The sequence below is a fragment of the Lonchura striata genome, chromosome 9 (assembly GCF_050655825.1).
Source record: "Lonchura striata isolate lonStrDom1 chromosome 9, ASM5065582v1, whole genome shotgun sequence".
In the NCBI taxonomy this organism is placed as follows: domain Eukaryota; kingdom Metazoa; phylum Chordata; class Aves; order Passeriformes; family Estrildidae; genus Lonchura; species Lonchura striata.
Window position 1 is genome coordinate 8,714,905 of NC_140711.1, and position 71,522 is coordinate 8,786,426.

A 71,522-nucleotide genomic window follows, 5' to 3' on the forward strand; every position below is an offset into this window, starting at 1 on the left:
CAGAGATAATTTAAATACTGTAAAGCCATATATGTAGAAAAGCTGATGAATAAGATAATAGATAGCCTTTAAGGAAAACAGAAGCTCCTTTAATGCTACAGAAGGGTTACAGAAATCTCTGTGAGTGGCTCTGGCACCATATCCAAATCAACACTTACAACATTATTAAAATATTCCAGTGAGACTTAAAGTCTGGTAATTTAATGGGTAATGATATTTTCATCCTAGTAAGTTACAGGAATATAGTTCTGAAATATACATTAGCCACCAAGGTACTCAATGTGATAAAATCAGGGTAACTTTGACAGGCATTGGCCAGATCCACCACATGACACCTGGAATGACACAGGAACATGCACAAAGCAGCTGAAAGAGGTGACATCAGACTTCAGGTATGTGGTGGAGAAAAGAGGCATAAATAACTGTTTTCAAAGGGGTTTCCTTCCAGACCTGGCAGTTTCTGTAATATACTTGAAAGCAGTAGGACTGAAACAGAAAGCATCTCAGCCAGTAATTAGTAAAATTAAAATAGTGCTTGCTAAAAATGTCACCTTTTACTAGGTGCAGAGTGAGGACTCTCTGAAGCATCCAGACGTGTAGCTGAGAAGTTCAGCCCAAGTCAAACAATGGAACTGAAAGAATGCTTCAGATCACTGAAACTCCTCTGTTCCTAAAAGAAGAAAAAACCCCTACCCACAGACTTAGAGGGTCTGAAACTGTTAGTGAAGAAATAACCCTTGAAGTGAAACAAGTGCATGCAAATATTGCTTCATATAAAATATTCTCACACAATTCAAGGATACAATAGCTTAGAAGCGCCTCAAACCTTTCTTTATGCACAAAACTGGCTATAAACTTATCTATCAAGCGGTAGATGGGATCTAGCTGGTATTTTGGGTAAGATCTTTGAGCTTACTCCCTGATTCTCCTTTCTTGCAGAAGTATTAGCTGTTGGATTAAATAGAAAAATGAATTATTTTATGTTGTGAAATCGAATTGTGTACTATGTGTGTTAGAATTTGTCTGCAGGAAATTATGAACTAACCCCTAACTAATCCTTCTCCCAAGGATCTGCAATTCAAAGCTGGTAAACAGAAAGATGTGGAGCTGCTATGACTCAGTCACTAGAAATAAAGGAGAGGGAGAAAAAACCCATCTAATTGTTGGAATATACATAATTCCCAAAACAACAACATGACCATGATCTTGACAATCTAAGTAAACAATTATTTTAGAACTGTCCTCCTGTCTTGGTGTGAAAGAGAGGTGTCTGCTAAGAAAGGCAGGAGCCTCCCTTGGAATGGAAAATATAACCCCTTCCCTCTGAAACGTTATAATTTTGAACTTAAGAGGCTTTCAGGCAAAGATATGGGAAAAGGAATAACAGTTCTTGACTAGTATGTGTATGTATAGCAAGGCAAACAAACAACAGCAATGGCAGCGCCACCGAGCAGGAGCAGAAAACCCCGGCCAGTCTCTGCGGGCAGTTTCCCCTTCGGTGCAGTTCCGGGCACCGCCAGCAGGGGCGCTGCTGGCTCCCGGCCGGGCAGGGCGGGTGCGAGGCTGCCCCATGCCTGCAGGGGGCGCTGCGGCGCAGACAATGGCGGCAGGATGGGCTGCAGCAGGAGCTTCATCCTGTGGAGAGCTCAGGGACAGCTGGTCCCAGCGCTCCTCATCCTGTGGAGAGCCTCAGGGACAGCTGGTCCCAGCGCTCCTCATCCTGTGGAGAGCCTCAGGGACAGCTGGTCCCAGCGCTCCTCATCCTGTGGAGAGCCTCAGGGACAGCTGGTCCCAGCACTCCTCATCCTGTGGAGAGCTCAGGGACAGCTGGTCCCAGTGCTCCTCATCCTTTGGAGAGCTCAGGGACAGCTGGTCCCAGTGCTCCTCATCCTGTGGAGAGCCTCAGGGATGGCTGGTCCCAGTGCTCCTCATCCTGTGGAGAGCCTCAGGGACGGCTGGTCCCAGTGCTCCTCATCCTGTGGAGAGCCTCAGGGACGGCTGGTCCCAGCGCTCTTCATCCTGTGGAGAGCTCAGGGACAGCTGGTCCCAGCACTCCTCTGCGCAGCCCTGGGCTGCATCTGGGATCTTGGAGCAGCAAGCTGGGAAGGCAGGGATGAGCAGAATCCAGGAGTGGTAGATGAGATGTATCAGAAACTCCCCAGCTGTAGCTGGAACTGCAGGGTGCCTGACCAGACAGAGAGTGCAGAGCTATAATGTAACAAATACTGAATCGGTGGCAAAAACCAGCTGACATGGGTAGTCGCAGCAGGTGTGAGAAACCTTGCTCACTTCTTAAAATTGCAAAGGTTTATTAAACCTTAACAAAATACAGGAAAGGACTGAATAAGGAAAAATTACAGCGCTGGGACCATGGAACCAAGGTCCCATGTGCTCGTCCACCAAAATGGATGCTCCGCTTCTTATACCCTTGGATCTTCCCAAAATCTTCTCAGTCAACTGTTGGATTAAATTAAAAAATTACTCCTTTTCTGGCATCCATTCGTGAAGATCACTTTACATGATTGGAGATAAGGTGTTGCCGTGCGTGCTCTGCCTCCTAGTAACAAGCTTGCCTTCCCTCATATGCTCCGACTAGAGACTACAATACAAGGGGCAAGGGAAAGAGGATGATGGGGAGAGCATGCCAAAATAACATAATTACACATCTACAGAACTTCTCTTAACACACACATAATATTAATCTCTTCACTGTGAGAGCCAAGCATCACATTACCCGTTTATAACACCGAGCTCCTCCACAGCAGCTGCTGCCCACAGCCGGGGAGGTGCCCTCTGGAGTCCCGTTGTTCCCCCGAGGCACCCAGACAGATGGCACGGGTCCTTTTTTGCTGAGGTGTGGTGTTAACAAGGTCCCAGTGCCACAGCCGCTCTTCCGAGCAGGGCTCCAGTCACGGCAGGAGGAAGCAGAAGACAGAACCCCACAGCAATGCTGAAGGCTTCCCACGATGGCTGCAGCCTCCTTCCCCTCGGAATGCCGAGAGAGCAAGAGGAATAGGAGCTGCACACACCTCCATTCTCCCAGTCCTATTCTCCTGGTATCTGCCCCTCAGAGAATAAAATCTGAGGTAAGAGAGTAGCCAGCCGCGCTCTTCCCAGGGCAACTTCTGTTGTCTCTCTTTTAACTATTGGTAGTTATTCTTTCCCAGGACCTATGGGACAAAATTCCATGAGGGAGAAGAAACAGAAGGAAGGATCCTAACCCCCAACACCTTCCAGTCTGGTGGGGCTGCATTTCACCATGACCTATCATCTCTAACACAGTTTGTCAGTTTTCCTCTTGGGATTGAGGTCAGCTAGAGGAACACTGCAGTGCTCTGACCATATATTATATATATATATATATATATATATATATATATATATATATATATATACAGTGGCTTGTCTCAGCCATGGTTCGTTGATGGTAGTGAATGACCATGCACTTCTAACATCCAGACATGCTCAGGGCTACTGTCTAGTTAATGCAACAAAACTTTTGATAGTTTGTAGCTAATTCACTCTACTGAAAGAACAGAAGAGCAAATCTTGACACTATTAAATGTAATTTTCATTATCATTTGATGCATCATGGTATATATAGCAGAAAGTAGATCCATTTGACCAGAATATCAAATAAGGTGATATGGTGGGGCTGTGAGTAACTCAGAGTATGTCCCATGGACAGGACCTGCAGTTGCTTTGCCCTGTAAATACTCAGTTCATCTTCTCCAATTTTGTCTTTAAAATCCACGTGTATGTGGTTTCTGCAGAGAAATTTTCAGGATATTAACAACTTCGGAGTACACGGTAATTTATTTTAGAAATATCATAATGAATATCTCTAAAGAAGTTGATTTCTTTTGTGTGTATAAGCTAGCTATTTTAATTTCCAGAGCAAAAACATCCTGTGAAGAAAATTAAATCCTTTTATTCCATGGAGAACAGATTGACAGTTTCTGAATCCTAAATCCTTTTTGAACTGCACTTTTTTCTGGAGGGATGTGGAAATGCCACTGCCCTGGCAAACATTTGCCATCATGGCAAATCACTGTTTCCATACAGAGGCAAATGTTCTGTAAGGTATGTCTTCTGCTTTCTGGTAGGGTGTCAGATTTCTTTGTGCAAAGGTTGGGCATTTTGCTATCTGGTAAATTCCAGTCAGAGCTCACCATCCACATCTAGGAGCCCACAATTTGTCTTCCACTCCTCTAGAGCCATTCTTTTTCAGATGGTTGACACTGGTTTTATACAAAATAAACCAGCAATCAATTAGCTCTAATCTGATGTGATGCTGGTAGCAGGGAAGAACAGCTGTGCCTTCATTTGATGTACAGCAGTGGTTTGCAGGCTGCTGAGCAGCTCTGGGGATAGCTTTTGGAAAGCAGCAGTGGGTAAAGGCTCCATTCTTCTGATCTGCAGCTGAACAACCCCTTCCCACACTGCTCTGCAGTTTCTTGATTAATTCCTACTTTTTATCAGAAAATAGAAAGTTGGAGAACCTCAGCACATTTCAAGGTGAAATCATACCAGTCATACAAAAGTACAAGTTTAGCCAGGAAACCATGCTCAATATTTTTCCTGGACATGTTGGCTCTGTGGATGTGCAACATCAAAGAAAGAAAACTTGACTCCATGCTGCTGTTGGCAGGGCTGTGATCACCAGTCACTGTGACCCAAGAGCAGAGGCCACAGAGATGAATGTGTCTGCTGATCTGGCGGAGCAGTGTGACAGCACAGTTGGAAGCTGGCAGAAGTATCCAGAACTGCAAGTGGAACCATGGGCATGTGAACACCACAGACATTCTTCGAGGTGCCTCCTTACTGCAACTAAAGACGCTGGTGCCACATTTTTAGTGACAGTACATAGCTTTTTACAGAAAATCACTCTATGAAAAGGCAGTGTCCATAAAGGAGACAGAGGAGTCTTTATTCGAATAGAGGAGAATCCACTGGGGCACCCCTCCGTGCAGTTTCTCTCTCGGGGTTTTCGAGGGTGCAGCCTCTCTTTTATCCTGAACTCCTGGCCGCACATGTCTCTCTTCCCTTCCCCATCGGCTGAGCTGCTGGCAAGGTACAGCCTTCCCGAACCACCTTCCACATAGTCCCCCCTTAAAGCTGGCATTTTACCCCAAACTTCAGCCTTGTGCAGACCCTTTGTCTGTTCCAGGAGTTAAGCTGTCTGCTGTTCCGTCAAGGAACCTGCTTTTTGAAGTTGGCAGAGACATTAAGACCCATTCCAAAGACGTTAACAACCATACCTTTCCCCATCTAATTGTCTGTATAGACATTAGCACACATCTTTCCTATCACTGTTGATCACCTATCATTCCCATAGGCTGTGCATCCACATGCCAGAGTAGGTGTGTAAAGGGTATTAGGGCATTCTCTAAATCTGCAGAATTGATTTTAGGGTCTGCTTTAGGGATACATGAAAAATTGGTGTATTTGAAAGGTAATCAGCTTGCAGGATTGAACAGACACTCCCGCTAGTGGAGCAGAATTGGCTCCTGTGAGGGGACAGGCTGGTTAGCTGGGAACTGCTTTGTTTGGAGCAAATCCTGGTGAGTACCGTGCAAGTTATGGAATGAATTCACTTTTATCAGCTGCACAGGAGAAGTGTTATATCTTTGTACTGAAATCTGTGGCATTTCTTCCAAAGGGCCGTGACAGCTTCCAGCCGTACTCCCGGTGAGTCAGATAGCAGAAGAACGTGCCAGCGGCGTCAGCGGCAGTGCCCAGCTCGCCCAGCTGCGGGACGTGGTCGTGCCGCGCCTCCGGGAGCTGACAGCCATCCTCTCCAGCGCCGCAAGCTGAAAGCAGCGGGAAGTTGAAAACCAGCGCTGGGGCATGGGGAGCTCGGGCTGGGTGCCCGCTGCTGGCCCCGGAGCCTCTCGGTGCTCTCCGCAGCTGTGGCTGTGAAGGAAGGAGATTCAGAGGGCTGACACGTCCCGGCTCCTTGGCGGGCGGCAGCGGGCGCCCCGTCACAGGGCGGCGGGACCGGCCCGTGCGGAGCCCCGGGCGGTGGCGGGGCGGCGCGGCCGGCAGGGGGCGCGGGCGGGCGGCGTGGCCGGGGGGCGGCGCCAGGGTGGGCCGGGCGCTCGGCGGGCGCGGAGCCGCGGCCGTGGCGTGGCGGCTCCGGCGGCTGCGGCGGCTCCAGCTCCGGGCCCGGGAGGCGGCGTCGAGCGCGGAGACGCAGGTAAGGGGCGGCTGGGACACCGCCTGGGGAGCGCTGTGCCTGGTGCCCCGGTACGGCGCGGCCGTGTCCGCGGTGCTCCGCTCCCCCGGTAGGGCTCGGAGCAGGCGGGCGGTCGCTGCCGACGCCCGGGGTCGGCGGGGGTGCGGCCCGCGCCCGGCTCCGAGAGGGGCGGCGGGAGCGCCGCGGGAGCGCTCCGCGGCCGGCCCGGCCTGGCGGGCGGGGGCTCGGCCGGCGGCCCGTCCGCGGGGCCTCGGGGCGGGTCAGCCCTGCTGCCCTGCCCGGGCGGGAGCGCGGCCCGGACCCGGCTGTGCGAGACCCGCTGCGACCGTGTGCCGGCCGAGTGTGCCGGCCGAGTGTGCCGGCGTGCAGGGCAGGGGCTGGCAGGGCTCGTCCCCCTGCGAGTCCCCGCGTGCAGAGCCTGGCTCGCGTGTGCCCGCCTCGGCCGGCAGCGAGAGCAGCGGGGCTGGAGCGGGTTTGGAGCGGGGCTGCTCCGGCCGCCGGGACTCGCCATCCATTGTTGGCGGAACGCTGTGGCCGGAGTGGAGTAACTTCGTGAATCCACCTGTTTCCTGATGCCTCTTGTCTTTAGCGTGTCCCACAGCATCATTTTCAGCGCACGTACTTAACCCAGCTATTTCTAGGGCCTCGAACGGACTTCTTCTTGTATTTCTGTGCTGCGAGTTCCCGAAAAAATGAACCTGAACGTTTTGACAAGCGTGGGCTTCTCATTAGAAGTGTGTTCTGAGGTGGACATTGTCTTGGCTTTCGTGCAGAGTGTGGCCGGCCCTTTAAAAAAAAAAAACAAGACACAACTGTAAACTCTGTGAAAGTGTGTTTTAAAATGCCAGGAAGTAAGGAGTAAACAATGCATTTGTAAACACTGTAACCTGAATTTCTAGACCGATCACTTTATGTAAAGTCTTTGAAATTACTGGGTGGGAAAAGCATGTGTAATGACTTTACAAGTCTTTTATTTTGTCTGGCATCATAGTCTCAGATGAACACCTAACTGCAGATCTTAAATTTTCTCTTCTACAAATTTTACGAAGGTATTTTTATGTGATGAAAAAACCAATACTGAATAAGTGGCTCTATCTTTGACTAACTGCAAAAGCTGTCACATATAATAAGTTATTGTGCTAGTATTACAATAGTAATGGGATATTAAACCAGCACATTTTGGCAGTAAGTAGCTGTAATACTTATGCCCTGTTTTGACGTCTCTAGAAGGAGGATTAGCTCAGACAGAATTTGTAGTGGGAGGGTGCGAGTGAGATGAAAAGCAAAAGCTGCTTAATTTTAATCTTCTCAAAAAGGTAACTACAAGTAGTGCACATGGTTAAAGCACATATGGTGCTCTTTCTTTAATGGCTTTTAATTGTAGTATCTTGATTATGTTATGTAAACTCAGTAGTGCTGAAATACTGCTTTTTTATAAGATTCAGACCATACTGAACAAGCTCCCTGTTCTGGGGCAAAGGAAGCCTTGAGGGACAGAGGTGTCATAGGGAAGGTCTGACAACAACAGAACTGTAAAATGGCTTTGGTGTAACTGAGGCTGTGTCTGTACCTGTGTAGAGGTGTGCCTCAGGTTAGGCTGCAGCCTTTAACTTAAGTGGTTTAATTTTACTGATTGGGAACTTCATTTTCTCTAACAGCTTTCTTTTGTCTTCTGAGCCTTTTTTTTTGGTCTTGTTTTAGAGGTGGGCATCTTGGAGTGAAGAAACACAAAAAGCAATGCTTCACAGTGTGCAAAATCACTGTCTCCCATGAAGTGTGCTTCCTCCAGTGTTTTTACAAGGGGGTGTGTATTTTTACACCCTTACCATAACCTCTCTAGACAAAAGAAACCTAAGGTGTCCTGTGAGGTTTCTTATATATGTCTTTTCTTATTTTCACAATCTCATAGGAGACCTTTGAAACTAGACTTTAGATTATTTTTGATGCTTTTTCTGATGAAGTTGCAAATATTAAAAAGAAAAAAATTCTTTTACATATAAAGGCTTTGTATCTTAAGTGTATCTGCATGTTATTGCCCAAGAAATGAATGGTGGATTCATGTGGTTTTAAGTATGGCTTTTATCTGGATTTATGGTCAGTTCTAGTTGCATATTCTTGTCGTCTCTCCACAATTTTATCTTTTTCATGTTGGCAAAAGATAAAATAATAGCATGTTGGCAATTAATTAAGTGGAAAACCACTGTGAGATATGTGTTGCTCACAAGCATACATCACATGAGCATAGGAATTAAATGTTAAGCCACCTACTAACATATGCTTTATGATTTAGATTTTTGGTTTATGATGGCTGCTACAGAGGAGGTGGAGTCTTTATTTAATTGTTCAAGAGGGTGGAGTCTTCAAGCTTGCCTCTCCCCAAAGGATGAAGGCGCTCTCTCAAGGAACTTGGGAGTGTGCACAAAATGCACAGCTATTGCTTTGGGTGTTAAGAGAATAATTTGGTGAAGGAGAAGACTAAACAAGATGGGGTTTGCTATAGGGAATGCAGGAAAGATTTGGGAGTTACTGGTAGATAGTTACCAATAACATGAAGGGAAAGAAATTGTGGCAGCCTGACAGGCACTGGGGCAGCACACACAAACAGCAGCCTAAGGGTGAGAAAAGAGCTGCTTAAAAACAACCTCAGTGGTCCAAATGTTGGACCACTGAGTAGTTTGGGTCACAACTGTCCCAGCTGTGCATCACATTCAGGGAGTGTTTGAACATAGCATTTAATCTTGATTCCCTGGGAGAGGGAGGCAGTAAAGTGAGCTTTGAATCACATTCAGAAGGGTATATTAAAAAAAACTCTGGCTTGGGTGGTAAATTATATTTAAAAAACCCTTTAAATTTTGCAGCAAAAAGGAAGGAAATGTTAAATATTTGGGAGGAGACTTAAATGTAGATTTGATGCAAGATTTTTACTTGCATGGTTTTGAGTGTCATGGTAATTTTAATGTATTAAAATACTGCAGTACTGATAAAACATGGTGCTTCAAAATGCAGATTTTCTTATTTTCTTTTACGTGCTTTTGAAAATGCTTTCCGTAACAGGGAATGGAAATGCAGGTCAGTGTATGGCATAAGTTACACAGAAACAGAATGGAAACAGTTGATCATAAAGCTGTGGAAAGGATGATGATGACTGAAGGTTTCTGTAGCAGTTTTCCAGGACGATACTAGGAATGCTGTACAGACTGTGGCATACTTCATATTCTGTTAAAATCAGGCTGCACTTTGATGAATCCCAAAGTGAGTTCCCTGAAGCAAGCATTTAGCTTTGCTCCCTCTTTAGGGCAGAAGAATTTGGAAAATTTTTTTTTCTTAAATTTGTAGGGGAGGATACATGAGTCTTGACTTACTCAATATAGGAGCACATAGCTTGTTTTGTGCCATTTGGTTTAGATTAGATTTCAGAATTCATGTTCTTGTTTGTCTTGAAAATATTAGACGTTCTCTGATTACAGCTGGGTGAGGCATTTTCTTGTTCAGTGAATAAATATAAGAGTGGGAAGGTGTACTGTGACAAATGGCATTTACATTTTTTTTTGAAAAAACAGATAATGCCTGAATCATCAATGTAATGGTTCATCCTAAGCAGCAAGAAGGAGCATTTTTTTTGCATTGTGCAAGCTGATAATAGAAACATTTGCCAGCAGAGCTACAAAGGTAGATGGTAAGTGTGTGATTAGGCACTAAGTGGTTCTGATGACAGGCAGAGGATTCAGAGCATGATTGGCAGGCTATTTCATATTGATTAGAGAAGTAAACTGGGTTTTGAAAAGCTAGACAGCTGGCATATTTCTTAAAAGTAACTGATTTTTGGAAGCTGAAATAATTAGGCTTGTTTGTGCCACATGGTGAACACTTCCAGAACGGCTGTCTGGAAATGCTCATCAGTGGCTGTTTTTCAGCTGATCCATTCATACTTTCTACAGCCACCCGAAACTTTAGCATAAACCAAGAATGAAGTCAGTTTCTCCCCAAAATTATCACATTCATGGTTTCCCTTGTGAAAATAAAAGCACAGCCACCACAGCTGTGTGTCAGCGTGTGCAATAATAAATGTCCCAGTTCCCTGTGTAGTGCAGGGTGCTGTGCTGTGCCTTGCTGATGCTGGCAGTGGCTGGTGGGGACCCTGCAGACAGACAGCTGGTACCCCCAGTGGTTAATCATTGTTAAAAGGACAGAGTGATGCTGGCACTGGTTCTTGCACTTTGCCCTGTGTTTCTCATGCTTTATTCTCCTTCCTTCATCTGTGGTTGTGATGTTGGTTTGTTGATTGCTCCCGAGTCTGAACGCAGCCTTGTGTTTCTCTCTCTGGTACCTTCATGGGGAGCTTCTGTGAGCTGATAAGGTGTAAAACCAGCTAAACAACTAAAGCAACAAAACCAAACAAAAGAACTGTAGCCAAAGGGCCTTTCCAAGGAAATGCTGGGACATGATGTTTAATGCCAGCACTGTTTACCTAAAGCTATTTTTATTTTTCCTTTTGAAGCAGTAACTCTCCTGCCTGCACCTGTGTGTTCAGCTGTCTCTCTTTGTAGATGATGTGTTCCTAGTGGTTAATTTGTGCTGCTGCCATGAGGATCCAGGAAGAGCCAAGCATGCCCTTTTGCCAGCAGCGTGGCAGTTTTCCCAGTATGTTGCCTGTGTTATTCCCCATTCAGCTCTCAAGCAGCCAGGCAAGTTGGCAGCTGTGCAGAATGTTGTGGGGAGGGAAGGGCAGCAGAAAATGCTGACTGTGTGCTAATGCATCTGTGTAATCACCATTCTGGGGTTAGATTGCAGGAAGATGACAAAACTGCTGAATAAAGTATGTTTGATCTTTTTTTTCCCTCTCCAGTATGAGTTGCAATGGGTAATAGTAGAATGTGTGGAGAAGCACAAGTTTTCCATTTGGAACAGAAGCGAGTATCTGCCCTGTAATTTTGAATCCTTGAGATTTTATGGAAGTGTTTGAATATGGAAGTTTTGGGTGACCTGACATATAAAAATAGGATGGAACAGATCTCATGCAGGGCTATAGGCAGAAGAAAAATCTTCTGGGATGCGGGTCAAAATATAGCTTGAACACAAGAATAGGATAGAGTAGAAATGTGATGGGTAAAAAATCAATGTTATCCCTTCCATCCCTCTTGCAACACTTACCAGGTTGTTGCGCTGCTATTTTTCATATCCATAATTAAGCTAATTTAGTAAAATGGTGTTTTACTGCCTGGAAAGCTCTCAGTAGTGGCCAAATCACCAGATGCAAAATGGTGATTTTAGGGTGAGAGTGGTGAGTGGTGCATTTCCCCCTGATAGTGTGGGGGAATGGCTGGGGCACTGGGTTCAAATTCTGGCAGTGTTCCAGAGGGTGAGGGATGAAGGACCAGGTGAAGATGGGACACAAGACAGGATGGAGAGTGGGCTGAAGAGATAAAGGCTCCCCAAATCCACTCAGTTTGGATACTGTGAGCAAATCAACCTGTGTGAGCCCCTGAGGACTGGGAGTCTGTAAATTCCACCAGGAGAAAATGTATGTGTGAGCTGGGGTATAAACTGACCTAGTAAAGGTCATCTGGAATTAAAAGAAGTACAGATTTGGGAATTCAGATCACATTCTGAAATCCAAATCTAACCTGAGTGGAAGAGCTGACAAGCAGTGAGAAATACTGTCCTTAATAGTAACATTATCTTGAATATTACTTGGGATAAATTTGACTCAGTGTGGGAAAATAAGCATTTTTCTGTGTTTATGAGCTTTCTTCACTGATCTGTTTATTCAGCTTGTCTTCTGTGGTTGATCACAACTATCTTTGAGTGCATCCCTGCAATGTTTGCTTTCAAAGTTAGTGCCAGAAGAAGGTGTTTGCCTCAGGACACAACCCCTGACACTGGGGCAGAGGGAGGCAGATTCCTGCTCAAAGGGAACATGCACAAGGGAGTGTTATAATAGGAGATTGAGTTGTTCAAACAATTAAAACTGTAAAAAATAAAACCTTAACTTAAAAACAAGCCCCAAAAATCACTTAATGATTCAAGCATGTTAACTGCTTTGCCTTTGTGTGCTTTTTGGAGCTGTGGTGTTATCAGATCAGCCACTGGCTGTGATCTGGGGGTGATTAGCATCTATGCTTATAGTTATGAGCATATGGTATATGGTTTTAAAATTGTAAGTTTAAAGTAATTACATTCTGGTGCTGTTTTTAAAGAATTATTTAATTATCTCTATGTTCTAGAATGGTTTTGCTGCCAGTTAATATTCAGTTCTGGCCTGGAGCCATCAAAATCGTAAAGTTTCCTTCAAGTTTCATAATACTGTTAAAATAGAGTTGTTCAGTTTCCTTTAAGGAAGTAAAAGAATTTCCTTTTGTTTTGTTTTTACTTTCTCTGCAGTTCAGAGTCTTGTATCACTTATTATTGCATAGAAAAAGGAGTAGGAATATGGGGACATTCCTGAAGTGGATAACAGAGAGTTGGGCTTGTGACAGATTTTCCTGGATATTAAAATTTGGTTCAAGCAGAGCCTCCAAAGTGATGTGCTGGACTGATGGGTTGGTATTGACTTCAGTTTTTTAAGATTTCTACACAGTAGTGTAGAACATTGATCTTATTTCCAACCAAAAAGAGGTAATCAAAGCCAGATCAAAACACTTACTGAAAAGTTTGTCTGAACTGAAGAATCTCTTAAGCTAAGGGTTTACGTGGACCAAAAGAAACCAAAGTTAAGGACAGCTGCTCCTGGAAATATTTCATGATCTCATACATTTGCTGTTCAAATGAGAAAACCATGTGAGACCTATAAAGTCATAGCTGGAAAACCAAAGGCCAAAGCATGGGGACTTTCAACAGTTCATAAAAGGATATGAAAATAAGAGAAAAGGTTGTAAGCTAGCAAAGGGACTGCATTGGTCTCCTCAATGCTTAAGATTTGGGCATGCCACGAGGTCTGACTTTTAAACAGGGGAATGGCTTGTGATCCATTGTTATTTGAACTCTCTTGGGAGCTTTGTAATTTGACAGATTTTATTATAGATTGGATTTTATCGGTAGACTGTAGCACAGCAGTGAAGCTTCTCTGTGGTTTGAGGGAAGCAGTCCACGCTGTGTCTTGTTCTGTCCAAAATGCAGCTTCAGATTCAAACCCACATCCATCTTCTGGGGCTGTGCTGCACTCGGAGCCCTTAGAGCAGAGTTGGCTGTGCCAAACAGGCACCTCTGCTGGAGGAGCTCACAGGCTCCTGTGGGTGCTCTGTGGAGCTTTCCTCTGTGTTTTCCATGCTGTGGGGCAGAGCTCAGGCACGGAGGTTCCTACCTAGAGTTCTCCAGAGTGAAGTGATACACAGCATCAGTGGATAAAAGTATGAATCAAAAGGGAGAGGATGTGTGAGCTGGCAAGCATGAATTTTGCTGCTGACCATTGGTTTGTCCTCTGGTCTAAACAGATGTCTAAATCTGTGAGAAAGGAGAGCATAAAGGGGTCTGCAGACAGCTTGGAATAAACATTCCGTAATTGTTTCTATGTGCAGCCCTGAAACATTCCATAATAGTTTCTATGTACAGCCCTGCTTTTCCCTTTGTTTACTGTCAGAGCTAATTTAGACTTCTGTTAAGTTCCTCTGGGCAGGGCTATGTCATCCCTGTGTCCTGGCTGATGGAGCACTGGGTGTTCTGGCTAAATAGGCCAGTGAAGCTGGTAGGAGCAGAAATGCCTTTGCTGTCAGGGTGCTGCCAGAGCCTGGGCACGAAGGCAGCAAGCTGTCTCCAAGCTGAGACTCTAAAGGGAAAGTGTTCTGGGAGAAAAGGAGACTGAATTTATAGTGGTTTTATTTATTTTTTTTTTAATGAAAGGAAGTGCAGGATGTGGAAATAGTATTTGAATTGCAACTGTTGTGAACTTCTCTCACATATACTGATAATTCTAGGAATAGCAGAGCATGGAGAAGGAAAATAGTGTTCTAGGGCAATGACTTCATCCCCAAATAATCAGATATTTCTAGTACCTTATATTTTGAAATTATGATTTTAATCTCTAAATTAGTTCATGTATTTACTTATATTTTTCTTATTAATAGTTCTAGGAACCATTGATTATATAGAAAGTGCAATAATGATCCCATTTAGTGACTTCATGTCAGAAATTATTGTGCTTGGTCTTATTAAAAAACCCCTGTGTTGCTGTTCAAGTTTATGGTATTTTTTCCAAAAGTAATTGTCTGAGTTTTTAGAAGCATTTGAGTTTAGAAGTGTTTCTTTGCAAGATGATTAGTGGTCAGAGTACAGGGAGGTAAGATGACACATCTAAATGGTTTGCTGTGCAGGGGTGAAAAAAAAAAAATTAAAATCCAACACTTAATCTTTGCGTGCTTTTTTAACAGTTCCCATGCCTTTTTTTTTTTTTTTTTTTTTTTAACTTGGTTATGTTTGTTCAAGATAATGTAGGCATCATTTAATCAGAAAATAGATGTAAGAAAATTCCAGAAACTCAGAGATTTCTGGCTGCAGAATAAGTCAACTTCCAATGCTATGAAACTCATAAAGAAGAGTTGTAGTGTTTTAATGTTACACTGCATTAACTATAACATTAATGCACAAAGCTTGAACATAGGTGTCTCTGTGTGACTGTGTTTATTGGCCAGTTACAGGAGATTCACAGACTGCTTCAATAAAACAAATACATTCTAAAGGACTTAGACTGGCAAAAACAAATGCAAACCTGAACTGTGCAAGCACTTTTTCTGCTCACATCTCTTGGCATCTGGTACCTGAGAGAAGGCAGCTCCTAATGGTGACTGAGTAGGACAGAGCTGGCAAAAGGAACCAGCCCTCTGAAGGATGTAAGCTGGAGGTGGCTTTTCCAGCATTTCCAGTGTAAAATACTAGACTCCTGCTCAAACTTGAAAGCTACTTAGAAAAAAAAGATGTTTAAAATGTTCAGCAGTTCGTCTGCTTGTGCACTGTGAGGTTTAAAAGCTCAGATTTTGGAGTCAAGAGAACCTTGTATTTTGAGAGTAGTGGATTATCTTTGAGGGGTGTCAAAGTTCAGCCTGGCTGGTGGTCCCTTCATCACTTCTGTGTGCTCAGCACTCGGCAGGTTTATGAAATTCAGGGGTAAATCTGCTGCACAGGGAAGGTGAGTGCTGTACAGAGGGGCAGAATTGTTCAAGTAAGATCTGTTTGATCCCTTGGCTTGTGTGAAGTGGGAGCTCCTGCTGCTCACTTGAAAGACTGGGCAGTACTGCTGGGCCACTGCAGTAGCTTTGCACTTTGCAGGACTTGCTGGGCCAGTATGGGGATTTAGAGCTAGCTAAGGAAGAAGACAATAAAAATTTGGATGTGGACATTTTAATATGCTAAAATATGTATTAAACTTCAGCATCTTAGCTGTTTTTCTTTTAAAATCAGATACCTGTTGGTAAAATGTTAAGTAACTAAAAAATAAAATTATCTTATAAGTGACTGTTAGTTTTTACATATTAACATATAGCCATGCTCTATTGGACAGGCACTGCTTCTTGCTGTTTCCATGCTTTACTTGTGGAGTGGTACAGATTGCCTTTTTATCAGGGCTTACTTTATCTTCATTTAGGTGTTGGGGTTTTTTTTTTTGTATGTGTGGTTTTTTGTTTGTTTTTGTTTCATGAGGCTGTTGACCTGTTTGTACTTTCAGTTGAGTTTTGCATGTCCTGTGGTTACTGACTTCCAGTTTAACTCATGGGGTGGGTGAGCTAACACCAATAACACTACTGAGCAGGTTGTATTTAATATTTTCAATGATGAGCCAGTTTTACTCTTTTTAGAAATGCATTTATTTGCACAAAGTGTTGTCACCTATTTTTCTTAAATGCTATTAATAAAAAGAGTATGTTTCTTGTTTTTTTCAATGGGAAAATGGAGAATTGTGCTGAACAGTATCACAGGTGCTGTGTTGCTCTGTGATGCTGTGCAGAATGCACCCTCAGTGTTGCAGGGATCATATGTCCAATTTAAATTGCTGCTGCTACAGTGACTGCAGGGGTTTTGTGAGGGTTTCCTCACTGTGACAATTACAAGCATCAGTAACCAAGCAGGTCATGCTGACCAGGGAATTGGTTCTGCTGCCTGTTCCCATTTCCACTCTGTTCTGGTTCTTGCCACAGATCATTATAGCACTGGTCCATTTGGTCACGACCAGAAGATCCCAGCCACTATTTTGCATTCCTGCAGGAAAAAAATGCAAATTGCTTGAAGTGCCAAAGGAAAGGTTTGACTTGTGCCATTTGCTGACACAACTATTTTCTGTACTTGCTAATTCAAGTGTATGAGCTCACTGTCTGAAGTTGTCTGGGGGCTGGACTTGTGAGTAGATGAAAAATGTGCCTGGTAGGCTGCTGCTGCCCAATGGCTGGGGAGTGACTGGTGGAACATCACGAGTTAAAGTGAAAGTCAAGGCAGAACTTTTTGTTATAACTGTATCAGGAACTGTCACCATCTGGTACAAGCAAAAGATACATAAAAAGGGAATGATAGTTAAAATCTCTTATGCTGTGTAGAGATACTAGACTAATGGGTGGGTACCTCTGTTACTCTGTGACCTTTTCTGAAACTATCTATGAATGTTACTCAAACTCAACCTTATGTTGCCTATGGGCTTTTTGTTCTCCCTCCTGCACTCCATAAGTTTGCTCCAGAATACACTTTTCTCTGTCTGTGGCACACAGTCTGTACAGACTGAGCACTGCCATCCTTTTGGGGCAAAGTCTCCATTTGTCTTTGCTGGTTTTTTTCATTGTGACCACTTTTGCTCTTTTATGTTTCAGTAGACAATGTCATTTTGATGCAGCACACCAGATAAATACAGTAATTTTGTTGAGGCAGACTTTGAGGAGTACTATTGATTATTTATGGAGACATGCTGTTTTAATCAAGTAAATTCATTTAAACTGTCATGGTGAGTCAGTATGATTCTGTGCTTATGCTTCATGCTGGAGAGTAGGTTTGTATTATAGATGATGCTGGTGATTTAGAGGATGTAACAGCATCAGTCAATTGGCACAGGAGTTTGGCTGTGCTGGTTTAGTGTCTCATACAATCTCACAAGTGCTTTGAAAACATTGATGTACAGTTATTTTCAGGGCCTGACTTAAACAAAAGAAGTGTGGGCAGTCAAGAAATGCCTCTTCTCTGGTTTGCTGAGTTGCTGGTGCTGCCAGGGGAGGTTCTGTGTGATGCCCTGGCTGGCAGTGCCCTCCAGTGCTGAGCAGAATGTGGGTTAGAGCTGCAGCTGCTCTGCTCCAGCTGCCTCGCCTGGCCTCCAGGCTGGCTGCCTCCCTCCCAGCATTTCTAGGCAGTTACTAATTTTTCCTGACTCCCTGGCCTGGCTTCAGTCACAAGGCTGTTTTTACCTTTGTGTGAGCATGCAGTAACACCTGACACCAGAACTTGTGTGATATTAGGTGAGTACGGAGGGTGCTTTAAATGTTGGGGGTCATTCTGGCATGTTTTGATGAGTTGATTCTGGATTGTGTTACATTTTTGGATAGTTATATGGGCAGGTATGCTGCAAAAGGTGTCTGAGAAGTCTTTTACTGACCTGTATTTTAATGTAGGATGCTTTATTAATGACTATCCTTATCATTTTCTAAACCGTTGAAGTATTTTCCATTTAAAATTAGTGTCACTGAAATATTTGGCGTTGTAAAGGTCATCTTTTTCAAGTACTGCATTCACAAAAACAGAATTGTGGCATTGTTTAGGTTGGAAAAGGTCAAGTCCAACCAGTTCCTGAGCACTGCCAAACCCATGGCCAAGCCCTGTCCCTGAGCACCACATCCACAGGGCTGTTAAATCCCTCCAGGGATGGTGCCTCCACCACTGCCCTGGGCAGCCTGTGAAGAAATTTTTCCTAATATCCAATCTAAACCTCAGAGATGGGCATCAATCACTGCATTTTGGGCACGTGTCAGAAGCTGCTGCTCCTGGCACCGAGTTGCACCTTGCTGTGGTGCTCTCTGCCCTCTAAAAGCAGCGGGGGCTTCCTTGGTTCCAAACCAGGTTCCTGCAGCAGCTGCTGGTGGGATTGCCCTTTGCCGTTGATGGAGTCATCCCCTCATGGTGTGGAGATGTTGAGGCTGGGCCAGGACCTGCACTCTGGGTAACAGATCCAGATCAGCAGTGCCTGGATGGCAGGTTAGCAGGGGATGCTCTGCAGTGCTCTGTGACAGTTTGTGCTGGACACCCCAGAGGTGTTCTGCTCTGTGGGTTGTTTTGGTTCATCTGCGTGTCAGAATAGTTCTGGGGGAAGCTAAGGTTGGTTTGCTTTTATTTCTCCCCCCTCCAGGCTTTGTTTTATGTTTTTTAGTTTACCAGTGCTCACTTCAGTGAGTGCTCACAATGCTCATTGTACTGCCAAGGCAGCTCTGCCCTGGAGCTCCTCGTGTGCCAGCCCGGAGGAGCAGAGGCTCCAGGACTGTCTCACACACCTTCACCTGCTTCTCTGCAGCTTCTTGCCACGGAGGAGCTGATGGCAAATTGTGTTGAAAGGCTTTTAATTAACAGCTTCCCAGCAGGAGCTGTTCCTATGCCTCATGAGTTGCAACAGAGTGATGTTTAATTTGTTAGCAAGCCGAAGTGTATTCAAAAGAAAAATCTTTCCACTTTGTAATTTCTTAAATGATGCCTTTCACACGCAATGTTTTAAAGCATCTGATTTGCAATTAAGGCTTACATCTCATTAAGCTTACTCACAAAAACATTTTGCTTAATATGAAGTGAGTAAGATCTCCTATTTTTCAGTCTTTAATTTTTTCTCTTTTTGGCAGCTTTATTTTGTGCAACAACAGTATTAATCTGTGTAGACTGTGCACAAGACCTCTTGTTCCTGAGAGCTTTTTAAATATTTTACCTTCTCCTTCCTGCTAAGTCTATTTTTTGCTTTTTCCTGTGGTTCCTTCTGTTGTCCCATCTGTTTGGTTGCACTGCTTTATTCTCTCCTGGTGTTTCACATACACTAATCCTTTTACCTTCTATCCTTCACAGCTTTGTTAAACTGCAGTGTGTAGTTCAGTTTTGCTTCTGCCTGCCCTTCACTAGGGTGTTCCAGGATGAGCTATGATTTTTTGAAATTGAGAACTGTTAAAAATTGTTCCTTCCAACTTTCCCCCTCCCTCTCTTTTTACTTTATTTTTATTACTTCTTGCACATGCCATTTTTGGTGCTGTTAGCCTTTGGGAAAAATACTGTAATGACTCTGGTTTCTTGCTTCTCAAAATCTCCAGATCTTTCCATTTTTCCACAGTTTCCAAAAGCTGTAAAGGTAGTTGTTCAAGTAAAATAAGATGGAAAGACCTCAGTCCTGCAAAATGTATGTGTATAATGGATTTCACTTAATGTAATCACACAACTCTTTTTGAGACCAACTCCAGTGGATAAAATAAGTTCAATGATTCCTGAGACGTTTTCAAATACTAGTAATGAAATTAATTGGGGGGGGGGGGGGGGGTGGGAAGGGAGTGGTGTAGAAAATATCAGAATTTTGAGGTTGTTTTATCAGTACTCAGAGATTAAAATCTTGCTAAGATGGTTAGTTTTTGGAGTCCAGAAGAGTTTTGGTAAGCAAATATGTGTTAATTACATGTGTACATAAGAATTGTCATTCTCAAAAGCAGGAAAAATAAAGAGAGGCCTCTTTCTGTGAGGAAATAAGTTCTGGGGTAAAAAGAGATGGTGGAGGGGAAAAAAAGTTACTTTCTGTCAACAGGTTTGAATGTTCTGTCATAAACAGAACTCAGTTCAAAGGATCTGGGAATCTCAGAAGATTTCTTTCAAGACTGACCAATTTCCTGCAACACACTGTCAGTGCTAGGAGGAGGCATCTCTTTCACATAAGAGCAGCTGGTTGTTTAAAAAAGAAAAAAAGGCATGTAAGGGGGGAGAGCAACCCCCTCTCATCCCTTATATAGAGCAGTTTTCCACAGGAGAACATACATCTGTGAAAACAGGGCACTTGAACAAATTCTGTACTCTTCAGAATGTCATTTTGCAAGGAAAAGAATGTTTGGATGTTTTCAGGAGAGGGCTTGGGTTTTTTGTATTTGTATTTTTGCAATGAGTAACAACTACTGAGGCTTTATTACTTTTTTGTTTATTGTGTAGTGGTATTGACAGTGTTTCTTAGTCTTCATTATCTTAGGCATTGTGAATGTATTAACCCTGTGTTAGCAGGAGTGAGCTTAATTTTATGGAAAATAGAAATCTTTTTTATGTACCTGAAAGTTTTGTTGTGGAAATACAGTTAATCCTATTGTTAGGGTGAGGGCAACTTCTCCATTTTCTTGTTGCCAATTTGAATTGCCTTGTGTTCTTGCCTTTATAGGATAACTGATGCTTCCACATCTGAAATATATATTTGCCACTGTTTTGTTGTTTGCAGGAACCACAGATATCTGAAGATGAAGCCATGAAGAGCAAGCAGAGTGAATAATAATAATAATGCTTTTCCGCAACCGTTTTCTGTTCTTGCTGGCCTTGGCAGCCTTGTTAGCCTTTCTGAGCCTCAGTCTACAATTCTGTAAGTGTCCTCATGCTTTGTTTTTCACCTATGTTGGTCTGTAGGTGTGTTTAAAAATGGCCGTGATTACAGGTTGTTTAAGCATTCTTTCTTTATTGAAATACTTGGCATTTATTTTGGGTGTTTTTGTTTATTTGTAAGGATTTTTGTTTGTTTTCCAAAAAGGTAAGAAACAGTTTTGTGTAGAAATCTATACAATCTAGAGAGTTCAAATCAGGCTATTTTATTAAAAAAAACCCCTGCATTTTGTAGTGCAGTTAAGAAATTGGGTGTGATTTAATCCTTCCATGAAAGTAGACAAAAGACATTGGAGTGAAAACTGATGCAATTCCTATTTTACATTGCATCAGACCAGATGGAGTTTAGGAAACTGCTGTGAGAGGTTTGAGTGCTGGAACTTCTCCTGCTTTGTACCCTCCCATCAAGAATCTTCACGCAGCTGGATTGGTTCATCAGAAGAACCAAGAACAGATAAATTGTGTTGTGCTCAGGTGGGTCAGTGCAGAGGGCCCTGGCATCCTGGTGGCTGAGCAGGAGGTGGTGCTGAAGGCACTGCAGGTGCCAGGTGAGCACTGTGCCTGTGCCTGGTTATCACCTGCTGCAGCAGAGAGAACATTTCCTGGGTAAAGCCATATTTTGTGATAATGGGGTCTGTACTGATTAATGCACAGCAATGTAGTGAGGTGCACAGTCCATAGGATAGGATAACATTGTTTGTTGTTATTGTCATCTTTCATTGTGTTTTACTGAGCACAGTCCTTCTGGGGTGTGCTTTTTTCTGCATAGTGTAAAAACCCCCAAAACCCACAAGATTACATTAGACTGTGTCTTTTGCACATTACAGACAATTTAAAAAAAGGGAGAGAGAGAAAATGAAAGAAACTTTGTGGTTTTCTGCTGTTACTTTAGTGTGCTTAAACTCATCTGCATGTAATAAAGGGACCTGTGGCTCTGAATTGCTTTTTCAACCTCCTCTGGGCACAAACCAGGGGTCTGATTGCAGCTTGTTTTGCCCTTTAGGCTCGTTATAGCTCTGCCCTTGATGTTGGTTATGAATTGTGCATAGGGTGAAGGTCCTAGAGGAGCTGCAGCTGAAACATGAAACTGAATTGTTAAATTAATGAGTTTTATTTAGAGATGAGGAGGTAGGCATTTAGGAGAGTGAATCACATTTCATCTAAAGATAAAATGATTTTCCGCTTAATTAGAACATACCATTTCTGCTAGAGATAAGGATGTTGGAGAAGTGCTTTGAAAAGCACAGAAGCTGCAGCAGGCGGCCAAGGTGAAGCTCAGTGCCAATAGCAGAATACAGAGACCTTTACATCATGGGAACTGCAGTGCAGTCCACTGGGAGCCAAGACATTCAGATAGCCTGATACTTTAGCTTTTACTAGCTTCAGGATGTAGAGCAATTAGTCCAAACTTGGAGCAAAGTCCATCTTCATAGCAAAACCAAAACCCTCTTGGATCACCTTGTGCAGCTGTGCCAGCTGGGCAGCCTGCAGCTCAGCAGATTCAGGTGAGTTACCAGTGCTATCACTTGTTGCTTTCTTTATCAGGAGCTTTGCCACGGCCTCATCAGTGCCTGTTTCTGCCAGGAAACACTGTTTCTTCACATCCTCAGAATTTGAATTTTGGGATTGATGAGCTGGCTGGTTGCAGCATTCTTCAATACCAAAATTAGCACGAACTCCTCCTTCTCCATCCAGCACTTAAAACTCCTTTGAAAAAGGGTGAAATTTGAGCTCTTTTACCCCCACTTAGGCAGAGCATCCTGCTACAGGCCCCTCATGAAAAGACAGACTATGAGGTCTGGAGCAATTCCCCAGTGGAGCTGGTGCAGGGTTTGCAGCACAAATCTGATCAGGAGTGGCTGAGGGAGCTGGGAGTGTTTAGCCTGGAGAAAAGGGGGCTCAGGGGAATTTTATCACTCTCTACAACTACCCAAAAGGAGGTTGTACAAGGTGGGAATCAGTCTCTTCTCCCAGGTAACAAGTGATAGGACAAGAGGAAATAGTCTCAAGTTGTGCCGGGGGAGGTTTATATTGGATATTCTTCACCAGATGGGAGGTGTGGCATTGAACAGGCTGCTCAGGGCGGTGTTGGAGCCACCATCCCTGGAGGCAATTCAAAGACATGTAGATGTGGCACTTGGGGTCATGGTTTAGTGGTGAACACCGTGTGCTGGGTTAATGGTTGGTGTTGTTTTAAGAGGTCTTTTCCAAACTAAATGATTGATACTATGGTTTATGTTCATGGAGTGAAAATGAGTGTTTATACATTTAGACTCGAGAAAATGCCAAAGCCACTGATTTATTTTGTTTTGTTAGAAGGGAGGTACCTCCTGAAGCATTTGGAGTGGAAATGAATGTTTTATGCTGTTGTGAGATTGTGAATCTCTGTTAGCAAGCAGTGCACAGCTTTGTGGAGGAGGGCTGGTAATTTTAAAATATGCTTCTGCTTTTCTAAGCATGAAATGTTGAAAATGTTTGTTCCTTTCTGTGATAAATTTGTTTATAAAAGCAAAACAGTAACACTAAATGTATACTTATAAAAGTGGTACATATCTTCTATTTTCAAACTAATGCTTTAGAGCAGACCATAACTCCTCTAAGTGCTTGATATTTTATCCCTCTTACCCACATGTGGAACTGTGGCATTTGAAGCCATTTGATGTGAATTGTGGCTGACTCTGAAGCAAAGGGAGTAGTAAAGGCCAAACTCAGTTGTTTTTCTGTAGGTTCTGACTCAATATTACAAACAGCCCACACTGGGATGGCTGACAAGGTCACAGTCTGGCTCATGCTACAGCTGTGAGGATTCAGGAATTGCTTGCAGCAGTTTGCCACCCATCAAACAGAAAAGGATGCTGGTTTACTTTAATGTGCTGTGCTGGGAAGGACCTGGAACTGCTTTTTGAGCTGTGATTTCCTCAGCTGTGATGAGATGGAGGTGATGGGTGGTCGTGTGAGCAGTCCTAGTAAATCTGTCTTTGCTCAGACTCCTGAGGCAATTGTTTCAGAGCTTGTAGGTGTCACATCTCGAGTTCAGACACAAGGAGAAAAAAACAGGAAAACAACCAGGGTAGGACTTCAGAATCTTCAGTGTTGGTAAGGTGGGCATGAACCCAGGACTGACAGAAAACTGTCCCCTGTTGTGATGTTTGGTTGCTCTTGTCCCTTTCTTTTCTCTTGAGGTTTCTGAGTTCTGTAGTCTGCTTTCCTGTGCTGTTTTCACCACAAGGCTGGTGCTGTGTGTGGATACTAACAGCTCAGCTCACAGGGTAAATCATGGAGAAAGTTCCCCCCAAAGTCTCCCTCAAGAGCTCTGAGAGCCTGAAGGGTTCTCTCCCACCGGCAGCTTCAGTGGATGGACACGGAGCAGCTGGCCAGGATCCAGGTCAGAAGCTGCCCTCAGCTCTGTCCCAGGGCCAGGCCAGGCAGCTCCTGGAGCAGCTGGTTTATGTTTGTCACACGTGTGTGCTGCCTTGGCTGGCTGCAGCAAATGCCAGCTGCATCTTCTTCATCTCCGTATCCTGGGTAGAAGGAGACGTGTAAGCAGATTGCTGCACAGCTGGAGACTCTTCCTAAACTGGAACAGTCATTCTTCAGGCTGATGTGGTGCTTGGATCCTGTGAGACACACTCCTTCCTGCCAGGGTCCTCTGTCCTGTGCATTTTGGGCAATGGGGCACTTGCCTGGTTCTGCTCTTTACCTCCTTGAAGAGCAGCACAAGGACCAGGGTCTGTTGGGCTTTGTCTGCCCATGGGGCTCGCTGCTTTCCTGGCAATTTCACCAAAATAGGGGAACTTGCTTCTGGAAGTCCTGTTTTCAAGTTCTGTGTGTTTATTGACATAAATAATGCCACAGTTTTTTTTTTTTTCTTTTTTTTGAACATTCCTGGTGGATGATGGGTGAAATGCATTTGAGACACATTTGAAAAATTACTAGGATATTTTAATACCTGTTCATAGTTTTGTCAGGTTTGGTTACCATTTCTAGTAGGCACATAGAAGACTTTTAACAAAGAGTTTATACTTGCTGAAAACGTACAAACCTTAACAGTTCTAGGCATCTTTAATGTAATTGTGTGGCCTGGACTTCGAAGCTAAAGGCTGGGGCCAGATGAGCCCTCAAATTCAGTTTTGCTCTTAATGCATTGTACAGAGTTAAACCTGGAGCAATCAGCAATAGAGGGAACCTCTCTTGAATGGCAAATGCCACTGGATTTTGTACATGTTTGAATTTTTAAATAGCATAGGAAAATGACAGTGTTAAAAGCTAATACGAAGAAACGTTCCACTGCTGGCTAGAAGACTACTCTGATGTCTCTAATGGATAATTATATCAATGGAACATTTTTGTTTGGGAAGCCCATTAGACTGGAAAACTGGTTGACTTCCAACCATGACTAGCAGATTAAAGTTTTATTAGGAATTGTCTTTGTTTCTCTCTTGTTTTACATTTGGGGCCAGATCTACAGAAAAGAGTGGAGAAGTATTTTTCTTATAGTGTTTATTAGTCCACATGTGTTTCTATTTTTCTCCTCTTTGTTTATGTAAATGGTCATGGTTGTAAAACAGTTTAAAACTTTAGCATTAGAGACAAAAGCAGAGCTGGTTTTGATAGACTTGTCAGTAAGGCTGTTCTAAAATGTAATTATGTTGTTTTTATCTAAATTTTTCAGTGTTTCGCTTTGTCAGAAAAACTACAGAATGGAAAAATGACCTGTGCTAGACTGTGTATTTTTGTCTCTGAAAATATTACCTGTAATGCTGTTGACTAAAAATGGGCAGTTTTGTTCAGTACAAACATAGAGAATATATGTAGGGATACTTCATTTTTTTTTGCCAGAAGAAGGGGTTGCAGTGGCTGAGGTCTTTCTTCTTGCTCTGACTGCCTAGAGCAGTGCAAAGGGAAGGTAAATGCACTGGCTGGGGGCAATTCTTGCAGTTCAGGGACAGAGTATGGCAGTGCACCTGCACCCAAAGGATGTGTCAGAATCCAGCTGTGGTCCTGAAGCCTCAAATGAAGGAGATAAGACAGAATTTTGGACCCTGTCAATGTTAATTGCATTGGTTAGCTCAGGAATGGGAGTTTACAAGTAGGCCTAAAGAGCAGCTTTCTTTTTTCTCCAACGATTGGTACCTGAGAACCCAATTACTGGGCAAGCCCAGGCCTTTCATTACATTAGAAACATCTGTGACTGGCAGCAGAAGCCTCAAGGTGGGTCTCCTCAGGAGGTTTCAAAAATCTGTCCATGCGTTTCCTTGAATAAGCCAAATGGCAAGGCAATTTAAAAGCTATCTGTTAGGATGCCATGTGTACACTCTGTAAAATTTGCTTGACAATGATTTTTTTTTTTACTCTGTAATCAAAGGCATGTAAATTAATTTTTCCACGAAGTAAATACTTTTGGTTTTTAGGGTTTTCTTTCCTATTTATTGAAAGCCTAAGGGAAAAAGTAACACTCAAGAGAAGAGGATTAAAATGATGGTAGGAAAGCATCCCTTTTTACAGGGTTGCTTTTTCTAACCTTGTGGCTGACATCAGTTCCAGACTGCCCTTCTGAGGGCTCTGGCTCTTGGGCAGCTCTTGCCCATGGAGCTCCTCTTCTGGTTTAGAGTTTGTTTTCCTACATACTTGGATACTTTGATCAATGGCTTAGGCTTTCCTTTTGATAAAAAAGAATTTTGGTGACTGCCACTGCTTTTTAGGATGTTGACCGCTGCCCCAGGACAGTGCTGGTCCCCATGTAAAGTGTGGAAAGCTATTTTGTGGGGTTTTGGGGTTTGTAAAAATACTCTCTCTGCTTCGATGGGCCATGCTTGGGTGTTGGTGTATCAACATGTCTGGAAGTGACATTTTGCTGTTCCAGTAATAATTTCCCTCTACTTTCTGTGATTTGATTTTGCACTGGAGGTTTTGGTTTTAAAGATGAGTCATAGGAAACAGAAATTGGGATTTTCCACACAGAAGAGCAGAAGAGTTTTATTTTGTTGGCTCGAGCTTTGCCAGCAGCTCTCACTTGGTGAGGTCAGTGAGGGCATCATATGCAGCCCTGAGGTGTTTGGGGTTTAGCATGAGATCCTCACCAGGGCTTCCTGCAGCCCCTGCTGGGGGCCAGAGCCCATGGCCAGTGGCTGCATGGATGGGTTATTACATTTTGCTGGTGTATACAAGTAACTATATTTAAAAAAGCCACAGCTTTAGAATTCTTGATGTAGAGAACTTGTTTTTGTCATGTGTTACCAGCATATGAAATTAAAAGAACAGATATCTCCCTCTATGAATTTTGCCTTTGAGCTCATAAGCATGGCAAATTTTCCACTCATGAGAAGTCTCTCTGGATTTTGTTTCTTCGAAGTGCTAATTTAATCTGTATTTAAGACTAAAGAGAAAAATGACCCAGAAATAATAAATCCAAGGCTCTGTATATTTTAGCAGCCAATGAAGAGAGCTAACTGTAAACACAGAAATTTTTGTTAAGGATCCTTTTTATGTTTGTAACTGGAGTTTTAAATAACTGTTTTGTGATTTTTCAGTAGTGGTGCTATAATGCCTCAGTCCACAAAATGAACCCCTGAAGGGGAAGGAGAATGATGAATGCTTGAGAATGATAATATGGGGCAGTCTTACTTTCTCCTACAAAAGTAGATCAATCTTTTCAAAGTAGTTGCTTTAACTGTAGGTCATGTTAAATCGCTTGAGACAGGACTTGACCAACAGAAGTTACTTGTCAGGCTACAGAACTTCATGATTCTTATTTAAATCTGTATTCCGACTTCATCAATGGTGGTTAGTTGGACTGTATTTTAGCTGAGTTAATATGAAGTGTTAAAGCACATCTTTGAAGGCTACTGTACAGTTGATTCTGTAGGTCAGGTGATTTATTTATTTATATATTAGCAAATTCTGTTTTGACATGAAACCAGTTCTCTGCTTTTCCTTTTTCACAGCTCTTGAAAGGTGAGTCAGGCTGCCTTACAGGTCACTGCAGGCACATTTTAGAATGGCATGTCTGTCTTTTAAATCCTATAAAATTATTCCTAGTATTTTTCCATATGTTGCTGTATACTGGGCTACAATGTGTTTTAACAACTGAAACATTGTTTTTAAATTTGGACATTCACCCTATTTTGCTTGTAGAAATAGAAAAAAGAGAATATTGTTTCTAATGTGCAGCTGTTATATTCTCTATAAATGATGAGTCAGGGTTGGCTCACACAGGTGAAATCTGCACAGTGTAAAGCCTCATTTCTCACAAGAGCATGGCCCCTCTGTGTGGGGTTTGCATTCTAGCTCTTTTTGGGGTTTTCAGGGTAGCTGATGGCAGTGTGGGGTTTGCATTCTGGCTCTTTTTGGGGTTTTCAGGGTAGCTGATGGCAGTGTGGGGTTTGCATTCTGGCTCTTTTTGGGGTTTTCAGGGTAGCTGATGGCAGTGTGGGGTTTGCATTCTGGCTCTTTTTGGGGTTTTCAGGGTAGCTGATGGCAGTGTGGGTCCCAGTCCCCAGCCCTGACTGCCAGGGCTCTCTGGGAGGTTGGCTCTGGGCTTTGCTCACCTGTGGGTGAGGCAGCCAAGGCAGAGCTCACCTGTGTCTGGTTCTGCCCTCCCTGCTGGGTGTTCCTGTTGGGGCTGGCTGGGCACTGGGCAGTGATTCTAATCCCTGAAGTTTGCTCTTTCTATGAGCAATTTCTCAGCTGCTCATCCCCTTGCTACAGGGCTGCCTTCCCTTGTACTTCTGTTTATCTCATGTTACAGAGATGATGGCATCAGAACAAAACCTGGATGTCTTAAGCTGAGAAGGCAGACACAGCCTTGTCATTCTGCTTTGTTTTAGTAAGAGCCTTTTGGTAATCTTTTGCTGACCACTCTGATTTTTGAATGTTTTCTGAGAATTCACAGTCATTCACACTTTAGTAGCTTTATCTCTCTTACTTTACTTTTACCAGAGCTTTTAGGACAATATTATCTATTAATTGCAAATGAGTTCATCATACTTTAATAATTTGCTGTCCTTTGTTTGAGATTTGGGTTCTGCATCTTCATCAGAGAATGTTCCGACACAAATTTCCCTTCTCCTTGTGCAGTGAGCAGAGTTTCAACAGGACAGTACCAGGAAAACTACCTTAATGTCAATATTCCCTATTTCTAGGCCATGTGCAGTCTTCTGAAAGGCATGGAGGGCTACTTAAACTTCATGTTTGAGGATAGGTTTGTTTCTCTGAGCTGTGCTTTGTGCTTGCCTTAATCCCCACTGTGCTGCTGCAAATTGAGTTGAAAACCATTGGGGTTTATGGATGTGCTGGTTCCACTGTGTGTATCTGACAGAGAGATGCTTAATATACTTCATACAGTTGTTCATGTTTCTCCTTTGTCCTTTTAATTTTTCTCTTGTGAGTTGTCTTTCAGGCAGTTTTGTTCTTTTTATCGATGCTTTTTGCATTGTTGAAATGATACAGTGACTGACTTAATCCAAAGTGTCTTGTCACTTGAATGTAAAGGTTTTTGAAAAATTTATTGTGTGTTTTTGGGCATGTGGAGTTTCTGTGATTAATAAAGTCTCTCAAACTGTACTGATTTTGAAGATTTTAATGCCTATAGGCAGTTTCTTATTGCCTTTTGTTTTTTTCTAGTCAGAGTAATCTCTGTTCCCAAAATGAGTTCCCTTCTGGCTTTTCTAAGTTCATTCTCTGAGAGAAAAGCAGTGCTTGTACATACTGAATGGCATTGTGGTTTATTTTAAATGAGGTGGGGTCTAAGTAGTTTGTATTTAAAAGTCTGGGGCTTTTATGGACTTGCTGCAGTGAAATATGAAGTCTTGTAAAATAGAAGTGATCTCCCTTCATTACTTTTGTGAGATGGTTGGAATTAAAAGAGCTGGAAACATATGTGGTGTAATTTTGGGTTTACCAACTGTGCACATTAATGCTGAATGAAGACAAGAAGTAAGATTCACTGTCTTCCCCTAAGCTGTTTTATGGCAAGAGTCCCAAAGATACCAATAATTCTCTGATCCAGAGAGCACTCTTCTGAATTCCTGAGATGAATGACTGTCAAGGAAGGCTCCCCCAGCACAAAAATCTGTCAGGTTCTACTGTATTAAATATGTTTTGAAGTTTGCTGCTGGCAAATCCATGGCAACTTTCTGGTGTTGACAAGGACAAACAAGTGAGCTGGCTTGGCTTGGGTGAGCAGTGGCATATGGTGTTGAGATCACTTCCCTGAGCAGGTCAGTTTGTGGACAGAAAGCAGCTGGGATTAGATGTGAAACAGAAAAGTGCTAATTTAATGCAGTAGTGAAAATATTGATTTGAATTTGTAAGGCTTTTTATCTTGGAAGGACACTGCTGTAGGGAGGTGCCAGATGTCTGTGGGCTGTGTCTGGCTGATGCCATGAACATCTGAGGCCCCTGGTGCCTGCACAGGGCTGGGTGCTGCTCCTGCCCTGGGCTGGCAGTGCTTTGGTCTCTGCCTGCAGCCAGGTGTGGGCACAGGTGCTGCAGGGAGGGCAGGGAGCAGCTCAGGAGGCCCTCACCAGTGAGCTGACGTGGTTTGCTGCAGCCCAAAAGCTCCTGCCAAGGTGTTGTGACACCGGGGGAGCAATACTTGTGAAGATGTGGTGGGCAGAGCTAAGGTGTGGTTTTAAGTCTCTTTATTTCTTTGTTTTCCCTGTGTATTTTGGGATTCCTGTTTCAACAGCTGGATGTTCTAGTACACATCCTAATGACAGTTGACTTGAATGTCAAAAACATTGTGAATAATTTGGGATGAGTCTGAGGAGACTGAGCCTCCCCATTCTGAATTTGGGGAGAACCCTAAGGCAAGGAGGCATCCAGGATGATAAAGAAGACTAGTGCATGTTTGCCCTGTGTGCAGGGAGCACTCACAGGGCTTCAGCTGTAGGGAGCTCATGTCAGCAGCAGATTGCTGGGTAACAGAACAGGAGCAACTCTTGAACTATCTTGAACTCTGCTTTGTGGGGCATAATTTGTGTATCATGCCCAGCTGCTGTAGAAGAAAGGGTCACTGAAGCCTGGGGATTTGTAGCCCATGTTCCTGAGAAAATACATTTTGCTATGTGTTCTTCTGCTGTGCTGAGTCTTCTTGGCTGCTATGTTGGTGTTCAGTTCATGTGTGAAATCTGCCAAGCATCTTTTTTTTTCAGTCATGTTGCAATTGCTGCTGCACAGCTTCCCACTCCAGTATTTGTGTGAACCATACAAGACAAAAGGAAAGAAAAAAACAAAACCAAACAAACCTCAGTCTAAAAGCAAAGGTCCCCACCCCTGGAAAAGGATGGCAGAGGCTCTCAGGGCAGTGTATATCAGTGTAGAGCAGTTGATCTTTATTTTGGGACAATACGTGGAAATGGGAAGAGCTGCCAGCTGTTTCTGAACACAGCTGATAAAAGCTGTTTTGAAAATCTGTTCCAGGACAATTCATTTGGATTAGTTCATTTAGCTGTTGCTGAGTTCTGTAGACAGAAGCAGGACAGTGCTTTAAAATCTTACTGCAGTGCTCATGAATCTTGTTGCATAAGCAGCAGTTCCTGGATCTACTGTATTTGTAAAAATCGTGCTCAGGCCACAATTCCCCCGTGTTCAGTCTTTGTGTGTTTAAGCCTTGTTTGGTGGCCCTCAGGACACTGATTTGGTACAGCTGAAGTCTTCTCACAGCATGATGAGATGTGGCAGCTCCCAGCAATAGGAGGGACTTCTCCAGAGCGTGCTGGTTTATGGTGTTTGTTGCCCTTCTCTTTTGGGAGTCCCAGCGAGGCTGTGGTGGGCCAGGGCCAGTGTAACTGTCAGTGACAGCTCTGCTGGGCTCCTCTTGCATCTTGTCACTCAACAACCTGGAGAAGGAGCAAGATGTGACTTGAGCAATGTGTTTGTAGAGCAGCAAATGTGTCTGATTGTCTGGGTGTCTTGTAGGAACCTCCTCTACTCCCCCAGACCCAGTGCAGAGCCAAGCAATGGGGTAATTAGTGACATGCTGGGAAAGAAAAGCTTTAGCGTGCATATGGATTTCTTTTGAATAAATTAGTATATTAATTCGATGAAAATATAAATCTGATTAAAATTTAAATCTGTTTGCTGGTGAACATTGTAGAGTTTCAGTGTAGAAGGAAAATATGATAAAATACAGCAAGTAATTTTTCACTTTGGGAGGAGAAGTGGAAAATGATTTTCATCTCTAGAGGTTGAAAAGGCTCAGATTTGCAGTCGGCATTGCTGTGTTATTGCTGTCAGGCTGAAAATCCTGGAAGCTGTTTAAGTAGTGCCATATGCCCTTCTGAATTGTCCAGTGAAAAACAATGGGGGGTGGGGGGGAACCCCTAAAATGATAAAGCTCTTTTCAGAGCCGCATCTGGACTTAATAAATGCAAGCGCACATTGTATAATTTAATGTATCTGCTTAAATGAGATCTCAAACACAAGAGTGCACGGCCTGCCATGTTGTGTTTGGTGCAAAAAGGATTTTCTTAACATATTCCTTTTCCTCATGTAAGTCAGATTGTGACCTTGTAAAAAAAAATCTGCTAGCCATGCAGCTACTGCAGCTGGAAATAAGAAACCTGTGCTCTTGCAATACTGGTGTTTAAAGCTGGTAAGCTACCAGGCATGGTGGTTGTGTGTAGTTTGTTCTGTTTACCTTTGAACATGATCACACAAGTACTGAAATCTGTTTTTTTGCTCTGACTCTGATATGGAATAAGGCCCTGGGTCAGTACCTGTGAGCTATGGCACTGTGGGCAAGGGCTGCTTTTGGCACTTGGCCCAAAATAAGGAAAACCTTTAAAGAGAGTTCACAGCTTGTGAGCCAGAAAACAGGCAGACAAGCAGGCTTTGCCCCACTCCTGGAAAGGGGTAGGAGGGTTGGCTATTTCTGTCCAACTCTGTGAAAAACAGCTGAGGAGAGCAGCCTATTTATAGTAGCTCTCAGTTGTCCATAGGAACATTTGCATCTCCAGTGGAAAACTTTAGGGATCTGAAAACTAAGAAGGCTGAAAACTCAGGTGGCATTAGGCTGAAGAAAAAGCTTTTGGTTGCATTTCATTTAAGAAAATGACACCAGGATTGATTAGAAAAACTAAGATGCATTTACAAGTTGTAGCTGCAATTATATTATTGTTCTGGACAGAAAGCAGGGATTGTGGTGAGAAAACTCATACTGGGGTGTATGTGTAGGCTTCCACTTTGTTTGTGTGTGGCAGAAGAGCAGTGTTAAGTCTTGTTAAGTTTTTTTTCCTTATGTCCTAATGTCTGTGATTTTCTTCAAAACCCGCACATTAAAAATCTAAATAGAGCTCACACTTGTTCCCCCTTCATCAGATCTGACTTCCATGGGGTTAGCTGAGCTACATCTGCAGCCTCCTAGTTTCCCTGAGTTCCCATTTTCAGATGCTTCAGAAAACTTCTATTTCCTCCACTTTAAACAGACAAAGAGCATTTTAATTTCAAATTTCCCCTGGGTATTTTTCCAGTTGGAGGAGAGTGGTTCCTCGTGTTGGCTGCCCTGCTCCCATCCCCAGCCTGTTTCGGATGGAGAGTGGCTGTAGCCGAGTTCTCCAGGTGCAGAAGGGCAGGAAGGGACCTGATGCTTCAGGCTCTGTGGTGACTGAGTCTGCAAGGCTAAAAGAAAAGGGAAATCCACCTCTTTTCTTGATTAAATCACAAGAAGTCATTGGGGGAGGAAATGGAACTGTTACTTCTGTATTGTCACTATGAAACTGAAGATGTAGTTTGAGGAACTACATGAGGAAATATAAACATAGCACTTAACAGAATTTTAAAAGCAGCATTTTTCTGCTGTAATGCAGAAATGTACCCAACAAAGATGAGTGCACCAAAATGGACACACACCCTCCTCGTGCATCCAACTCCCCAGCTGTGTGAATTTAATCAATTTCTCATGACAGGTTAAAATTTCTCTGTAAGAATTTGAAATACGATGTTGTGTTTCACTAGTCTGTTGCAGCATTTCTCATGGTCTTCCAAGGTAATTTTTTTTTTTTTGCTGTAGGAAGAGAGATGCCCATGTTTATTTGATGGGATCAATAGAACTGTTCTAGTGGATTTTAATTTCTGGTGTCAAAATATGCTGTGCTGAAGGCCACAGCAGAAGTGTGGCTCTGCAGTGTGAAGTGCAGGTGTTCGAGGCTGCTGTAGCAAGCATTTTTCAGCACTTTTGATTAGAAAAACTGCCATGAAAGGCATATTTATTCATTATTTATTCATTACTTGTTTGCTACACCTAAATACTCTTTGTGAATGTTTTTTGAAGTTTGTCCTAGAATGTGACATGTAGGCTGCTGGCAATAGGATTGTGCTGTAAGAACTGCTTGAAAAGTCTCTATATTACTATGGTTTCTTTTACAGAAGGAAAAACAGCAGCAGCAGTCACAAAATCGAGTGGGTTAAATAGGTGTATGTGTCTGGGCACATGTCAGCCCATAACTCAGACTGGTGCTGAGTGTTTGCAAACTCTTGGAAACTCAGAGGGGATCTGTAGTCTCTGTTTGCTCCCATTTGGCTGCTCAATCCCATGAGCTTGGAAGTTCCTGCCTGTTCTCTCCTAGAGCAGACGAATTGTGTTGAATCACCCATTTTCAGAGTTTGGGCAGGTAACATTTCAGGTGTGTGAGGAGGGAAGGGTTTCCCTCTGCTGCCCTGCCACAGCTGCACTCTGAAAGTTGTACCTGTGTCACCTTGGAATGCACACAATTGTTAGGTTGAAATATTGTGGAGAATTTGCACTCCAAGGAGCCTTTATCTTCTCAGGGGTTTGTTAAAGCAGAGCATTTCGTTGTTGCTATTCCAGGTTAAATTTAAGTGTGTACCCTCCTCCATTCCCCACTGTTTTTCTCTTTGTTATCTGCCTCCCCCATAGCTCCTTTCACTCTTTTTCTCTGTATTGTGCTCAGGGAATTTAGCAGCACTGTTGGAAGAAAAGCTTGAAGCTTGGAGCCTGTTCTGGAATCCAAGGAGGGCTCTGGCTGCCCATGAGCACATCTGTGCTTGAGGGACCCCTTCTCCCCTTGCTCCTCAACAGGCAGGAGACACAGCAAGAGTGGAGGAAATGGAAGGGCAAGTGCTTGGTTGTGGTGAAAAAAGTAGTTAAGGGATTGAGACTGAAAAGACACTGAAGATTGTCACTTTGTAGGTTCAGTGTGCATAGATCGTACTTTAAAAAAAAGTCCTCTTCAGGTTCTGTAGGGCAAGAGGTTTGATTTAAAGTAAAAATTACTAGGGTTTTTATTTGTTACTGAAGCTACACATTCTAATAAACTAAAAGACAATAAAAGTTTAGTGGCTCCATTTATACTTTATATAAATACTAAATCTAAAGTTAGAAACTTGTGTTCACAGGCTTAGAAAGCCTTTCAAAAGACCTTTATGGTTATCTTTTTGAATAGCACTTGATAGTTTGACCAGTGTGAGGTTAAGAAGCCTTTTCTTGTTTGGGTGATTACTCACCATTCAAATACAGCACATTAGTGATGGTGGCCTTGTGCATTATGGATGAAGGCCCTTGCTATTAATACAGATCTTACCTTTGAGCCAGTCAAAGCCTTTTGTTTAGCAATGCAAAAGCAGAAAATGAGAAAGGTGGGTTGTGTGTCACACAGGCACGTGTGAACTTCATCAATACCCAAATGTGCATTTGCAGTCCAAGGCAGAGCTCTAAAACTGATCCTGGGGGATGCAGCCTGGGGATGAGGGTGGGGTTTTCTGGAACCACACCTGGGGGCTTGCAGGGATCGGACGTGGGACTTGCAGGGTCATACCCAGGGTCACAGGATGTCAGAGCTCTGTGCTCAGGTTGCTTCATTGCTCCACTGGCAGTGTACCTTCAGTGTTGCACAATGTACTCTTCAGCCCATATATGTGCCTTAGCTGTTTTTTCCAGATTGTTTTTCAGATTTTTTCCAGATGGTTTCTTCACCTTTTTTTCCCCACCTTAGTTGTTTTCAAGAATTCCTGCCTCTTTTGGGTTGTTCTTCTGTACAGTACACCTATTCTAGCTTCCCTTTTTTTCAGGGAGAGAGCATCTAGAAGAGCTGGGATGTTTGACCTGGACAAAAGGAGGCTCAGAGGGACCTTCTCTCTCTCTACAATCTAAAGGAGGTTGTAACCAGGTGCCAATCAGCCTCTTCTTCCAGTCCCATCAAGTGACAGACAAGAGGAAATTGCCTGAAGTTGTGCCAGGGGACTGGATATGAGGGAAAATGTGTGGATGTGGCATTTGGGGCCAGGTTTTAGTAGTGAATATGGTGGTGCTGGGTTAACAATTGGACTCAATGATCTCAGAAGCCTTTTCCAAACTTAATGCTTCTATGAATCTGTGAAAACCACATTCATCACCAGACTTTCAGAAGCCTGAGTGTTCTGCTCTGTGCTAGGCAGCCTTGTTACTGCCCTGGTAGGAGCAAAAGGGGTGGGGGGAAAGGTGGAAGTGGATAAATAACTTTTTGTGCTCTCTAACATGAGCGTTTGCTTTTCTTTACCCGTCAGCATAAGGTTACTCACAGTGGGCTTGCTGTTCTTCATTTCTGCTGTGTGCCTGCATTTCTGTTGGACTATTTTAAATAGTATGTTTGCATGGGGCTGAAAGAACCTCCTGTATTATAAAAGATGAAAACTTCAGCTCTCTGTTAAGTCAGAAAATTGAGACTAACATGGCTACTTGTACTGCTGCTTCTCAGGCTGTTTGGAGCTACAAGGGAAAACAGCAATGGAAACTGGTTTTGTTGCCTGTCTTTCTGATTTTAGGTAAATATTCTTGATTCCTTTCCATACATAAATGTTTCTTCTTGGTAAAGTGTTGCTACCTTTCATATCTCAAGCTGAAAGTAGGACTGCAGGAGGGAGAGAAATTGATAAAGAAGTGATTTAGTGTTTTATTTGATGTTCTTTCTGTGTGAAATGCACTTTGTGTGTTTGGTTTTCTGCTATACTGAATTTTGTCAAATTTGTGTCAGTTTTGTAGCCCTAATGTGTATCTGGCTCCCTGCTTGGGCATCTGAGCACAACAGCTGATTTGGTAAACTTGACGTTTTTCCAGAGGGGATTAGTTGCTGTGTAGGAATTGTTATGATCATTCCACTGAAAGCACTTCTGGGTCTCTCTTGCTTATCTCATATTTGGGGGTTTATATATTGGGCATTCGGGATCTCGGTGTGGGGGAAGGAGTATGGAAGTCATACAATTAACTTTTTGCTCTTTAAATGGGTCCTAATTAATGTATACTGGAAATAAGTGTTTAAGATGCCACTGGGTTTCTTCTTAAACATTTCTTAGTCAAGCTATTGAGTTCATTTTAGAATGTGGTCTTCAGGTTCTATGGTGTGATTTAAAAGAAAGGCTCCTGGAGGTTTTTTTTTTTAATTAAACTTAGTATCAGAATTTGGATTTTATTTCTTTTGAATTGTGTTGACTTAAAAAAATAATCTGAGTTTGGAGCTGCAAGAATTCTTGAAGGTGTGATTCTACAGCAGTATATAGGTGTAATCCTGTGTGGCCAGAGCCTCTCTGTCTCACAAGGCAGCAGCTGCTGTTTGACTTCCATCAGGTCTCACTTTTGCCTGATGCCAGCCCATGTATTTAGTTGTACTCCATGTTTCAAACAGTTTTACCCTGCTGGGACCCTGGGAAGAGTTGCATTGAGCTCTTTCCTTTTATGGTTTCTGTAACTTCCTACTTTTTTTCCTCACTATAAGTTTTTCAAAATTATTGTTTCAAAGTAGTTTTTATGTAGCTTCTTTAGTTATAAAAATAAGTTTATGAATATTGGGAAATAAAATGTGTTCTCTTTCCCTTTCTGTTGTCAAGCTACCTCTGTAATAATATGTCCATATTCTATATAGTTTCAGTGTTGGCAAAGCTTCCAGTTAGATGATGAAATATGTTTCAGATCTATTTTACTAACTGCTCTGGCTGTGCTAAATGCACATCAAAATAATCTGTTACATTTCTGGTTTACATTGTTGTATTCCTGTCCTAGTGAAACATGAGCTTTGAAAGGCACAACAGTGGAAAAATTCAGCTTGAAACCTCTCTTAATCATAGATTTAAGTATGACTGTGTGCATACTGGCAGACTTCTGTTTTGGGCAAGTGCATGTTACTGTGAACTAATAGAGAAATTCACATAAAATACTGCTAAGCTGTAAAAAGCAATGTGAAAAATGTGTAGCAGTGTTCTGACCTTGTAATGATTTACAGCTGGAGGAGCAGAACTGAATATGGAAAAAAAGAACAAATTTCAGCTTCATGCAAGGGACTTTTTAAAGTTTATTTTTATTTATTTTTGCCTTTCCTCTCTGAGCTGTAGCAGTTCAATACTGTTTGTAGTTTTGCCCCTTACAAACGGACCAGAAATCCCACGTGGGAGACAGAGGTGGCATTGACACTGCAGGGGAGGACTTTCAGCAGGGAAATACTTGGATACAGAGAGACAGTCAGCTCTTCAAAGAGCTTTAGAGAACTGCTCTGTGTGGTACAGGGAGTACAAAAATGAAGGACCAAATTGAGCCTTGTGTGCAAAGGGAGCTGGAGAGGATGAGTGTGTGAAGCAGGACTGGAGAGCTGGGAAGTGGATAAATGAGCACAGCAAGGGAGCATGAAGGCCAAGTACTTGAAATGAGAAGGGAGGGAGAAAAGAAAGAACATCATAAATACACGAGACATTAATAATATCCAGGGAATGGTAGGAAATAATTGTAGGAAATAATAATCCAGAAGATGAGGAAATAATTGAGAAGCAACTAAGAGCATGAAAAATACCTCTGTTGTTTCAACAACCTGGAATACAAAGGGAGGATGTGTTACTTGGGATCCTCATCCCAAAGCTCTGAAAGTGCAGCAATGTTCCAGCTTCTGAGGAGCTTTAACAAGGGCTGAGGAGGACCAGTGTGGCTGGGTGGGATCTTCAGGGTGACTGTGCTGAGCTATGGGAAGGCAGCTCCAGCTGGGATTCATCTCTCCTTGGTCTTGTGTTGTCATTCTTCCCTGTTGTCCCCCTCATCCCTCCTATCCCCATTCCCCCAACTCTGAAATACTTGTTATTTTAATGTATATGCACCTGGTGGAGATATTTAGGAGACTGCAGAGACTGGTGCCTAGTTCATGTAATTCCTTTTTCTATTTAGTTACAGTAAATAGATGACTAATGTGTTTGAGTAGGTAATTTGATTGATTGTCATTATTTTCGTCCAATATGTGTTATTTCCAGTGTGCTAAAAGCAAATACTGCTTATCATGTGTCTTTTCTTTTCACTTGTATAAGCTAAGCATATTCACTGTACCATAAGTACAAGTTTTACCAGCTATGATATGAATTCTTGATATTCTAATCTCTGAGTTCATTTCTAGTCCACAAAATAGTCTTAAGTTGTACTCATAGCTGCTGTACTGCTTTTTAAATTGCAAACATGTATTGTGGCAGTCCTGCAGGTGTTATTTTTAATATTTTATTCTTAGTGTTCAATGTTATTCTTATTATTCAATGTTATTCTTAATATTCAGCTTTAATTTTAATATTTTAAAGAGTAGATGCTTCTCTGTAAGGTTTAGTGCTTTTCCTTATTCTTAAATTTGTCTGGCAGTGTTATGGTATTTATTCAACTAGCTTGAATAAATGAAATGAGACTTGTTTTCTGCAAACAAGGTATTTGGCCTCAGGAGTCATAGATACTTGATTTTAAAAGCTGCTGTATGCATCTGTTAGCTTTTGCCCTTAATAGTCTCAGTACAAAAATGGGATCTGTTCAGGGTTTTTGTGGTTAAAACTGCCTTAGATGAAAAAAACTATGACCTTTATTTTGCTTTTAAATCTCCCAACCAAAATTTAGGATCAGAGTTAACTTGGAGTTTTTGCTGTTGGGGTATGGTTTGCCCTGTCTGCTGAAACACCCCTTAGACATGCAAAAATGTCTAAGCTGACTTGAGCTAGAAGACCTCTTGAGTACTTTAACCAGCTCTGTGTGTGTGGCATTAGGGAGCAGTAGCTGTGTTGTTTATGGGTTGCTCTAGAGAGAACAGTTGCAGAAAGCTGGGAGTTGTTGCTGTAGCCTTTTCTGGCTTGGACACTTGGCCAATAGAAGGTACCTGTAATTTGCCATTTGTGCTGTCTGTAGTGCTGTTTGTTTGCAGAGCCCAGTCACTGTTGGATGACATTCTTGGGTTTGGTACTGCAAACCTCTGGTAGGTATTGCCAAGGCTCTGTGGTACTGCCAGGGTCTTAGGCAGGGGCTTGCAATGTCTCACAACCATGTGAGTCTAAGCAAGGAGTTAAGAATTGAATCTGGCAGATAAAGGCTGAAATGGCAGCTGAGCTCCACAATCAGTGTCCAAAGTCAAAATTACAGTTTAATAGTCTCACCAAACACGACTGAAAGCAAAATCTGAAACAGCTTAATGAAAAGTTTCATGTCACTGCACTTGGCAGGTATTGGCCTTGTCAACAGCACTAGCAAGGCTGTGGAAAATGCTTGGGTTCTGGTTTTGGCAGACAAAGAGTAACCACATGAAAATATTTGAAGTGCAATGTATTGTAGTGTAAGAAGGAAGAGTTTGTGTTTATTATTGGCTATGTGTTTGTAAAATCTGTGTGTGTTTTGCTTTGGTTTGCTGTCTTCATTAGTTTTCCTGATCTGTACAACTATTTATTGTGGAACACATTCACCTCTGAAATTGGAAGTGGGAGTCAAGATGGAACTGAGGAACTGACACAGAAGAATTAGTAACGCTTTGCTTTGTAATTTGTTGTCTCATCTTTTCTTTATTTTTTTTCTCTCTCAAGATAGAAGACTAAGGGGCTAAAAAGATGAACACTTTTCCTCCTCTTTTTCACCTCTAAAGCTTCTGATTAAAATTCCAGAAAACAGAATAGAATAGATGCATTTGTTATTACAAGTGTAGTCTGATAAGATTCATAAATTAGCTGATGCACTCACATTAAGGCAGGGTCATTACAACTCTGGCCTTACATTTAGATATGTTTCAACTTTCATCTACATGTCAGAAGACTTAGCAGTGGTGTTTCTGTTAGTTTCTTCTCTGTGTGAGTTTACGGCATTTCTTTGTGTTTCATATTTTTTTGGATAGCCTCACTTTCATTCAAAGAAATATATTTTGTGGGGGTTTTTTTTGCCTTTTTTTTTTTTTTTTTTTTTGATAAGCCAGACTGTTTAAGGTTGACAAGGTGGCAATGTAAGGGCAGGGATTAGTGAGGAAAATGAAGAATAATCCAGTCCTTCAATCTTGACTGCTTTGTTTTCCCAGTGGTTTGTACCACCCTGTCTTTTGCTGATGTCCTTCAATGTCAGTTTTTAAGTTAAAATTATAAGGGACAGCCAGACTTACTGTGGCACTTTTTCTGTGATTCATGCTGAGAGACTGATAGAAAAAGTGGTTTCAAGAAGAATGCAAAACCCAGAGTTGTTCTACATCTGGGTCTGTTCCTGAAGTCTTAGCCAAGCATTGACTTAGCCAAAGAGCTCTTCTGGGCTATGTAAATCAGGAACAAAAAATCTCAATGAAGTTGTTTACTGTTGAGAGACATCCTTTCATAAAACCATAGTCTTTGTGCATAATTACTTAGAAATAATGATAAAAGCCATAATTCTCTATGTCCCTAAAGTCTCCAGAAGGTGCATGGTGTATGTTTTGTGTCTTTCAGTGCATTTAATCCCAGTAACCCCTGTCCGGGAGGATGGGTTGAACGCCAAGAGCCGGAAGCGAATAATGCCGGATTTGCTGACGGAGCCGCCAGCCATCGACCCCGTCTATGAAGCCCAGGTGTACTGCAACGTTCCCACCGTCGCTGAGCGCAGCATGGAGGGTGAGCTTGGGGAGGGCACACCTCAGCGTGCCTGCTGGCTGCTTTGTGCTCTTATGGGAAATGGTAACTCCGTGCATTCACTTCGTTGCTGCTTGGAGAAGGTGGAGCAAATGCCAGCTGGTCACTGGATTACCTTGAATCGTTCAAAACATGCTCTTCCCTTCCCTTTGTATCCTCTTCGTTGCCTTGATTTTTGGAAATTGTTCTGTGTCCAGCCAATAGTCAGGTATAGGCCTAAAACTGAAATGGTTGGGAGGGCTATAGATATTTAATATTTGAATTGTAATTCTTGTTAATGTCAGCTGCATTTCAAACAGTTGACTTGCAATTCAGGAAGAAAAACCCCACAGAAGTAATTAATTTTGGAATTACAAGCCATTAGACATGGTCAGCTAGAAGGCATATTTACATTCCTTACTCCACAGGAGCTGCAGCAAGTTTGAATGAAGTCTTTCATTAGCATATTCTACTAATGGTTATCAAATAAATCACAAACTGGTATATCAGAAAGATCCAGATTAGACATGCTGCAAAATCCATCATTATTATGGGGATCTGAAGAGAGGCATTATGAAAGTGGAATAACCTTATTGTGTTAACAGAGTTCGTTGCTTGAGTTGTGTTTTGTGTGGTTGGTGGACTTCAGATGTACTGTGGAGATATGCAAAGAACCTTAGTCTTGTATAACTTGTCTTGCAATCTGAAGTGAAATCTTTCTTGGGTTGGTAAATTGTAATTTCCTAGGAGTGTTTTCTTCGATTGCAATACCAAAGCTATCAAGCTAATCATACCTACTTTTTTTTTTAAAGAAAGTGGATACAGTTAAATTTTTTATTTCTTGTTTTCCCTTTCTTCACTTTAGGTCATGCCCCTCATTATTTTAAGCTGGTGTCAGTTCAAGTGCTGATTCGACACGGTGATAGGTACCCTCTGTATGCCATTCCCAAGACAAAGAGACCTGACATCGACTGCATGTTGGTGCCCAGCAGGTAAAATCCTTGAAGTTTGTCTTTACTAAGCTCTTTTTTTGCTTGAGAATCATTTTTTCCTCTTCAGGAAACAATTTGTGAATTGAATACCATAGTGTATTGCCATGGTTTAAAAAGCCAATCCCTGGATCAGTGGTGCACAGTATTTTCTTTGAAACAAGAGCTATTACATGTTACCAGTTCAAACCAGAGTAAGTTCTTCATATTTCTTTAAAAAGCAAAAAGCTATTTAGTTGGATATTTAAGTTGCCATTCCTCTTAGATAAATTTCTACATTTTGAAAATGTAAGTGCATTGTTTGAGATGATCTCATCCATTTCAGCTCAGCATGCTTCCCTTCATCTGAGTACAAAAAGGACTTAGGCGGTTCAGCACTACCATAAGTAAATTGATATTTATATTTTATATTATTTTTTTCTTTTACTTTTCAGAAATATAGGATATCAGAATTTTCCCTTAGTGATTTGTGTCAAAATTCAGTAAAAAATGGGAATAGTGCATTTAACTATTAAAAGACAAGTTAGCAGAAAGTCCTACCATTTGCTACTTGACAAGGACTCCTTTCCTGTAGTTACCTCTCTCTGTTTAGATCTGTCACAAGTTAGTTATTTGTGTCTAACTGCCACTAAAACATCATTTTCCTTTCTGTTTCAGTATAGTGCTTTTGTCTAACATCATGTCTTTGTAGGTTGCTGAAAACTTTTCACACCTGAATCACTTTGAGCTGCAAATATAATCTGAATTGCTTCTTTGTGGCAGAACCTTCCTTTTTTGTTTAGATTCTACTCACTGATGCAGATGAATGATAGTGTACAGCAGTAGAAAAACCCAGTGGTTATGTAATTTCTCAACCTCTGCCATGGCTTGTTTGATTAGATGCAAGTACTTTTTAGTAGGATGATGATGATTTTTCAACAGAGGACTTACCAGTGAACGTACTGAATACTTAAAAGAATACTAAGATATGTTAGCAAACCCTCTGGGCAAATCTATTCCTTCATGCTGCTGTCCCCTCAGCAGTGTCAGCTGTGGAGATTCCAGTGGCTGAGGGCTGTCTGTTGTGCTCCTGGCAAACATTACTCAGGAAAAGAGGCACAGTAGGTGCACAAAGCAATATAGATGGACCATAAATACCTTTTTTCAGGATGGCATGGAATCTTCTCTGTCTTTAATTCCACAACAAAAAAACAAGAATGTAATTTCTTGACTCACAAATGGCTTTACTCTGTTGTGCTGGAGGTGTTAATGCCACACTGAAAGTACATTTCACCTTGGTGCCTGGGAGGATCATGGAGCAGATCTTCATGGAAGAAATTTTTAGGCAAGGGCAAGACAAAGAGATGATCCAGGACAGCCAGCACAGCTTTACTCAGGGCAAATATGCCTGACCAGTGTCATCTACCTGGTGTTCTGCAAGGCTTTCAGGTGGGTCCCTCATGGCATCCTTAACTCCCAGCTGGAGAGATGTGGATTGGAAAGGTGGACTGCTGAGTGGGTGAGGAATTGGCTGAATGGCTGCAGAGGTGATCAGTAGCTCTGTGTCCATGGAGGCCCATGGTGAGTGGTGTCCCTCAGGCTCTGGGACCAGTGCTCTCCAGTCCCTTCATTCCTGACATGGACAGTGGGATTGAGTGCACACTCAGGAAGTTTGGACTGACAAGAAATTTGTGTCCAGCTTGAAAAATGGATCCATGAGAAACTCAAGAGGGTCAAGAAGTTCAAGAGGTTCACGTGGCTCAGGGCAATCCCAGACATGGGCACAGACTGGGAGGAATCACTGAGAACAGCCCTGCAGAGGACTTGGGGGTTCTGGTGGATGAAAAACTGGGCACGAGCCATCTGTGTGCACTGGCAGCCCAAGAGGCCAGACACTGGCTGCTCCTTTTCTGTGTTCACACTTCAGCTTCCAGCAAAATGCCTGTTTTGTCAAGAGGTGTCATCCAGGGGTCTGGTCCAACCTCCCTAAGGAGGAGTTGGATTTCCTTGAGAGGTACCTAACCCCAGAAGCACTTTGTGCCCACTGCAAACTGAGTAGCTTCCTGAAATTAGATGTGCATTCCTGAGACTGCAGAGAGGAGATCAAACTTCAGTTATCTCTGCCACAGAGTGAAGTGGGAGTTCTTTTCATAAAGAATTTTTCCAAGAAGATGGAAAATGAATTGTCTGCTAACAGCTATGATAACATTTTTAATGACCTGCTGTAAGGGGTGAGATTATTTTCAGCATGAAATACTAAGTAGAGAAATATGATCCACATTTCTATTGGAGTTCCTAAAGGCTCTGATCTTCTGATCTTTCTTAATATCTGTCATGTTAGAGTGTATATGAGAAAGCTTTATTGAAAAGATGTTAACTGTAAGTGAGTGTTAGATGAGTAGCTGTGTTTCACAATATTAGTGTGCCACATGGGACCTCAGTTTTGTATTTGTCAGAAAAGCTTTTATAGCTGTTTCAAATTCAGTTTCAGGCAAGGAGTACAACATGAAGGCCCTGGAGTCAGAAAAACTATCCATAGAAGACAAGGAAGTAGTGTGGCTTTGACACAGAATGACCAAGTGGAGCACTCGAGAGGGCACAGTCAGACTCTGGGGAGGCCAGAGGGGGAACACTCGTGGCTCACACGGATTTGTGAAGCATTAGAGCATCACTGTGTAAATGACACATCCCTTACCACTCACAGCCACTGAAAGACCTTGTCTCCTCAAGTACAAAATTTATGTAAAAGAGCATCTCTTCTCCTAATTTAGGGCAGAAGAAAGATTAAATGAGTTGGCTCTGCACCATTCTGTCCAGATGTGTTAAAGCTGACCTTACTGAATTAAGCTAGAATTAAGCCATTGTTTTGAGTGGAACATTCATTACTTCAGCATCAGGAAGTTATTTGCTGTGTTTGGCTGTCAGGCTTATATTCCTTTGAGATGTAAATTTAGAGCTTGATTGTAAACGTATTTATATGGGGAGTGTGACAGGATCTGTAATCACTGCCTTTGAGCTGTGGGTTTCTTGCTGCTGTGCATTTGAGCTGGGATGTCTGGTGGAAAGTCTGGCTTGTTGAAGCTTTCTGGACTTACAACATCAGATAAGCAAGCTGCTCACATGCAGGCTGCTCTTATTTGACTTGGCATTCAGCTGATGGAATTCATTAATTAAGTAGATTATGCCACAGCCCTGTGGACTTCTAATGGATATGCAAAGTAGCCTTGAGGTCACGCTTGGGTTTCGTGAATTATGGATTGTGATATATAAGTGTGGAATGAATATAAGCAAATGGATTAAATGCTTTGGAGATTTCTTCCATCTAAAACTTCAATTAATATTATTGTTACCATTTTTATTGTTCTGGATGCAAACTTCCAGAGGGAACCAAATAATGAATACTTTTTTCCTCAAGAAAATTATTCTAATGATGTTATAAAATCTATTCATTGTAGTATTTGCTTATGGGGGAAAGAAATTAATCCCACACTTTTTTTCCTTATGTAGCTCACATTTATAGTGTCAAAAGTAAAAAATATGCAGTGTTTCTTCACTGAGTTTGTATGTGAGAGAGAAGAAACACTTTTTGGAAGATGCTAAAATGATTTCAGAAGACTGCTATCATTTATAGTTAGCTGGGTTAATTAGCATATACTTGAAGACATTTTGAGAGGTGTTGATGGTAATCATAAGAAGCTTAGTAACAAATACTGAAATTTTAGGTTCAATATGCACATGTTTTGAAACTGCCACAAAAACAAGCTGGGAGGTGGGAGATGAGACAAGTATGGTACTGTGAGCTGGAGGGGGTGTGGATCTGACTTGGGGTGAGGTCAAAGTAGGATCCAGACCAGAGTCCGGTGCAGAAACGTCCCCTGAGGCCTCTGCTGACTTTAAGGAGTCAGACAGAGGTGGAGGAGATGGAATTACAGAGCCATGGAATGGTTTGGGCAGGAAGGGACCTCAGAGATCCTCTCATTCCAAGCCCCTGCCATGGGAGCGGTGTGGAGTTTGTTATAAAAATGTATCAGCTATGAGACCTTTATGGATAAATAATCCCCAACTGTGCTACTACTGCCTTAGGCTCTCTTCTGTAGACTACACTGATCTATTGCTGGGTTTAGTGTCTTTTTCCATTTATTTGTTTTCTAAAAAGCACACAGTGTAGTAGTCCTTTGATGTCACACTTTTTTTTTTTTTGTGTATTTGAACTTCACAGAAAATACATGTTGTTTTTGCTTGAAGTTCTAAAATGATGTTTTGCATTTTAAGTAAAGAGAAAGGGACTTGCTCTTGGGATAGTTTGCTGGCAGAATCTTTTATTGTGTGATTACAGAAAAGTAATGTTTGTGTGTCTGAAGCCTGGTGGGGTCACGTTTACTCAGTAAATGATGCACTGAAGGCTCTGCAACTGCTTGTGAGAAGCTTGGTCCTCTCAGCTTTTGCCATGCATTTTTGTATTAATTCCTCAAGGAAAAGGGAAATTTTATTGAAGGATGCCAGCTCTGTTCCTGGAAGAAATACGTAATACAGTTCAAATAGTTATGCAATATTTCTTTCCATGTACACTGGTTACAGTGTAGCAATAAAAGGTGATATTAAAGCATTTTAAGACCTTTGCAAATATGATATTTAAATGTTGATTAAGGATTTAAATGTTAGTCCATTTTAATGCTAGTGCATGAAAACCAGAGTATTCAATCTGGGATCTATTATTCCAGAGCTTAGGTTGTAAATAACAAAAAGATCAGCTGAATTAATTATTTGAGGGAAAAGAAGCATCCTCAGTTTTGTTACAGATAAAATGTATTCTATTGTACACAAATAAAATCATTAAAAGGCATATTATCAGGTTTTAAATAAGGGAAGCAAATGTTAAAATTGGGAAGTGTGGCTGTTGTTAGTTGGTTTAAATGAAACGCTGTTCCATTTTCTGACAAAATTTGAAATAGTTTTTATATGCTGACCTTTTGCAAATATGGTAGCTTGCCATTGTAAGGCCAGGAAAATTACAGAAGGATACGTCTTTAGTTAATTTTAATTTTCTGATTACTCTTATGGAAATAAAATGTTAAGGATAATTCAGTCTTTAAAACTGTACAACTGAGCAATTTCCTTTGCTTCCTGCTCCAGCAGCCCCAGCAGCCTCAGCCGTGTTGCCTGGATACTCCATCTCCTGCAGCATCTGTAAATTGGCCAATTCAACAGGAGGATTCATATTCTAAAAAAAAGCCAAGTCTTGGGGTGGGAGGGGGAATGCTTTGTCAGCTGGAAGCCTGAGTGCTGCTGCAGATCTTGCTGCTGAGAAAAATAGGTGTTTGTTTGCCCAGTTGTACAGGGATATCTATTTAACAAGAAGTAACCTTAGAATTTCTATTCAAAAAGATGTCCAACAGTCTATTTCATAATGCACTTCTGAAGGCATGTGCTTATCTTATGCTCACTTTAAATACAGTGTAAGTAAATTGCATCTCCAAGTTTAATATTACTAATATACTGTATTAATACACTGGAATATAAAATAATCATTTATGGTCCCTTCTCTAATTTTATCTCGAAAGTTAATTTATTTTGCCTGCCATTTTTTTTTTTTCTGAAAAATCCTTTTGCAAAGTACAGATAAATACTTTTCTTTCTTCTTCCCTTTCTTTCTTCCTACAAGTGATTGCTGGCAGTTTTATCAGCACAGATTTGATTCCATTAGAATTCTTTCAGGCTTTTGTAAGCAAAGCAGCAAAAGAAGCAGAATGGATAATGCAGTTATTTAAGTTTTCTTTCACATTTATTATTAAATAAATGAACAGAGTTTAAGGAAAATTTTGATTGTCATTTTATTCATGTGTAGAGTTTTATAACATTCAAAATTTAGAAGATTGGTGGTTCAGGCTGCTACCTATGTAATAAGCTTAAAAAGCCATTTGCTAATGGGGGTAATTTAATTTTCTCAACTTAATTCTTCCATTTTTAGATTTCACTGCTGGGCTGTGAAAATAGTGCAATGTATAAAATGTTCTGTTGGAAATTTTCATCTGGCTCTGGAGTAAGCTTCTAATGCATGGTTGTACCACAGGAAGCCTCCACTGCTTGAGAAACATAAACCAGGCTTTGTTCCTTTCTCTGCTTTGCAAATACTAATCTTCAGTTGCCCTGTTAAAATTACAATGTACAGGAGAAGCTGTGGAATTAGAATATCATTAATTGGCTGGTTTTCCTTTAATCTGAAGTAAAATGAAAAAAATAATGTGGTTTTTGATCTCATTGTGCTTTTTGTCTCATTTTGCATTTTTTCCTTATCGGCAGTTGTGACATAATTGTAACATTTTCCTGCCAGGATTATTTTTTTCCTGAAGAGCAATTAGATACTGGAAAATTCAAGTTTTATAAAGTGATATGATCTACCTTTCTATTGACAGACACTGATTCTTATGAGCCCTCCTGTATATGCAGGCTGTGAGCAGAGCACTGCAAGAGGTCCTCTCGTGTGTGAGAGTTTCTAAGTGAGCATGGATGTCTTTGTCCCAGCAAACTTCCATTCCAGACTCTCATTCCTGCTTTAGTGGTGTTATTGCTCCCTCTGGTGTGTCCTGCAAGTCAGGTTTCTTTTTAAGACTGAGATTTTTATATCAAAAATAGTTTATCCTTCTAACAAATGTAAATATGAGCAGTAAACACAAATCCCAGAGTTCTGTAAGAAATCCTTTACATAATTTATTTTATATATATATTTTTTAAGCAACATGAAAATAACTGTATTCAAGCTGAACATCCTATTCAGACAAGAACCACCTGGAGCAGAGTTGGGTTGCCAAACAGTTTCTGATGTACTTCTGCACAAAATTAGAGAGGTGACTGTGTAACCTTTGATAACTGCTGACATTTAGCAAGGATGTCTCCACTTTAGTGTAATGCATTTCTGGTGTAGGAATATGATCATGGATTTATTTTTTAAAGGTTCAGATTACCTTTGGGTTGCATTGTGAGATTTTTGGTACCTGTAGCTTTCTGTGCAGCAGTACCACAGTGAGCTGAATCCGTAGTGTATTTGAAATTTCCAGTGCAGTGTGGAAGATTTAAGTATTCTTTCACTGACTTGAACTCTGTTTCAGTGAGTTAACTTGAATATTTTAGTGAATATCTCTTCCAGCTGCATTCATTACTTCATGGCAGGGTATCTTACTTGTGTAGTGTCCAGGAGTGTTGGCCTCTTTCTTCCTGGATAAAAGTGCAGCACCCCAAACAATGATTCCAGTTTTAATGGGCCACTGGGTACTGCTTTCCAGTCCCACATAATTGAGATGACACTATTTGATTTGAGGCTGAAGGAAATAGAAATAAAAGCTGAAATTGTGGTCAGCACTGCACATTATAATATCTGAGAATTCCTTCAAGATCATCTGCTTAAGGTACTGTATTTGAACCCTTTTAGATTGTAACTGGCTTTGGCTGTGCTGTTAAAGAGCATTGGTACTTCAGAAAAGAGAGGTTTGGAGGTTTTTTAAAGGATTATTTAATATCTTTTTTCATTTTAAGTCATAACAGTGTTAGTAACTAAATTCAAAGCAACCCCCAGAAATTGCTCTAAAATACTTAGTGAAAGGTATCATAATTTTAATGTGACAAGACATGTTTCCTTACAGTTCTTTGGTGGAGAGTAAGTAGTTAGATTTCTTTTCCATACTTGCAAAAGTCCTGAGCAAGAGCAGATGTTGTCCCAGTGGGAAATAAGCTCACATCATGAAATTTCTGAGGTGACATACTTGGAATACTTGACTCTCTCGAGCTCCTTTCCCATATGCTTTTGGAAGTTTTCCCATTTTGGTTTCCATCTCTCTAGGAAACCTTCTCATCCTCAGCTTGAAGCCTTCGTTAAGCATATGTCCAAAGGGTCTGCAGCCCAAATGGATGGTTCTCTGAGCAGCCTGCCTCACTTCCCCAGCCATTCACTGTGTGAAATGGGAGAGCTTACACAGACAGGTGAGTTCCCCTAGCAGCTCTGTCTCATCCTCTGCTCTGTTAAACGAAGTCTTCTTGAATAGGGATCTTCTGATTCTCTTTATGTTGACATAAATGCTTTTTTATGGAAGCTTATCATGTTGGTCATATCCTAAGCTATGCTGGCATATGTAACTCAGCTGTAAAAGTGGCAACAGTTGTAGAAACTGTGCTTTGTCCTATAGCTTGACAGTCCTGTTACACACTGGTCAATCTTGGCATATCTTTTAAATTCTTTTGTAGCAAGTCAGAGCACCTTTCTTTCATGTGGCTTCACACCTCAGAACTCCTCTGTTACCCTTGTGACAAGCAGCCTTGATCAGTCCCTCCTGAGGAAGGTCTGGTGCTCTGTTGCTGACGGGGCTGGGATTCAAAGGGACCCTGTGTCCCCTCCAGGAGATACTGATGTAGCAGACAAACATGGTGCTTGTGTTATGGAAATGCTTCATACATCTGGTGCCTGTCAAATCCAAGTGTGTTCTGGGATCCCTTTGGAAGGAATCCTTGGCCACTGCCAAGCCTTGCAAAGTGGTGTCAGGGGAAAGCAAGGCAGGACACCACCTAAATTGCACAAAGACATGGACTGTGTCACTGAGCTGGCATCTGGGGACTCCTGTGGCATGCAGCAAGGTACATAGAGGTGTTCTAGTGCATAAGGGGTTCATGCCTATTGCTTTGCTCTTGTGTGAGAGGTGTGGATTCTGGAGTAGAGGTTTTGGCACATGAGAAGGATACACTCCTCCAGCTGGATAAAGGCAGAGCTGTAGCATAAATTATCAAACAATTTAAATGCTCCCTGAAGGAAGATGGAGAAGGAAGCTTGATGGACTTGCTACACCTCACGATTGTTTTGTGAGTTTACACACTAATTTACATTTTGTGTATTTGTGTCCTGACTGCTGGTGCTTTTATTGGCTGCCATAAATTTTCAGGGGCACAGCATTCTCTGCAGGCCTGAAAACCTGACTGGGGTGCAGTCTTCAAAAACTCCTTACTTTTATAATCATGTTAGACCCCACCAGTCTATTTTTTAGTCCAAAGAATTAATATTAAACCACTGAGGATTTAAACAAATTTTATGGAACCAATGTATTTTCTGTATTTCAGGCTAGTTCCTAGAATCTGAGAGATACTGAAGAATAGAAAATTTCTCATGTTTCAGACAGTTTTCTTAACAGTCATCATAACTGAAGTTCAGTTTTGTAAATTTATCAGTAAGGCTACTAGCTGTAATTTTTTTCAGTGTGACTGCAAAGATTCTCATCATGTGTTGTAATTTCTGTCAAAATTCAGGGGTGGTACAACACTTGCGAAATGGACAACTGCTCCGAGAGATTTACATCAACAAACACAAACTGCTCCCTAGTGACTGGACAGCCAAGCAGCTCTACTTGGAGACCACAGGGAAAAGCCGAACCCTGCAGAGTGCACTGGCCCTGCTCTACACCTTTTTGCCAGATTTTGACTGGAAGAAAATTAACATGAGGCACCAGTGGAGCACCATTTTCTGCTCAGGAAGCTGTGACTGTCCCATGAGAAACCACTACCTGGAAGAGGAGCAGCGCAGGCAGTACAGTTTACGGGTGAAAAACAACAATTTGGAGAAAATATACGTGGATATGGCAAAGATTGTGGGTATTCCCACCAGGCAGCTGAGAGCTTCTAACCCAATAGATTCTCTCTTGTGCTATTTCTGTCATAATGTCTCATTTCCATGTACCAAAGCTGGCTGCATTGGTATGGAACACTTCAAAGTAATCAAGAGACACCAGTTGGAGGATGAGAGAGAAAGACAGGAGAAGAAACTTTATTTCTTGTATGCACTATTGGCTACTCATCCTCTCCTCAACCAGACTGTCAATAGGCTGCAGCGTATTGCAGAAGGCAAGAAGGAGGAGCTGTTTGTCCTCTACTCTGCACATGATGTCACCTTGTCACCTGTTCTTAGTGCCTTGGGCATTACAGAGGCCAGATTTCCCAGATTTGCTGCCAGATTAGTTTTTGAGCTGTGGCAGGATGGGAAGAGGCCCAAAGAACACTTTATCCGCATCCTGTACAACGGTGCTGATGTCACATTCCAGACCTCGTTTTGCAAGGATCATTATAAACATTCCAGCAAGCCAATGTGCCCACTAGAAAAACTTGTCAACTTTGTCAAGAGGGATATGTTCTTAATTTTTAACAGTACAAACTACTATGATGCATGTCATAGGAGAGCACTGTAGAGAAGGGAGAAGGAAAGGAGGCAGTGTTAACTTATGTCAGTGATCTGTTTTCTGGCAGAGGCACAGTTCAGTTTTCTTCTTGTATTTTCATGTGTGAGTACAGAAGGGTAATGCTTGAAACATTCTTCAAATAGTTTTATTTTCATTCAGGCTGCAGATGGCCTTCAGTAGAAGAACAAATGCCAAGGGTTATGTGTATGTGTACGCTCACAAATGCTGTTAACTGTTGTGATAAACCATGTGGTGAATGTAACCTGGCCCTTGCTTGGTAGAGTGAGAGAGCATAGACTTTGTGTTTCTCTGTTCCAGAGCAATAATTTGATAGCCTAAGTTTAAAGCCAAAACTCCATTTTTTTCTAGCACCATCTCACTGTCACTTTAAGCACTTAATATCAGGGTCATTACGAATTCCAGGTGTCTGCATTAAGGCATTTTAAAGGAATTTTTGAATTTCTTTACTCAGAGGAAGCCTTCTAATATTATGGTCCTTAAAGCAAAGTGCATGTGTTTGTGTGAATACTTCCCTGAGCATGTACAAATGAGCGTGTGCCTTCTGCACCTCACAGACCTAGAAACCCTTGGCTATTGTTGCCAGTGCCAGAGAAGGGTGTACTGGAAAAGGGATACAAAACTCTACTCTCTGATCGCACTTTCAGCACTTTGAATAGTTCAAACACAGTCTAGAAACATGTAAAGGCCTTGTGATGTTAAAATAGATAGCAAACACTAACAGTACCACTAAACCTGAGTGGGAAATTAGAAATCAGTTTTATGGTGAAATGTTGGGCTCTTTCCCATTGTGAACATGTTCAAGCTGCTGTGCTATGGTACAAATCAGTATTTTAGGAATTTGCTATGGTGACTGCTTGAGACAGCTTGACTAAATACTGAGAAAACTTTGTAGTTGAGTTAGTATTTTTATGGACTAGGAAGCTCTTATTTTGTAAGACCAGACTTGTACATATTGTACTGTGTATATTTATAACACAGTAGATTTTTCTTACTTGTTTAGTTTGTAAAGACTTGTGGAGGTCACTTTTTAGACATTTTTTCCCCTTGATTAGGATGTTTAGACTTAAGAATAAACTGTCTGTTATGGGTAATTTGAACAATGAGTAGATACGAAAACTTCAGACTGCTTTCATCTCTGTAGGAGTAGTAAATTGAGAACCAATTTTTAATAGAATTCCTAGAAATTTTATAATGATGGAGGTTTTTTAACCTCTAGAAATAAACTAGTCTGTGAGTTGTGATTCAATGGTGCTAGTTTGTCAAAGAAAACATAACTCAGCATAAGTTCTCTGACTCTTGGCATTCCACTGTTTTCAATGCTGCATTTGAACATGTTTCTTTAAATAAAATTCTGGGGTCTCTTTGTGTTTTTGTGTGTTATGCTTGTTGTGACTTCCTTAGCTGTTTGCAGGAACAAGGTGGATATTGTTAAGCTGCTTGTTGCATTTCTAATTTCTGCACTTAATCTGTCCTGGGCCCCAGTCTGGGCAGGAGCAAGTAAACATTTCATTAATACTGAACTAGAAATCCTAATAGAATATTTGGGGCTTTTGTACCACATTGGAGTGGTAGCCTTCTGTCTAAGAGACTGCTTGTTTGCTGGAGAGCAAATAGGAAGAGAGAATCTGGAAGTTGAGCTGACTTTAGAAATTACATGAAGGGGACCTTTTGCCCAATGTAAGTAGCAAAGGCCCATAACTTTATGTTGAGGTAGGACCTCCTGGGATTGTGCCCCCACTGCCTCTTCTCCTGTCACTGGGAAGCACTGTAAATATGTCTCTTACAGTTCCCTTCAGGTATTGATCTGCAGCAATGAAAAACTTGATCCTTCTCCAGTGCCACCAGAAGAGGTAAAGGAAGAAACAGGGCTGAGATCACTCTCACAAACCCTGGACCTGGCTGTGGAGATAAAGTAATAAGCAAACTGCATTACTGAAGTCGATTAATCATTACCTTTTGAAGTTTTACCTAATTTATGATTCAATTTGTAATTTCAAGTGGATTTATATTTGGATTAAGGTAACAGGTAACTACCTGAATAATGAAAAGAGGAATTGGTGGAAATTTATTTATCTTAGAATTGATAAATAGCCTTTTTATAGGGGTGCACTGATGAATTAGCTGTACTAACTGGGAAACACTGGTGTGAACAGTTGCACAGTTTAGTCAAGTGGTAGAGCAGGACTAAAAGCTGCTGCTTTAAGGAATGCAGCTTGAGATCTTGCTCTTGGCTTGAAACCGATGTAGGAGTGGGCTGTTTTGTTGTGTGCTAAACATGGTATTCAGAAACTGATGCTTAAACATGCTGAGCACTTCTACTGTGCTCAATGAAATCCGTGCAGTGCTTCCTCACCCCATCCAGCTCATTTTCCAGCGCAGTGCTGATGCTCCGTTTCTCCCTGTGCTCCCCTCTGTTCCATTTCTAGGAAGCCGTAACAGCTTTGGTCCAGGCGCTCCTTGCCCACTGAGTGCCAGAGGGCCTGGCCTGAGCTGCCGTGCGCTGTCTGCATGAAAAGGGAGGGAAGGGCTCCGGGCGGGAATTCCCGGGGCCGGGCGGGAGCGGATCCCCGCAGCGCGGCGGGGCGGCGGCGCCCTCGCGTGGCGGCCCCGTGCGCTGCAGCGCGGCGTTGCGGGAGTTACAGCGGGAAGCAGGCTCTGGAAAAGGAAGAGTTAAAACCTGCTCAGCTGTAGATGGATTTCATCCCGCAGTTTGAGAAAAAGGCCTCCATCCCCCTGGTTTAAGTGAATAGGTGTCTCTGTGAGATGCTCAAACCCTTGTGGGATGAAGAAGGAGTAATGACAGCTGTGATGGCAATTTTGAAGTGAGTCATTCATGTTGTTGAACACAGGTGTATTCTACAGATATTTTGCTAGCCTGTGTACTAAAATCAGCCCTACACTTTTCAGCAGAATTATTTTTGAAATTAGTAAAGCCTATTCTATATGGAAGTATAAAACAGAGTATTATTTTTTTTCCTGTCAGGTTTGGTTCAGTTTGCTTGCCTTGCAGTTTTGTTCCTTCTCCCTTTTTAACACGAAAGTGGCTATGCTGCATGTGAGTACTATGACCTTATTCAAGCAGTTGAGATGTGAAGGAGTCTGAACTTTGTACATTTCCTTCAAACTGAAATCAAACACCATTAAGCTTCTTGTTTCCAAATGTTAGATAATAAACCTTCTTCTTGTGGAGAGTGTTGGTGGATTCTTAGAGTCCTGCTCGTCCCAGGTCTGGAGCAGGATGTCCCTGCAGCCTCCCCTGCCGGGCCAGGGCTCCCAGTGATGGTCTGGATTTTGGACAACAGCAGAGCTGAACAGTTCCCAAAGAAGAAGCCATATCCCCAGGAAAACTTCCTGCCTCAGTGAACAAACAAGAGCTAGCTAAAAGCAAAGACACAACTCTCCTGGCCTCACAGCAGAGAGAAATGGGAAGTCTGTGAGATCTGAAGACAAACAGGGTGTTGAGGAATTTCCCTGGCTTCCCCCTCCCAGCCCTAAGTTACAGGACCCGTGTGTGGGCATAAAGCCCACGGTAGGGGCTACAATGTCAGCATCACCCCGGGACACAGTCTTACAGATTTGTAATGTGTCTTACAGATGCCATTGTAGAATGGTCATGGGAAGATGTGAGAGGGGAAAGTTTGAGCAGAAGTTGTTGCTGTAGGTCCTTCCAAAACAGGATATGTAGGATAAAAGATGAGAAATAGATAGCAATTAGAAAATGTGGCTTTTTGCATCCTCCTTTCCTGGAGCAGGTACAGAGGCAGTGATTTGAAGCTATTCTTAACCAGGAGATTGAGGACCAACAGCCACAGCAGCTGCAGGGGTGCCTGCAGGGTGTATGTGTGAGTGCTGGGGTGTATGCAGCAGTGGCTGAAGTCACTGGAAGGTTAAAGGAGCCAGGGCCAACTACTGGACACACTGAGGGCTGTCTTACTCATGGTTGGACCTGTGTAGGCACAGCTGCAGGTACTGGATAGGCCCAAACAACTTTCTCATCCAAAGTAGAATGATCTAAGAAGGGATTTGGCAGATTTGGATGATGAGAGGGATGACTGTAATACTGTTTCATCTTTTTAGAAGTCTGTCACCAAAAGTGGTGAGTAGCAGAGATGGAATCAAGTCTGGTTCCTGATGAATCAGTATTGATCACTGGTTGCTAATTTTGTTTTCCTTTTTGAACTGATTGCATACTGAGCAATTCCAGTTATAACAGACTTTTGACCAATTCAGTGTTTTTTTAAAAAAACCAAAACTTCAATTACCAAACCTTTGTAAGTAACAGACTACAGTGCTTTTCTGCTTTGCTCATACATGCATAACTCAGGCATATCTTGAAGGATGATTAATAGCTACTGTCATTTTTAGCTGTCAAGTGGGCAACAATAATGGCTTGAGTCCTATCTCAAGCACCAGAGAGGTGTCTTTTTGCTTAAACTTCTTCCCAGGGGGATTAAATAATGTCCATGATTATGTAATAGGACTGGTGTAAGATGACATTTGTCAGCAATTAGTGAGCTCTCAGCTGTGTTCCTAACCCTTTAGCTATGAACCCAGCATTAAGTAGGTTTAGGGAGAGTTTTACATGTTAATATTTAACTTGAGTCTGCAATCTGGTAATTGGGGTTTTGGTAAGAAGGAGCACTGCATCTTGTTGAAGAGAGATAAAAACTTCTGCTTTTAAGATGGGACTGGAAGCAGGCTGTGCTGCTCTGGTGTTTATAAGGAGCAGGCATCCAGCTTAAACACAGATAGATGAGGGCTCATTAGCTGTAAGGGCTTGTGAATCTTTGCTGCTTCTGATTGGCATAGAATGGAAGGTAATTGTCCCAGCAGGACCCATGTGTCCTGGTATCCATGTGAAACCACTGGATTTGACTGCATCTCACCTTTCCACAAAGGACTGACCACTTACCATCCGTAATTTTCCTAAAGCACTTTGGTGGGACACAGACTTTCACTTTGCCCGTTTTGCCAGGAGGAAAACTTCCTGCAAATCCTGGAAGCCAATGGCAGGAGGGAAAGCAGCCTTTCTGTGTTCTCGAGAGCTCCTTGTGTGCTCCTTGTGCCCTTGGCTGGAGCTGCTGGAGCCGTGGGGTGCTGCAGTGGCTGCAGCCCTGCGCCTTCCCTGCCGCAGGTTAGATCCCATGCCTTTGCTCCTGCTCTGTAGCTGTTGCCCTTTTCACTGCTGCCATCCCCTGATATTTGCAGAGCAACACTGAAAAACGCTGCCTGTGGCCTTGCCCATAACTCGGCACACACACAGTTGTAATAGCGGTTTGCTGACCTTGGCCGTCATTGATGGTTTCAATTTTAATTAGAGGTCTCACGCAGTGTTCCTTCCTAAACATCAGATGACAATGCAAATGCTACACCTTGGGGTTTTTTTTTTTTTTTTTTTTTTTTTTTTTTTTTTTTTTTTTTGGTCAGGGAAATAGACACCTTTACTGTGTACCAGCTCCATTGGATGCAAAAAGTCGAATTTTCTAAGAGCAGTCCAGATTCTGAATTCTGCAATTCCACCTGCAAGGTTCTCTCATACCCGGGACTGTGAGGGGCACATGGGCTGTAAGAACACGGGGCTATGAGGGGCACATGAGGCTATGAGGGGCACAGGGGCTGTGAGGGGCACAGGGCTGTGAGGAGAACACGGGCTGTGAGGGGCACAGGGGCTATGAGGGGCACACGGGCTGTGAGGGGCACATGAGGCTGTGAGGGGCACAGGGCTGTGAGGAGAACACGGGCTGTGAGGGGCACATGAGGCTGTGAGGGGCACAGGGCTGTGAGGAGAACACGGGCTATGAGGGGCACACAGGCTATGAGGGGCACAGGGCTGTGAGGGGCACAGGGCTGTGAGGGGCACAGGGCTGTGATGGGCACACGGGCTGTGAGGGGCACAGGGCTGTGAGGGGCACAGGGCTGTGATGGGCACAGGGGCTGTGAGGGGCACAGGGCTGTGATGGGCACAGGGCTGTGAGGGGCACAGGGCTGTGATGGGCACAGGGCTGTGAGGGGCACAGGGCTGTGATGGGCACACGGGCTGTGATGGGCACACGGGCTGTGAGGGGCACAGGGCTGTGATGGGCACACGGGCTGTGAGGGGCACAGGGCTGTGATGGGCACACGGCTGTGAGGGGCACAGGGCTGTGATGGGCACAGGGCTGTGATGGGCACAGGGCTTTGATGGGCACAGGGCTGTGAGGGGCACAGGGCTGTGAGGGGCACAGGGCTGTGTTGGCACACGGGCTAAGAGGGGCACACGGGCTGTGAGGGGCACACGGGCTGTGATGGGCACACGGGCTGTGAGGGGCACACGGGCTGTGATGGGCACACAGGCTGTGATGGGCACAGGGCTTTGATGGGCACAGGGCTGTGAGGGGCACACGGGCTGTGAGTGGCACACGGGCTGTGATGGGCACAGGGCTGTGAGGGGCACAGGGCTGTGATGGGCACAGGGCTGTGATGGGCACACGGGCTGTGAGGGGCACACGGGCTGTGATGGGCACAGGGCTATGAGGGGCACAGGGCTGTGATGGGCACAGGGCTGTGTTGGCACACGGGCTGCAGGTGCCGGAGCTGAGGAGGAGGGCGCAGGATGCTCCGGTGAGCCGGAGCAGCCCCGGGATGCCGGAGGTGGGAGCTCTGGGGACCGGGACCACCGGGAGCATGTCCTGCCCGCTCCTGCGGCTCGGTTCGGGTACGGACTGCCGGGATGCGGTGCCCAAGCGGGGAACGCGCTGTGAAATCCCGGCGGAGTGAAGCTGCACCTGAGAGACCCCCGGGCCGGCCCTGCCCTCCTCTGCTGGAGACGGGCCCAGGACGGACGGCGCTGCACGGATCCGCACGGCTCCCCAAAAACGTGAGCAGCAGGAAAACTGCGATCACCCGGGCCTTAAACAGGAGGTATGGAAATGGCTCTAAAGAGCACATTCCCGAGCGGCTCGTGTGTAAGGTGTGGCGCTGAGGAATGGCGGGGCGTGGCCGTGTGAATGAGGCTGAGGAGCGAGTTGCTCTCCCCGCAGCCCCGTGTGTGTGTGTGTCTGTCTGTGCGTGTCTGTCTGTCTGTGCGTGAGCAGGTCTGAGCAGCAGCACAGTCTGGTGAAATGTCCAAGCCAGGGCTTTCCCTGGAGACGGGATCTTCTCTCCCTCCAGCAAATCCCCACAAATTATTTCCTCCAAATAACTGGAATGCCGCCCTAAGCAGCCTTCTGCTTCATCCAGAAATTCTGGATGCAGGTTGAGTTCATGCCCTGTGCTGATGTTGTACCTCAGCTTCAAATGCTTTTTTAATTTCCTGTATTATGCTCTCATGTATCTGTAAAGGGAGTAAATCAGCACTGGCATAATTGACAGTCATCAGCTGTTGCGTAAATGTTTATTTCCCTATAAATATGGTATAGATTTCATTCACCTTTGGCTGTTGTGAGGACATTTTGGTAGTTATGTCTTGGGCTTGGAACCTGTCTGATTGGAGAACATAGAAATTAAAAGTATGTGAATGAAATGAAAAAGTTACAGGATGTCAAATATTTACCACTGGTAACAGCAGGTGCAGGGAACAGTTTGCTTGCAAGCTCACAACTGAAATATGTTATGAAATCCCTTTGAAGATTTCTGGATGTGGCACTAAGAATATGAAGTTGGATTGATGATCCTTCAGCCCAAACTGTTCTGTAATCTTGTGTGGTTAATTTGTGGATGGAAAGATGATAGATTAGTAAATGGGTCATTGTGCACGCTTCTAACTTTAAACATACTATTGTTGCTATGGAATAGGAAATGTAGTATTTGCTTTAATTTCTTTTTTAAATGGCATTGTTTCATCAGTAGAGAATCCAGGTCATGTTTTCTCAATCCTGTGTGCTTTTAAATAATACATATGGATTGAGTATGAAGCATGTTTCATTCTCATTCTCTTAAGCTTTCAATTTATCACAGAAGCAGCCAAAATTCTTTGGCGGCTTGGAGCTCTCGAGCACATTGAAACATATTATTTCACCAGTATGAAATGGTGTTAAAATACCTGGTGCAACCTTTGAAGGTTTCTCTATATTTATTAGAAATAACTCTTAGGATAACACAAAGAATAAGTGCCCTGCAGGTTATACTAATTAAGACAAAATAAAACTATTTAGCACCAACATTGACAAAGGAGGAAGGAGGGTCTTTCTCAGAGCCTGGATGGGGCTGTGTGAGAGAGAACCAGAGCCAAGTGAGGCTGCTGCCTGGGGACTGCAGGAGGGAGATCCCAGGGAGGAAAGGATGGTGCACTAGGGAAGTGCTGTGACCCAGAGAATGCATGGAGCCATTCTCCCTCTCCCTCAGTGCTGGTGAAGGACCTGCCTCAAGCGCCAGAACAGTTAGAAAGCTCAAAGCTATGGCTGAACCACCTGGAGGGAGACTCCAGAGAGAAATCCGGAAGGGGAGAAGGGTTTAATCAAATGCAAATATTGTTACTATGAAAATAAAAAAAAGAAGGATTTGAATATCTTCTTCCTTGTGGCTAGAGCTAGAAGTAGTTATAGTTAAAAATACCAAGAATTTAAGGCATTTAAAAAAGAAATTGTGGGAGTAAGCCTGCCAGAATGGTGGGATGAACTGGTGGGAGAAGTTTGGAGTCACAGACTGTTGCTGCAGCCCCCAGACAGATAATAATTAGCATTGACTCCATGATTGCAGAAGGCTGATCAATTGCTTTATTACATCATCTTATGCTATATTATACTATATTTATTAAGAAACTCAGTAACCCTTCCAACTAGTCTAATACAGTTTTGACCTAATTAGTCAATCCATCCAAACACCATCCTGTGTCCAATTAAGAAATAACCCTTTGGTAAACAAATCTCCATAACACATTCCACATGTGCACAACAGCAGGTGCAACAAGTGGGGATAAGACTTATTTCTCATTCTTTTCTCTAATTTTCTCACAGCCTTCCCTGGGAAACTGCCTGAGAAAGTTATGCCTGTTGCTCTCTGTGGCCAGAGAGCTGCTGCCACAACAGACCTTCAGTATCTTTAAGAACAGAAGATATAAACACCTCCCAGAGCATTTATTTTGTTTTGTAACTAGGAGATGAAGAGGTGCCTTCCAAGTCTCTCTCATCCTTTATTTTTCTTTGGTTGTATAGAAATACTTCCCCAATATCCACTACTTCTGGCAAGTATAGTGGCTGCCTCCTGGCAAATGATGCATGAGTTTGGGTGTTTGGAAGCTGGGCATTTCTCCCAAGTCTTCCTTCTATGTACAGCAAGTTATCTAAACCCTTTTTATCCATCAGAATGAAGCTACATCGTTTGGCAGGGCTGAGGTTTCTCTCAGTTCCCACTGGAGTGTGCAAATGCAGATTTCACTACTGGCACCCTGCCAAGAACCTCCTCAGGGACAAATCTGTTCATCTTAATCTGTTACCTTTCCTTACTTCCGTCATGCCCATCCCCTTCCCTCACAATTTTCTCTCTTTCTAAAGAAGCTGACATATTTTTCTCTTAAACCAGTGTCCACTCCGGCAACTCCAAAATATTGATATGCATGTGTGGGGGCTTCTTTTCCAGACACAGAACTGAGAAGGTCTTGCTGCATCTCTGATCCACTCTGTTTAAGAATCTTAAAAATTCATGATTTTTAACTTCTTATTTAATCTTGTTGCAGTTTGGCTTTTTCAGAATCCAAATGGTGCCTATGAGTTCATGTGTATTTGTTTGTGTGCCTGCATATAAATACAATATCTTATAGTGGTTTCTCATAAAGCCTTTTTCACTGTTTCTTGTTTATGCCCAGATCTCAAATCTGTCAAGTCAGAATTGGGATTTAATAGAACACTTTGCTCTGTGTGCACTGTACTCTTTCCTAAGGCCCTCCTAAATGTGAATTTTTCAAAAATTCTTTATGTGATTTTCCAGCAAGGCTCCCTGTATGAAATGGAGTACTTTTAATGAGAATGCTTTCCTGCGAGAGGAGATTACAGTCCTGTTAAATATTGATCTAAAATCTAAAGCTTGTTACAGTATTTATCAATTCAGTTTCTTTCAAAACTTCTGGGATTTGTATAGTTCATCTGCAAAGACTTGGTTGTTGTCTCCTTCTGAAAATGACTTTGCCAGTGGAAGAGAGTGAAATGTCCTTATCAAACACTCTCAGCAGATGTCTCCTCTCTTGAGGAGTTTTCTCAGGCTGACAGAATGCCAATATCTACTGTTACCCTGGTGGGCCAGCTCTGTAAATCACTGATTTGTTGGATGCATGGGAGAAAAGAGCACAAAGCTTTGGTTCTCTAATCTGGTACTTGATTGAACCTGGTCTACTGGCAGCACCTTAACTCAGGAGAGAAGGGCTTTTGTGATCACACCTGGCACTGGTTTGGGGAGAGGTCTCCCCTTAGTAAATTTTGAACCTGGGTGGATTTCAACAACATATGTCAGGAATGCAGAAGTCACCAAGTTCTACAGATTTTATGAAAATATATGACCAGCAGAGGAGAGAGATTCTCTAGGGGAATTTAAAGACTGTTCTGAAGACACTGAAGGTGATCAGAGGTAAGATAAAAATGCACAGACACCAGGCTTCTAAAATCCTGAGCCTGCTTTTTTCTTTGTTGTTTTCCATCAATAGACACTTGTCCATAAATGTTGTGCAGGTAAAGCACCATTTCCAGGTTCTGCTTATATTCCCATAGACCTAGCCTGAAGAGAGAGGTTTCTGAAAGGAGAGCAGGAAGGTAAGTTCCAAATTATTTTTTTGCCATGGCACTCTGCTTTCTTGATGTCAAGAGAAGAAGCAATTTCAGATTAATCTGCTGGAAATGTTAGCATGCTATTTGCATTAAGAAATGATACATGCATCTCCCATGTGAGTGTTACTGGTAATGAGCATGGCCCCTTCACAGTTGTGAAGCAAATTTCGGAAAGGCTCCCCTGCACCCTCATTGAAAATGCTGATCTCATTACAACATGCAATACCTCTTGGGAAGCTCTACCAGAACACAATTCCTTTGTGATTTTACTGAGCACTGAAATTGGGAGTTGAGTGAAGAAATGTTAATCCACAATAAGAATGGCTGGAGGAAAATCTTTTAAATAATTTAAGTTTTACAGACTTTCACAAGAAGCAGTGAAGGGATGGCATCCTTAGGATTCTGATGAAATTCCAGACTCTAAAATTATATTGACTCTGAACTCCACCTGCAGTTTCTATATAAAAACTGCTCTGCTTCCAGCTGCAGCCTCCTGTGCAGTGATGCTGTTCAGTGTCAAACAGGTGCTAGAGCTCATCTGAGAGGGAAATGGTAATATAAATTATATAATTTTTACTGTGCTTTGTTGCATATTTCAAAATTTGTTCGAGATTCCTCTGGATAAAATGCACAACAGAAATGAGATACTATTTGAAGAGATTTTTATGAACTTGGCTGATTATTTAACTTTTTGGGGGTGCTAAATTGTTATGCTTACTTGTGAGTGTTGCCAAAACTTAAAACAGAAATGCACTAGATCACTGTATATATGCAACACCAGGAAGTGCTGAGAATTTTCTTTTTCTTTATAAACTCCAAACTATAATTGAATGTAGAACTGTTTGAAGTGACTGGAAGGCTGTGGCTGAATTTAATCAGGGCTTTAATGTATGTTATATATGAATATAAGTTTCACTCCTTCCTAGAAGTAATTAATATTCTGTTAATGCTTGTATGAGAAACACTGTGTGTGTTGGGGTGGGGAGGGGGAGAGTAAATGATTTGAGGAGAACTCCTGACACTGTGAGATGTGACTCAGTGTGAAATGACAGCCTGAGCCTGCAGGTGATGATTTAGTGTTAAGTAACTCGAGGGAAGGAATAGTTTCCAGTTTGCCTTGGGCACTGAGAACCTTTGTGCTTAATGCATCTTAGAAATTTTCTCTGCAGAGTTTTTCAGGCTGTGAGGACTTTCTAGGGGCTTCAGTGCCTTATCCTTGCTATTCATTCCTGCCTTGAGGTAAACAGTGCCTGAATGCTCCTGGAGGTGTGAGGAATAATTCCTCTTTGATCAGGCATAGTCCGAGCCATGTGCTGCTGCTGTTCTCCATTGATTTTTTTCTAAATTGGGCTGCAAACTGAGAGAAGTACCTGCAGTCTGATCATTTGTAATTTATAACAAACTTGTCATAGCACAGGAGACCGTAGTTAGAAGCTCTCCAAAAGAAAACAATGTTAGCAATGTCAAACGAAGTTCAAAATTCACATCAGTGACCACACTGACCTGTGATTTTCTCTCTCCTTGCATTCACTTTTGCATCTAATTAAGACACAAGTCAGCAGTGTCCAGGTCAGAAGCTGTCCTGCTTTCTGCACACAGCAGAGCTGCCAGCCACCTCAGGGGGGAAAATTAATTCCCCAGGTGTTTGTTCCACTGTGGTGTCTGAGGTATTGCTGCCAGTGTGAATATGCCATGTTGGAATCCAGGCTGCTCATTTGGGAACCTTGTACCTGTAAAGTTCTTTCATTTTTAAAGGCTACAGGCACTCAGGAACTCACCACACTGTCACCTATAGCCTGGTCACTGACACCACAAATCCCTGCTCTATTCACTGTTTTCTTATTCATCCACAGACAGTAGCATGTTGATTAATATTTTGCCTCTTGCAGGTATTCTTTTAATTCCATTCCTCTCATATTCATACCTATGAAGGTATTTCCTTCATAGTTTCTTTTATACATTTTACAAATGACATCCTGAGCAAATATGAGTAGATTAGTGAGAACTGCAATAATCTATAATCATGTGAAATGATGACATCTTAAAGAAGTGAGTGAAGGAAATGTGCAGAACCTGGACTTTTAGCCAAGCAAGATGACCCTTTGTTTCCATCTGAGCTATTGGAATTTTTAACTTTAGGGGGTAACCACCTGAATGGTGATATTCTGCCTGGTTCAAAGTGATGTATTTTGTGATGCAGGAAGTCAGTCCACCAATGGGATCCCCCTTGTGGAGGATCTGAATTTGAGTCAAAAATTCTGACTTATTTAATTTAGAGGTTCCTCTCTTTAGGATTCTATTGTGGCTGTTAATAATTAAATGTGAATGAGTGACTTTTCTGAAGGGTGCTCTATCTAACAGCGTCTTTGCCAGTCCAGAGAAGAGTCTTGTGTATATCAAGGAGAACCATTCCTACTTATTGTCATGATATCAAGATTTGTTGTGGTAGTTTGTCTCCAGATCCCAGGAATATCACTAATTTCCTATTCTTTCACTGCTGGAGCAGAGGAAGTGTGTCTCTTTCTCCAGGAGAGGGTGTCCCATCACTGCGTGCCAGAAAGATCTTGCACATAGACTTACACACTGCTCGGCTTTATCCCATGCTGTATCTCTCAGCCAAAATCAGCTTGGAGAAATGAAAAGAGAATAAATAAAAAAAAAAATAATATTGATAGAAAGAAAAGGTTGATGGAAAGACTCTACATATATCTCTTTCAGGTTTATTGATATTTACAAATCCTGCTGTTGAGCATAGAATATAGTTCAAGTGTCCTGGGGGAATTGTACCTATCACAATCCTTTTTCCTTTTTCCTTTTCTGTTTCTGTAACAGTCTTTCTTATATTTCATCCATCCCTTACCAAAATACAACACCTAATTTATGGGCCATATTTCTGTCCTTGTTAGATTTTTTTTTCAGAAACAAGGTGTGTTCTTTACAGCAACTACAGTGTTATAAACATCTATGTTGTGAAGTACGTTTATTTGATTTTAGCTCCTCTTCAGTGTGAATGCAGTGTGCTTCTTTCCCTCTTTTCTCTCTAAAGTGACTCATTATTCAAATGCATGGCAACTTTAATGGAAATTTGCATGGGGCTGTAGAAGTCAGGCTGGCTGATGGTTATGGAATGAATGTGTGCAAAATTTGTTTAGGACTTCAAGTTCTTTGTTATAGTTTTGGTAGTTATTGTTTTCCAAAACCCTGGCAGCTGAAGAAGGAGAAAAAGAATAAGCAGAGGGCAGATCAATAGCAGGAAAATTAACTCCTAATGTAAAATGACAGCTTGACAGTGAACACATTCAGCATGCCTTGCAAATACAGCAAAGTCTAGGAACCCTAATCTCATACTTTTTCCCCCTGATTCTATGTAATTCTTCTACAGATAGTCTTATATGTACTGTTTGCATCATAGGAGGCTTAATATAATCAATATTAGATTGCAAAAACATTCTCACTATAAGAGTCTCATGCCTCCTCAACAGAATTTTCAGTTATTTTGCTGCGATAAATGTTAATTTTGGAGGAATACACATAAATCTAAGGACTCACTTTATAAGAATAAATAATCTCAAGACTTCTGTTCTGTGGTGCTCAGATGTCATGGAAGTAAACTTAAATTGGTATTGGTATTATTAGACCTGAATCAAAGCACTAGTCCTGACTTGAATTGTGGTGGCAATCAAATCCAGGCTCAGGTCCTCTACTCTTTGGATTTAAGAGGATAGCTGATGGTAGTGTGTGTGTGGTGATTGTTTTGTGCATGGTGTCCTTGATAACTGGGGTTCAGTTGTTTCTCCAAATGCTGTATGTAGTGTTTGGGTTTTTCTCCAGCTCATTTTAGCTGTGTTAGGCCTGATCCCTGCCCTCCCTGAGCTTTGAAACAGCCAACACACCTTCCATCCTGTGTGAGCGTGTACATAGCCCCCCATGGACTTTCCTTTTGTGTTTTGGCTTTCCCAGCATTTGCTGTGTGGCAGTCCCAAAGGACCACATGTGGAATATTTCATCTGAGATCCCTAAAAACAGCTACTAATTCTCTCAGATACTTTCCACAGCTGCAAAGCATTCATTGGAACCAACTGAACTTGATTGAAAACTAGGGAAATGTCTAGTTTAGTAGCAGTAAAAGGATTAGTACTAGATGTGGTTTTGTGGCATGAGTCTGTTTTATGTCTGAAGCTTAACATTTTATAGAATGTGTGGCTGAGAGACTCACTTCACAGTGGTGTCACACATTCCTGTGCTTACATGTGTCCAGTGGAAAACATGACATTTGAGGAAAGCCAATACTTGACTGTGTTCCCTGAAATTTCCTGCAGGGACTTGGTTCCAGTCTCCTGAGAAGACTTGCAAATCCTGCGTATTGCAGCAGTTCAGATCCTCTTTCACAGCTACAAACAGACCCATCAATTATCACTCTACATCTTAAGGCAAGAGGTCATTCCCTCAGCCCCCTGCTTGGCTCCTTGGCCATGGATCACAGCTCCTGCACTCGGGCTCATATTCACTTCTTGGGCTGGTGGGGCTGAAAGATCCTCCTAGGGATGGGAAGCGTGATGATGTCTCTCTCTGCTCATTCGTGTGTGCCTGCTCCTCTGGAAGGAGCAGGGATGTTGTGTGCAGGTGTAGGAGGGGTCACAGCAACACAGAATCCATCTTCAGCAGTTCTGACTCTTCCCTGTGAGATATGAGCCCGGGATTCCCATCCTGCTTTGTGTCACACCATAGCACTGGCAGCTCCTACTGCACACCAGGAGTGTGCTCAGGCTCTCCTGGACAGAACAACCTGCAGTGAGAGAATCTCTGTGTGTGTGCTTGCACATGCCCAGAGACATGGTGGGTATTGTGCCCAGTCAGAGATGGGAATGTCAATGCATTCCACAGAGCCTTGAAGGGATAATAAAAATATTTATGAATACTAATCATAACTGTTCCACTTTTAAGACCTGCAAAGACTGGACTGATTTAAGACAGTGCAGCTCTTAAAAAATAAAAATTAAAAAAAAAAATCAAAACTTGCTACATGAAAAAGAAATTAGGGAAGTTAGAAGCTATGCATTCAAAAAACTATCTAAAAATAAAAATACAGCTATAAAGTTTAATATCCCACTGAGCAAAAGAGAAGGTTTTTCTTGTCTGACTACAAGAGCGTGTGCAGTTTTGCTGAAATGTAGTTCTCATTTTGCCTCATACAGTCTTTATGGCAGTGACTGCTATTTTTACTTTAGATAGGGGCTTTAATTCCATTTTTTATACTTTCATTAGCATCATAAAGGAGGTATTGTGACTGTTCTCTGCATTCTGCATGTTTAATTCTAAACTCTGACATGCAACAGGACTGGTTTGGACTGTGGCAGCTGGAAATTCAGTACAACTGGCATGCCATCCCCACGGCTTTAAAGGAAGTGGAGTGACAAAAATACAAACTTTGCAATAAAATAAATGAAAAAAATGCTCACAGAGACCAACTGGTGTTGTATTACACTCATATTGTGACTGCTCTCTGTCACTGTCTGCATGCTGGGTATTTTTGTATAATTTTGCTCTGTATTCTTGGGTGGTGTGGTAGGGATTCAGTGTTACAGCACAAGTGTCCAGATGTGGAATTTTGATGTCTAATCATGGCAGCCCAGGGTGTACAGTGCAGTGCTCTCTTCCAGTGACAGAGATGCACATTTTGGTAACCTAAAAGGACAGTCACTATGAGAGAAATTCTGGACGTCAGTTAAGAGAGTGAGGCAATGGAGTGAGAAGCTGCTTGTTCCTCTCAAACAGTCCATATTTTTACTGATTCTCCTGAAGGACCTTCTGTCTTGGTGAGAAAGTTTTAGCTATTCCATTAAGTCTCTACCAGAAACATGAACAAAAACTTATTAAAGTTTTGCTTCTTTTCAGAGGATTGTTAAATTACTCCTTGGCATATTTGTCATACTGATAGTCATGTAAGAACTGGCCTGTGTGAGTAGAAATGTGAAATTTAGTACTGGTTTTCTTGGATGTAGAGTGCAGAAAGGAGCAGAGGACTTTGGCTAGCCAAGATGTTCTGGCACTTGAGCGGTCCGACTTTTAGAGAGAATAAAAACTGAATTTGTTAACAACCACTGAAAATGAGATGTCAGAAACACTGTAAATAGTAGTGAACCACTTCAGGTTAAAATTTAGAATTCCAGTCCAGAAGTTTTAGCTTCATATATAAATTTAATAATACAAACATTTTAAACTGCTGCATTGACAACTTGTAGGAGACCAAATTCTTTTCATCATGCACAAAAGATGCAGTTCTCAGAAAATACCTATAATTTATTTTTATTCAAATTTTTAAAATATGTCTTCCTCCCAAGGTGATTTGAGTAGCATTAAAGAAGATATAATAAACAGAGCCTGACATCTGGATAGATTTATGTTGCTGAAATGCCTCCTTAGCCATGCAGAAAGGTGTCAGAGTGAGAGTTTGTTAATTATCACCTGAAACCAGTTTCAAGCTCTTTTTGTCCATGCCTGATTTCAGCAGTTGGTCAGGAAGACCGCAGGGAAATAAGAGTTTAAACACCAGCCTCTAATTAAATCTGTTGGAGGGTCATTTCTGGCCTTGCTTTGTGCTTGCTGAGCATCTCAAGGCAAGTATGTGTGTCTCTTGCAGAGAGGTGCTGTAAGCCATGCTTTGCAGCCCCCTGAGAGGCTGTCCCAGTGGGACTCAATGGAACAATTTGTACTTCTCTTCAGAAACACTGCCCAGACTCTGATTTTAGAATGCTTCCATGTTCAAGGTGTGTATGGACAAGTAAAGTGAGATGTGCCCCACAGAAGTGCTGTGGAAAGGTGTATTTAAGTGCTTAGGTAATGAAGTGGTGAATCCTGTATAAAAACTGTGTGTAAACAGGTAAGAACACAGGGTAATAGATAGACTTGTTGCTCTAAAGTATTTTCAGAGGTTAACTATATTTCATGCTCTCCTCATTAGTCAAAATTTCCATACATTCCTTTCATTTCCATTATTTCATCTGTCATGTGCAGCAGTAGAAATCTAAGACTGGTTTTCATACATAATTCTAGGAAAGTGCCCCTCCACTTTAGCTTGTCATGAAATACAACAGAGAGGAACATTTAAAATAAGACATCAATTATAGAATATATGCAAAAAAAATTGAAATGCCATAGGCCTTATTGAGGAGGCTTGCAGACATCTTTCCTGTTGTAAAAAGGAGTGACAAGACCCCAAGTTGGTAAAAGTTTTATGAGAAAGATGCCAGAACCTTCTGTCATAATCTCTTCTCAAAGGCTTTAGCTAACAACACACAAGTTCTGTTACAGCATAAGCCAGGATAATGTATAAATACAGAAAATTCATAATGTCTGTGTCAGGATATAAACCAGAGAGTTTAAATAAACTCCTCACTCGCCATCCCTTCCCAGTTGTCACAGTGGCAGTAGGTAGATCCTTGCTTCTATGCTTAGTTTAACTAATTTCAGTTGTTTTGTGGACTGCAAATGCCTCTAGCAGTGCCCCTTGGTCTCTCAAATGGTTTATTAATTTGTTTTCTCCATTTCTTTCAGTGTGCTTTTTTTTTTGATCCCTGTTTGAATTCAAGCTTTTTTGCTTTGTGCTGTGGCTTTTTCACTCAGAGGTCCCAAGGCCATGGCTCAGTTGCTGTTGTGCTGTGTGTGCCATCTGAGCTGCTGGGATGCTGAGGGAGAAGTGACTCCCATTCCGTGGGCTCTCGTGCAGCCCTGTCTGGCACTGGTAGGGAGGAGCTGCACTGGAGAGATGAGTATGGGCAGCTCTGGTTATTTTCACCTGTCTTTAGAAACCTGTTCACGCCTGTGCTTATGCCCATCAGTGCCTTTGCAATACTGTTATTTTTGTTTATTCCGTAGCATGATCAGAACATGACTGTTCCTCAGTGAAAAGAAATGGTAATTGGTGCAATTGCAATATTTGCAATATTCATATTGCTACTGTCCATTAGCCAGCCTCAGATTTGCTTTGTTAAACACTCATGCACGTTGAACAGAG

The 71,522-nt window shown here is 42.3% G+C and overlaps 1 protein-coding gene across 3 annotated transcripts; it reads left to right on the top strand.

Annotated features, from left to right (window-relative positions):
• Nucleotides 1–6,095: 6,095 nt before the first annotated feature.
• Nucleotides 6,096–54,142, top strand: PXYLP1 (2-phosphoxylose phosphatase 1). Of its 3 annotated transcripts, none has more exons than XM_021553704.2 (8): nt 6,096–6,199; nt 20,595–20,732; nt 35,780–35,877; nt 36,445–36,511; nt 41,420–41,581; nt 42,444–42,570; nt 50,381–50,520; nt 51,832–54,142. In XM_021553704.2, exons 2-8 carry the CDS (start codon nt 20,654–20,656, stop codon nt 52,761–52,763), a joined length of 1,605 nt encoding a protein of 534 aa, XP_021409379.1. In that variant the 5' UTR covers nt 6,096–6,199; nt 20,595–20,653; the 3' UTR covers nt 52,764–54,142. The 3 variants fall into 3 exon arrangements, with proteins under 3 accessions (XP_021409379.1, XP_085443238.1, XP_021409381.1); XM_085587112.1 differs by having other exon boundaries at nt 35,780–35,866; XM_021553706.2 differs by lacking the exons at nt 35,780–35,877; nt 36,445–36,511.
• Nucleotides 54,143–71,522: the final 17,380 nt, after the last annotated feature.

Excerpts from the sequence above, each read along its gene's own strand:
- PXYLP1 (XM_021553704.2), top strand. The coding sequence starts at position 20,654 with ATGCTTTTCCGCAACCGTTTTCTGTTCTTGCTGGCCTTGGCAGCCTTG. Across the intron at positions 36,512-41,419 it reads GCCTGTCTTTCTGATTTTAG|TGCATTTAATCCCAGTAACC; the intron begins GTAAATATTCTT and ends TGTGTCTTTCAG. Across the intron at positions 41,582-42,443 it reads CGCTGAGCGCAGCATGGAGG|GTCATGCCCCTCATTATTTT; the intron begins GTGAGCTTGGGG and ends TCTTCACTTTAG.